Here is a 68,525-nt window from a genome sequence, read left to right on the forward strand (position 1 = left end):
ATCATACGTCAAATGGGCCTACCAGACATCGACAGAAAATTTCATCCCAAACACCAAAGAATATAAAATACTCAGTAGTCCCCGGGAAATTCTATAAAACAGAGCACATACTGGGATACAAACAAATATTAAAAAATTCAGAAAATTTGAAATAACTCTGTGTATGCTATCTTCCTCAGTGTAAAATCAAATAGCAAATGATTCTTTAATAATTACATAAACTCATGGTGATAAAAAACTTATTACCAAATGATGATTAAGCCCAAGAAAAAGTCAAGAAAAAATTTAAATTTATGGAACTGAGGTAAAATGAAATTAAAATAAAACCATAGCTCTGGAGCATTTAAAAATAGGAAGTCCCCCTCAGGCACAGTCATAGAGGAGGGGAGTAAGGGGAAAATGGGAGGGAGGGAGGAATGGGAGGATACAAGGGATGGGATAACCATTGAGATGTAACAAGAATAAATTAATAAAAAAATTATTTTGGAAAAAAAAGAAATATCTTGTGCCAGTAAAAAAAAAATTTTCTAAGAGGGAAATTTATGGCTTTAAGTGCCTACATTAAAAACTCAGAATAAGTATAAATCAGTGACTTATTGTTTTGGGTTTTTTGTTTGTTTGTTTGTTTTGTTTTCAAGACAGGGTTTCTCTGTGTAGTCTTGGCTGTCCTGGACTCACTTAGTAGACCAGGCCAGCCTCGAACCCACAGAAATCCACCTGCCTCTGCCTCCCAGAGTGCTGAAATCTCAGGTGTATGTCATTGTGCCCTGAGAGGAGTGGGTCTTAAGTCCAATTAGAGAGCAGTTGCATGCACTATTTGCACCATTGCTGTTATTGTGCCTCGTTGGTTGTTGATGTAGTTTATGGGTACCCTAGCTGATTAGGACTGTTTGCTGCCTTCCTCCTATGAGCGTGTCCATGAGTACCATGAAAACGATTCCCCAGGGATGGGGAAGGTGTTTTTGTAGCATCTCCTCCTTTATTCCCCTTTCCATTAACCCCTTGTTCCTTCTGCCCATAATAGCGCCCTTTAAAGAGGATAAAATATACTGCATGTATTTTGTCATTGTTCTGGTTGATTAATATTTAAAAAGACAGCTCTACTTTATACACTTATAAATATGGTTTTCTTTTAGCTCTTAAATACTTGCATTGATGTTTCCCACTCTGCATAACTGATTAAAAAGTCAGAACTAATTCTTGTAATCAACATATTCTACCCCAGTAATTCCTATTTAGTTTGGTTTTTTCCTTCTTCTTATGTTCCTTTCTTATCTTGACTTTACTGTATTGTTTTAACAAGGATTTTTTATAAATTACCTAAAATAAAATTTTAACATCTAGAAAAGTAATCTATAGCTACCTTATAGGAAGCGAATTGTCAACTATATATCTTATAAAGAGCTATTACTAGAAATGTATATATAATTCAAGCAACAATATAATGATGTAGTAAATAATCCAATTAAAAGTAGGCAAAGAACTGAGCAAACATTTGCCAAAAGAAAGACATGCGTCTTTTATTTTCTCACTACTAGAAAAACTTAAGGTAAAAAATACAAAGTATTATTTCACAACTGCAAAATGATTTTGATCGAAATCAAGAAAGATAAAAGATAAAGTGTTGGCATAAGTGTAAATTAAAACAGCCCTTAGCAAAACAATGTAGAAAATTTTCAGAAAACTGAAACAAGAACTAGTACATGATTCAGCAATTTAACTTCTAGGTGTATATGAATGAAAGTCGGTATGCTAAAAAGATATCTAATTCCATCTTCATTGCAGCGTTTTTGACGATAGCCCAAAGGTGTAACTGACAGGAGTCCAACAGTAGATGAACTAATTCTTAAAAAGCATATTTATACACACAATAGAATTCTACTTATCATTTTTTATTAAAGATTTATTCATTATGTATAGTGTCCTGTCTGCATGTGTGTCTGCAGGCCAGGAGAGGGCACCAGATCTCATTATAGATGGCTGTAAGTCACCATGTGGTTCCTGGGAACTGAACCCTGGAAGAACAGCCAGTGGTCTTTACCTCTGAGCCATCTCTCCAGCCCTCTACTTATCTTTAAATTTTAAAATTATGTCCTATGACATATGAACCAATTACAGGAGAATTTACTAAGTAAGATAAGCCACACATACAATATTATCTGACTTATATGGAGAAACTTAAAAGGCTGAGGTCAGATAAAGAGAATGGAATTAGAGTTTCCAGAGTTTGTAATAAGCAGAGTTTAGCTACTGATAAAAAGATAACAAGTTTCAGTCAGGCATAAGATTATGACCTGCAATATATTACACAGAGGATGACTATAGTCAAAAAATCATTATACGCATCAAAATAACTAAGTGGATTGATTTTATATATCTTACCATAAAAATAGGTATACCAGGTTACAGATATGTTAATCTGTTTGAGTCATTCATCCAACATGTATATGTTTATACACATATATATACATATGTATATGTAATGCCTATATTAAAATTTAAGCAAAAAATTTGGAGCATCTAAATTAAATAGCTTACTGGCAACTGAATAAAAGTACGGGGAACATTATATTTGGATTTAAAAAGTATAGATGCACATTTTGGAATAATAACTTGATGATAAAAGTTATATGAGAACAGTGAGGCCAGCTGGATGTTCACTGGAATGAAGGAAAATGTTGTCTTGGCAAAGAAAAACACAGAAGGCAAACTAGCAACAGCCATGAGCTAGGATTGTATGGAAGCCCAGTGGAACTCAGCTTCATCAAGCAGGTACATTTCAGGTCCTTGCTTTACTTCCTGCTGCTTGGTAGAGAAAAAAAAAAATGTGGATACATTCAGAGTTTAAGTGTATTTATATGAAGACATGAAACAAGGTTTATAAAAATCTATTTCTTCAGTGAGATAAGAACTTTGGAACCTTTTAAATATTATATATTTCAAAAGGAAAATGTTATTAAAGAGATAATGTATTAGTTAACAATATTTCTAAGGAGTTCAAATTTATTTGCATTTCTGTAGTTTGGTAAATACCTGCTAAATTCCCTTTCTTTTTAGGAATTTCATCAGATACTATCAGAGTACAATTTGTAATCTGTTTACAGTGTGTGCTAAGGTATAGAGTGTACCCATTCCAATATATAGATCGTGATGTAATAAATCACACAGAGGGTACACAGCCACAAAAATACAACTTTGAACTTCAACCATCGCACCAAATCTTAAGTTAGTAATATTACCCTTTATATGTGTTTGATCATTTATAAAGTTACCTGTATGCTGTGAAGAATTAAGTAACAACACTCATGTGTAATCTGCAACTTGACTGATGCCTATAAGCTTCTTTGTTGATTCTATAATTATTTGTCATACTGTCATTGCACACTGTCTTTGACTCTGAATACTTTACCTTCTTTCTAAAACATAAGAGGGTTACTGAAAATTTTAAATACAGTTTAATGAAAAATTTTAAAGTCCTTTCAAATTTCTTTTTGGACTATAATTATGGTTTAGAGCAATAGCTGAGGGTCCAAATCCAACCTCAAGCTTGGTTTTGTCTGGACTAAGAACTAAGAGTGGGCTACAAAGGAGGAAACCAAAATAGAAAGAAAGAAGGAAATAAAGAAAGAATGGAAAAGAAAAAGAGAGAGAAAGGTAATGGAAGGTAAATCAAAGGAAAGGAAAGAATAGAATAGAAAAGGAAAGAAGGAAAGGAAAGGGGAAAAAGCAAAGTGGGAAGGAGGAAAACATATGAGCAACTGTACCCCAGCCACAGGTCTTAAAGCAGATACTGAAAGAAATGTCATTACGGAATTGGATAGCTGGTTCAGTGACTAAGAATACCTGTTTCTCTTGCTGAGGACACGGATTCTGTTCTTCGTACCTATATGATGCTTAACAACCATCTGTAGCTCCAGTTCCTGGAAGGTCTGACATCTTCTTCTGACTTCTGAGGGTATTGCACACATGTGATGTACAAGCATATATGCAGGCAAAAACCTCATATACATAATGCAAAAATAAACAATTCTTTTTTTAAGAAGACATAAAATTTTATCTACTTGTAGTCGCTCCTGAAGTCTCTGTGATCTAAGCCCTCTCATTGTTCCACAGAATATAACTCAGCATGATTTCCTGTTAAGTAAATAAAAAATTAAATCTTAGCCTTAGAAATAACCATGTTTATTAATAACAAACTGCTAAAGATTATCAAACAAGTAGAAAAACAAATATGTGATTATTTTTAGATAGTAGTAAACATAATTCTAATTACCTAAAATTTTTTGAGGGCTTCTAGTTTTGCAAACAACAGTTTCCTGAACCAAATAATATGTATATCTTCTGATAGTGAAAGCTGAAGATGCCTAAATAAAATGCTCAAAATGATATTAGTGTATACTTATTGAGCTGCTATCTCATATCTCAGAACTTAAAAAAAAAAAGATTTATTCATTTGTTCGTTTAGTATATGTATTCTGCCTGCATGTATGGCTGAAAGCCAGAAGAGGGCGCTAGATCTCCTTAGAGATGGTTGTGAGCCACCTCGTGGTTGCTGGGACTTTAACATTCTGGCCTTGAAGCCTTCTGATGCACTATTTACGAATAAGCTTCCGTAAGTATACTTTAAATGGGGTACAGAGTAAGGGGCCAGGATTTGTTAAACTTTTTGCCTCCTTGCAGTGGTTCCAACCTGTCTCATCATCCAACTTCCCCTTTACAAGCTCATGTTATCCCTCTGAAAAATGTGGGACTCCAGATACTATGATAGTCATAACTTCCAGTACCACAAACCATCCCTCCTTAGCCTGAGCCCATGGGGAGAACAAGATTGTGTTGACTCACCCTTCCTTCCTTCTCTCCTTCCTTCCTTCTTCCCTTCCTTCCTCCCTTCCTTCCTCCCTTCCTTCCTTCCTTCCTTTGGTCCTTCCTTACCTTCTTTCCTTCCTTTCCTCCCTCCCTTCCTTCCTTTCTTCTTCTTTCTTTCTTTCTTTGAAAACAGATACCTCTCTCATAGAACACATCCCGACCACAGTTTCTCCTCTTTCCACTCTTCCCAGCGCTCCCTGATCTCCCCTCTCCTCCAGATCCACTCCTCCATCTCCCTTCAGAAGAGAGCAGGCCCAGGCCTTTAATCCCAGCACTCGGGAGGCAGAGGCAGGTGGATCGCTGTGAGTTCGAGGCCAGCCTGGTCTACAAAGTGAGTCCAGGATAGCCAAGGCTACACAGAGAAACCCTGTCTCAAAAAAAAAAAAAAAAAAAAAAAAACAGAAGAGAGCAGGCCTCCAAGAAACAACAACCAAACACAACAAAATAAAATACAATAAGACAAGACAAAAGACCTTACACCAAGGTTGGACAAGACATTCCAATAGGAAGAAGAGTCCCAAGATAAGGCAAAAGAGTCATAGACACACCAATGTCCCACAAAAACACCAAGCTAACAGCCACAGCATATATGCAGAGGACCTCATTCAGACCCATGCAGATCCAGTGCTTGCCACTTTAGTCCCTGTGAGTCTATATGCATCTTGCTTATGTTCAACAGTTTATGGCACCTATACTTGAGAATATTAACATTTTCCTTCCTGGGATATATCAATTCTCTTGAAATCCCTCTCTATGTAGCAATCAATCTACATTACCTTGTTGGGCCTCTTTTCAAAACCATTCTGTTTCATATACTTTTTATTTAAATAACAAGATATCTGAATAAAAAAATCTGAACACTTCATGCAGGACCTTTCATCTGGGCAGATCATCAGAGTTGGCATACAATAAACATATTTCATTCATTAGGTTCCAAATGTACACTCCATCTCTCAATCTTGAAAAGAAAATTTATAACTAATTCCTTACTATTAGAAGACATTTGACTCCAAATCCTCTGGGTACCAAGTCACCATAAAATTAGAAACAAGCCCAATCAGTACTTACTGAGCAAACATACTGCCTACTAGAGCCTATAGGAAATATGAGGCCTTAATGCTATACAATTTGGAAGATATGAATCCTTTTAAGATGTCATAAATTCTACATATGACTCTAGATAATCTATATAATAAGAATCAGATGTATTAAAATAAGTATACCCCAGCATGGTTGTGGCACACCTTTAATTCCAGCACTTGAGAGGCCGACCTAGATGGAACTCTCTGAGTTCCAGGACAGCCTGATCTACATAGTGAGTTCCAGAACATCCAGGGATATACAAGTAGACTGTGTCTGAGGAAAAAAATGAATAAGTACATAAGTATAACCCTTAAATAAAATCACTTAAGTGTGCAATGTGATTTGGAAAAGAATGAATATATTAAAATATTTTGTTGGACTGCACCTTTTAATAATTCTGTGTAGACCTGAAATAGTTTCATAGTCATCACTGTTCACCAGAACTCAATAGAAACATAGTAGGTTTTAAATTTTATTTTCTAGTTCTCATAAGATGATTATTTAACCAGTAAGTAGAAAGTTAAAACATAAGAGTATAGGAGCCTACGTAATAAACACAATGGTATCAAAAGGAGAAACTTAAGCACTTTATAAAATATTAAGGTATTCATGATTGTGGTTTCTCTGTCCACTGTGAACCACAGAATTTAGGATCAGATTGTCTTTACATTACATTTAGATTTTTGTTCATTCACTCAACAAAATTTCATTAAATACTTAATTTGCAAAAAATGTATTAGAGAACAGGAGAATAATGGTCCTGTATTTATGGTATCAATAGTTAGTAACACATAACTGAATTTTTATGTAGAGTTTTATGCACTTTTCAGGAAATATTGCACAAAATTACATACAGAATATGCAACCTATTTGCAATTTAAACAGACACACATCTATGTAGGCGTCAGACACTTAGTTTGGGGACTTAATGATAGGCACAAAAGCAACATTCTTCTCTATCACCCACTCTCTTCTGACAGTCAAAACAAAGAAAAAACTGCAAGATAAAAAAAAAATGAATGAAAAAAAAAATGAATGAGCTTCCTGGACATACAGTGTACAAGAGAAATGAAGTTTCCTCCTTTCTCAACAGAACTCTGCAAACCTCATCAGGAATGGGATAGCTCCAGAAACCATAGAAATAAAAGAAGGGTTTCTACAACAAAAAGATAAAATAATATTTGCATTACCCACATACTCACTAATCTGTCCCAAGATACCAGGAGTCTGGGGAAAGACAATGGCAGCATGAAGAACAGGAAACTACACTTTCATGATAAAGGTAAGATGATACCTCAAAAGGTACCTGGACTTGAGCTATTTTGCAGGAAGTTCTCCCAAGATGGGCCAAGCAACAAGATGCTGTGGGAAAAAGCAAGATCTATGCTAAGCTCCTATTTAAGTGGAAAATACCAGGCCAGAGCTAAAGCCAAGTCCAGAGTGTTAGCAGGAAATTGCTTCAGGGCTTCCACTGCAAATATGATAGTTAAGCCAGTAGTGTCACCAACAGCTATTCCAGCAACCAACGCAAACAGGCAAGATTTGTCTTTTATCTCCTTCTTTTTTTGGGGGGTGGAGTTTAAGACAGGGTTTCTCTGTGTAGCCTTGGCCATCCTGGACTCACTTTGTAGACCAGGCTGGCCTCGAATCACAGCTATCCGCCTGCCTCTGCCTCCCGAGTGCTGGGATTAAAGACGTGCGCCACCACTCCCGGCTGTCTTTTATCTTCTTACTCCTCCCTTTCCCCACCTCACCCTCTGTGCTCCCTAACAGAGGAAGCAGATGCTAAATAAGAGGCCTAGAAGCAACTGCTTTAACAAGCTAAATACACACTGCTGTAATTATACTTTAAAGAGTTGTAAAAAGAGTTTAAAGGCAGATGTCTTAAAACATGTAAGACTAGACTTTAATCTTGAAACAAGACTTTTATGTAAAAGATATAGAATATTAAAGAATCTACTCATAATTCCTGTAGGAAAATGTATAGCATTACATTGCTCTCCCCAAAGCTTGGCCCAAGTCAGAAGAGAAGCTAACAAGTATAGAAATCAAAGTAAGTTGGTGGGTTGTCGAAAGACAGACAAAGAAAGGGTTTAGGCATGGCACACTGTTTGACTCTAAGGCTGCTGTCCTTCTAGTAGCAATAAAAATAAATTCACTTAATATAAGTTTGAATTGAGCTTAACTCTTTGGGTTCTCCCAGTGTGTTTAAACACCACAATGAAAGACCTTCTAAAAATTGCATCAACTATAAGTGAAAACATTTAAATCAAGGATTTGAAGCAAATGTCCTGGCATGACCACATTATTTCTGTGGGAAAAGCAAAGGCATTGGAGGAATTTTCTTGCCTCTTCACATGACAAAAGGTGATATGATGTAACATTGCACCTGTATTTGCCTAAGCTTAGTATGATGTTTTGCTTGTTTTAATAATGTAATGAGAGGTGCTTTGTTTGCAGTACTTGTGCTCAGAAGCCTAGAGTCCCCTACTTTGTCCCTACTCAGAGCTTTGCAATATATCCTTAGATACTGAGACAGCCTTGCTGGCCACGGACAGGTCTACACTTTTTCCCCCTTGTTCTGGGAGTCAGACTCAGAGCCTTGCACAAGACAAGCACATCTTCATCCATTAAGATACAGCTGTCACAAAGACTTGACGAACAACGAGAGCTAGTCAACTTTATATGGTTTGAGTTCTACTGGCTTTTTGACTATATCTGATGTGGTATAACTTATCAATTCAATAATTGATTCTAAGAAACTTTCTGGCCTGATGGACATATCCTTATCTTCTACCAAGGAAAAGCTCTTTTTATTTTCACAGATATTTTTTCCTTTTGTTTTGTTTTTATTTTTCATTTCCAAAGCATTTATTATAACAAATTTCAGCATACATTTAGTGGTATTTGATCAACACAGAGCATTAAAAATAAAATGCCAGTTTTCATAGCCTAATTTGTTCAGGTGTGTATTATATCTGTGCTGTGGGTCATGGAAGTTTCTCTTTCTTTCTTTTTTTATTAAATATTTTTAAATTTTTATATATGCATTTCAGAAATGTAATAATAAGGCCTTATTTTATGACTTTGTTACAATTAATAGCTTAACTGTTTCCTTGATTTAGTTCCCATAATTTTTCATGCTTTTAATAGAAATGTCACCAAAAATTTCTGGAATTTTTGTTTTTTTAATCTACTACTTACTATATTATCAGGGACAAAAAAAAAATAATAATAATTGGGAAAGAAAACCAAACCTAAACCCACTATACACTATATGGGAAAATAAAATAAAAATCAGAGCTAAAGCTAATGAAGTTAATAAAGTTAAAGTTATTGTATTTTCTATATTGATATAAAGACATGAAGAATTAAAACTAAGCTGCTTAGTGATTGTGAAACAGAACAGAAACTCTTTTGGGAGTAAGAAAGAGTCATCTTTATTATTTCAGACCATTAATCATGATTATTTGTCACCGACATGAGGATAAGTCATAAACTTTGCTTGACAAAGTTCCAGAGACCTCTAACTGTCCAGCATGACCTCTAGACATCCAGAACAGCTGTGGAGGCTTGACAAAGTTCCAAAGATCTTCAGTAGATCACCACTGCCCTTAAATATTGTATATGGTACAGGTGTAATTTTGTTTAAAAAAATCTGCCTTTTCTCCCCTAAAACTCTCTTTTCTCTTTATTTTTCAGCCTTAAGGAAACTCATACAGGGACAACTTTCTCCCACAGAGAATGTTGAAAGAGGGCATCTGGCCAAAGGCTTGAGACAATGATAAAGTTTTTGCTTTGACTGTGAGCACCCAAGCCGAAACTGTATGAAAAAAAGTTAAGACCTTGACATGACAGTGCCTGTCTAGATACTGTTATCTGTAGAAAAGTTTCTTTAGAATCTTCTTTGAGAGCAATAGAAGGTGGGCTTGGAACATCATGCCTCACAGATACTTTACAATAAAGGACCCCTTGGTACTTAGCCTAGGCTTGGATAGCACGCCTGTTGGTTTGGGACTAGGAGTAAGTCAAGTTTTCTTCTTTATTAGAGAACATTTAGCTCAAGCCATGTTGCTATGACGATCTTGTAAACACAAGGGCTTTAGCCTGGGGAAATATATGATTAAACTTTCCCAAGTACTGTTTAAGAAACAATATTCAGGTTATGCTGACCACTGCTTGGAAATTGATTGATTTTTGCTGTATGCTTTATTGTAGGCCACACAGAAATGTTTGTATTTCCTTGTTAGACTTGTCTCTTGCTTTATTGATTTTTTAATGCCCTGCTAATGGTAAAAGATGAGAAAAATCATGATGTAATCTGTAAGAAAAAAAATGAATTTCACATTAAATAAAATACTGAGGTTGTCAAGGAGAAAAGCAAGAAAGTAACAGACATGAGACAGTATGCTAGGGTGAGACAGAACAGCAAGAGAGAAAGATAGATGAGGAGCAGCGAGCAAGAAGAGAGATAGAGAGATGGATGACAACAAACAAGAAGAGAGATAGAAAGATGGATGACAACGAACAAGAAGGGAGACAGGAAAGTAAGAGAATGACAAGAAGAGTCAGACAGACAGCAAGCAAGACAGAAACAGGGACACATAGGTAGTAAGCATCTGAAAGAGGCAGAAAATAACAGCAAGCAAGACAGAAACAGAGACACATAGGTAGTAAGCACATGAGAGACACATAGGTAGTAAGCACATGAGAGAGGCAGAAAATAAAATTCTCCTTCAGCCAGTACCACATATGCCTGGGTCTCCAACTATTTTTTTCCCTCCATTCCTCAACCTCTCCCCAACAACTAGTTTCTCTAGCTAGTTGTTCAATCAATGGTTGGTTTACCATAACAAGCTGTTTGCTGCCTATTCAGTTCTCCCTACTGAAGATCCATCTGTCTTCTTTCATCTTCACTGACCCTGGAGCTGGTCTGTGGGAGCAGCAGTTACTCTTACAGCTTTGTATTAAGTCTCCTGCCACAACTGCAATGTAAATTTGGTTCTCTCTTTTTTCTCTGCTGAGTCCTTAATTTCACAACACAGAAACTCCTTAAATTGTAATGTTTTGTAAAAATCATTTAGACCTATACAAATATAAACCAAGAATATATATTTCTCCAACACTTTCCCAAACCACCACTAAGCCACAAATACACATAAGAACTTCCAGAGGCACAAATTTCATTTGCTCTTATATGATCAAACAATCTAACTTTCCATGAACAGCAGTCAGAAGAAGACTTCGAGAAGAGTACAGTACTTCACTGAAAGTCATAGCTCTTCACTCCTGGCACAGCATTTATGAACATGTATAAGAGAGCAATAAAATCTTTCATAGACACATAGATATTATAGGCCACATGTGTATGTCTCAACATTATAGTTGGTAACGATACAAGCATTAAAATCTAAGCAACTTCAGTTATGCTTCCTTAATCATTCAATTTCTTCCCAGGTATAATGTTACACAACAGAAGCTTAGTAAAGTAATGGTTAATCTTGACAGACTTTAAAATCATGAAGTCATGACCTTCATCTCTGAGCACGTTCATTAGACTATTTCCAGATTTAACTGAATATGGAAGCCCCATCCTGAATGTGCATGGTGCTATCCCCATGGGCTGAGATCATGTGCTGGAAAAGGAAAGAGAGAAGGAGGAGGGAGGGAATGAGGGAGAGAGATCCAGCTGTCAGATGAACACCAGAATTCACCTCTCTTTTTTTCTGATTGTAGATGTATTATGGCCAATTGCCTAATGCTCCTGTGGCCATGATCTCTGTCATGACAGACTATACATCCAAACTATGAAAAAATATAAATGCTTCTGTAAGTTGATCTTATCAGGTATTTTGCAAAGATATGAAGAAAACTAACTAATAGAGATCATTGGCCAGGAAAAAACTGTGTAAAACATATTTTTAATTTAAGCAAAATCTCTGGAACTCATAGAGCTATAAAACAGGATTAATTTTGGTATTATCCTAATCTTAGCCAAAGATATGAGAACATTGATAAAACTTTTGAGAAATCGCATTTTAAAAAAACTCATTGAGCAAATAAAATTTTAAAAAAATGCATTTGGAGAAAAGACATACATTTTAGATTAAAGAAATGCATATAATCTAAACAACAAAAAATACACATTCAGAACTATCATTTTCCAACTACTGAAAACTATGCACAAGGAAAGATCATTGAAGGAGCTCAAAACAAATGCTGTGCCACGTCTAGGGAAACATCTACCCAGATGATTACAGCTGCCTCACTGAGTCAGAAGGAAGTGAGATAATATTTATACAGTCCTGAGGAAAAAAATCATTTCAGCCTAGAACTTTATACTCACAGAAAACCTCTTTTAGAAATGAAGATGAAATATTCCCAAGTAGGGGTAAATACATTTTTAAAAAGGTAAACAGAAACATCGAATGTCTCTGTATATATATAATAGGCTCTTCTTGTCCTCAACACTTCTGTAAAATTCATTTGATCTCTGAAAACAAGAATTAAAATAGTATCTTGTCTGCAATTTATGTCTATATTATTTATATAGATTATTTATACATTTTTATATAATATAAATGCATACTATAACAAAAAGAGGAATAATAAGGGGAATTGTCTGGTAGGAAATTCACTAGATGCTTTATGAAGAATAAACTATAGAAAGCTAAAACTAGACATAAAGGTCTCCATGCATACGGAAGCCATCTAGAAAAAAGTGATTATCAAAATCAGAATCAAGATTAACAGGAAGAGAAAGTGAAACTCTAAGCAGGAAAGTAACCTAAACTGTAATGCTTTGCCTGCACAAATTCATATCATTCTTCCTTTCTTTTAACAGCACATTAGCTATATTGAAATTTCCTACATATTCCATCCCAGCATGGCTTCACGATTCTGTTTAATCTCCTCATTAAGCACTCTTTCTCCATGTGGCTTATTCTAAATCATAATAAGCTCTGATGTTTCCTTCTTAAGCAAACCCCCACCAAAAAGAAAGTCTTCATGGCTTTTGTGTACATTCCACATAGTTCATGAAGGTTTTCATAGTGATTAATTAAATATGCCATCCATTTATTTACTTCACAACTTACATAAAATCTGAGTGTATACCCAGTGTAAATTTAGGACAATTGAAAGAAAAACTTCTAAAAGAGACAAATTTTTGTGTAGAGTAAACCTTTACAGACCCAGTCATCCCAGATTGATGTCCTTCCAAGTTTCCAATAAATCCTCTTTTCATTAAGCTAAGAAAGCAGTAAATGATAACAGGCCATATACAATATAAATACAAATATAAGTGTATTTATATAAGTATATATGTGTGTGTATACATATGTATGTATGTTAATATATGTGTATATATAATAAGTGCTCATGGCCAAGTGTAAAAGAAGTAGAAGCTCAAAGAAAATCTGTGTATTGCAAATAAATGTGGACAAGAAAACAGACACTGTGAAATTATAAATAAATGTGAACTACTTTGTGAGAGAATGTTCCTTTTTTTTTTTTTTTTTTTTTTGAATTTCTATCTTATAGGATAATTTCCAGACTTTTCTCTGGTCTTTTCTCATCTACAACAACAAATCTTTCATAAAGTTCTCACAACTCTGTGCAAATTCTTTCTATGTCATTGTTATATGTAGATAAAGAAGGTGATAGGTAGAAAAACACTACAGGTGGAAGAGCAAGTCAAACAAATTTTTACTGAGATGTGAACTCACCTCACATGCGTACCCTATCTTGGGCCTATAATAATGGTATAACTAAAGACAACAGGTTTTGGGGGTGGTTGGAGGCTGCCTGGTGGTTATTTGTTTCGGGGGGAACAAGGTTCCTCTGTGTGGCCTTGGCTGTCCTGGAACTCACTCGTAGACCAGATTGTCCTCAAACTCAGAGATCTGCCTACCTCTGCCTCCCAAGTGCTAGGATTTAAGGCATGGACCTGTCAAAGCAACTAATTTTTAAATAGCAATAAACGTAAAACATAAAAATCCTATTAAGTAAGGCAAAATACAGACATTTGGTTATATGAATATTTTTCATTTGCACTGTCTGAAATTCATTAATGAATTTCACTCCCTGCAGATGACCTCTGACTAGACAAACTTGAAAGCTAATTAAAAAATATTTGTATTACAGCTTAAAGGTAAATAGAATATCATATGACCCAAGGATCATATTTTCTACAGTCCTCAATTCTTTTACTTCTCCACTAGAGGAGAAAAGACAAAAGATTTCTTATGAAAAGCAAAAGCAGGTATAATGAAGATGTAAATGGAAATTATTTGATAGGAATAGATATATAGAAATAAAATAAAGATACATATTAACTATGGAATGAATTTATCAAAATGTATTAAGTGTACATGTATAAAATTAGGAATATCCAAAAAGAAGATATGCCAAAAAAGAGACTAAAACAAAGTAATATTAAGGTACTACAAAACCCAACCAAAACAAAAATTTTACATACTTCTTTGTTAGTTTTTCTATTGTTTTGATAAGACACCAAGACCAAGGCAACTTATAAAAGAAAGTTTATTTTTGATTTATGGTTTCAAAGGCTTAGAGTTTAATACTGTCATAGTTGGGAGCATGGTAGCAGGAAGACAGACAGGGTACTGGAACATTAGCTGAGAGCTGGCATCTTGGTTCCTAAGTAAGAACCAGAGAGACACTAGAAATTGGGCACAGGTCTTTTGAAAGTACAGTTAAGACAGAATTGTATACAATCAGCTGGAAGGAGTGACTGGGCACTCAAGTTAGAGTCCAGTGACCCTCCCCACCCATTTCTTCTCTGGGGGATGTCAACAAGAAGCCCAGCTGTGGTGATCTTTTGCAAGCCCACACAGCTGGTCTCAAGAAGATTGAAGTAGTTTAGCTCAGGATAGTCTGACTAAAGTAACGTCTCTCAGTTGTTGTGCTGAAAAATTCCTACGACCAAATAGTTACAGAATGGTGACAGTGTTCTTATTGCTTATTTTAAATTGCTTAATTGCTTATTAAAGTATGAAGTTTGAAATCTGGGAAGGAGTTCGGAGACTTTATGCACATCCCTCCAACTCTCAGTTCACCTTAGTTTCTGTCATTTGACAAATGATGCTTGTTGCAGATGCATTTTAAAAGACCCCAGTGGTGTTTTAAGTGTGGGGTTTAAACATAAGCAGGCATCTACTGATATCACAGTAGATTTTAAGGAAAACAAGTTTTATATCTTTCTCAAGTCCCACGGTGTGTGTACTTAGGAAGATCGGCTTATGCTCCACTGCAGTTCCTTATAAACCCTGCCTGGTTTATATTAGCACTGCTGAAAAGCCCCTAGAGTCAGGAAGAAAGAACCCCTTTGCGGTGGAGGCGCTGTAGACTCGCGGCATACCGCCCTGCTCACGTCACAGCGCCTTTCCTCCTCCCCGGCCTCCACCTCGCAGTATCATGTGATTCAATGACGCCTCCAATCAGCTTTGCTGCTAGATATTCAAATCAACAGCGCGGCAGTTGTTCAGAAACTAACACCCGGCTACAAGGATTCCTGCTACTGCGCTGTTTCCGCCGCTTCCATGGACTCAGCTCCGCACTGACCGCATGGAGGGTCAGGGTGCTCCTCTTGGGCCTTACCGGGCCACCAAGCTGGTAAGAGCGTGGAGGAGAGGGACCGGAGACCTAGGTTTCCCGAGGGACCCTGGAGGACCTGGGTGTATGAATGACTTAGGTTTCTTGAGAGTACTCACAGCTGCTAGATTCCATGAGGAGCCCGGGATCTGGTATCCAGGGGGACCCAAAGTGCCAAGATTTGTGTTGGGGGAAGCTAATGGCACATCTCCTGTCCTTGTCTTTGAGTTGCACTCCACTCTGGTCTCCGCTCAGATCCAAATGCAGTGCCCCAAAGCGGCACCACGTTCTGACTCTGCAAGACAGCTCCTCAGGTGTCTTTCTCCCCCCTGACTCTCAAATATCTGTCTTAGCCACTTTTTAAGTGTGATTTGCTGCCTCTCAAAATTAGAAATTCAAGTTTCAAGTCCGGAATCCCAGGTATGACACTTTGGTTTATTGACTCTGTAGAATTTGTAAGTAGCATTAGAAAAGATCCTAAACCCAAAGTAACTTTAGAAACGACTTTTAGCAGTCACTGGGGCTGTGTATTTAGATTTTTCTATCTTATGGAGTAGTATGCTTGTGGTTATGTGACATTAAGAGACTCCGGTAGCCTCAGCTTCCACATTGGTATAAAGGTACAACACATTCCTTCCTGAAGAGACTTACTAAAAATACATACTGTGTGTGAGAATGTGTGGTAACCTGTGGAATAAGAAGCCAGTTATCCTCTCACAAGTGTCTGTCCTGCTTTACCAATGTGGAAAACAAAGCTCAAAGAAGGAACTCTCCTAAAGCCATGTAAATGGTAAATGAAAGGACTAGAAAATGAACCTTTTTCTGGCATGGGGATCTTAACATATATTCTACTGCTCAACAAGAAGTTGGTTATGTTTATCAACATAAAAGATAAAAATTAGCTTTGCAATGTATCGCTATGAGGTAGCTCTGTCACATTAAAATTTTACTATCTTAGATAAAAGCAGCACAAGCACACTAAAAAAGTTGCCAAGTGCTCACAAATACTTCACACAAATGTCACCACAGGGTAAGTGTTAGTATAAGGATGTTGTACTACAGAGAAGGAAAAACAAACAAAGGTTAATAAACAAGAAGGAAAGCTTGAGCATATCCTAAATGTTTCGCTCCAGGACCTTGTCAATCTACCACATTTCAAAAATGCTCCGTGGTGTCTTTGAGTGCAGAGTCTCATGTCACTTTACTACTGTAGGCTCAGCACAGTGGGGAGTGAAGTTCAAAAAAGTTTCTTGAGTATAAGCAGTGGGAGGTTTGGTAAGAAAAGAGTGATAATTACTGTTTCTCAGCTGTAAGTTCAGGATTGTGATGCCAGGGTAAGACATGTGACACACTAGTAATATGATTAGTTGTCTGATAATGCAGTTAGTAAACTGATTTCTAACATCTTTATCTATTAAAAAGTGATGTATTCATTGTCTGCTACCTCCTTTATGTTCTATGGTTAATGTCACAAATCTAGACATTCGACTGATTTGAGGGCGGCTCAGAATAATTTTTTCACGTAAATATTCATAGGTTCATTAAATGTGCAATAAATTCATTTTACTAGTTTATCGTTTATCTATTCTATGTTCATTATAAGGCTCCATTTATTTATTCATTCATCTATTTATTTACTTATTTATTTTGAGGGAGGCCTTTCTATGTGCTCTAGGCTGTTCTGGTACTCACCATGCAGTTCAGGTTGGCCTTGTATCCACAGAGATCCACCAACCGTAGCCACCAAACACAGCACTAGAGGGATCTTCATAAGAGATGCTGAACTTAAGTACCTGGGATTAAAAGCACTTTGCCATTATAATTGCTGCATGCCAGAAGTTTTATTTGGCATAGTAATTGAATACAGATTCTAGCCTGAGTTGATTAGACCTAGTCTTTTGCGGCTGTTGTTTGTCCATTTGTTTGTTTGGGTTTTATTTTGTGATAAGAACCTAATGGCACTAGTTCTACTTTTATTTTTGAGGTAGGGTTTCACTAAATTGTTTAGGCTGGCTTTGAACTTTGTAGCACACAGGGCTTGAACATAACAACACTCATGCCTCGGCCTCTGGAATTACAGGCCTGCATTACCAGGCCCACTTAAACCTGTGTTTGAGTGTTTATGTTGATCGTTGAAATCAGCGGTTCTCAACCTATGGGTTATGACCTGTGAGGGTTGTTTTTCAGATCTCCTCCATATCATATATTTACATTACAATTCATAACAGTAGCAAAATTAGAATTATGAAGTAGCAATGAAGTAATTTTACGGTTGGGCATCCCCACAACATGAGGAACTATATATTAAAGGATTGTAGTATTGGGAAGGTTGAGAACCACAGATTTAGATATAGGATCTTGGTCAAGTTATCAATCTGTGCTTCTTTTTTCCTTATATGAAAAAATGAGATGATAATATCTTTTTTAAAAGATTTATTTTTATTATGTATACAGTGCTCTGGGTGCATGTGCACCTGCAGGCCAGAAGAAAGCATCAGATTACATTATACATGGTTGTGAGCCACCATATGGTTGCTGGGAGTTGAACTCAGGACCTCTGCAGGAGCAGTCAGTGCCCTTAACCTCTGAGCCATCTCTCCAGCCCCACATAATATCTTTATAAAACTGAGATTTATAATTAAATACCAAATATAAACATACTGTCTGGCATAAATGTTACCAGCAGATTATTGTTAGTTAAACTTTTAAAAAATTCTAATAGATAAAACTTTATCAAGGCCTAAGAAACAGGTACATTATAACTCTTTTCACTCCAAAGTTTCCTACGTGGGATGTCCAATGAATGTTTAGTAAAAAAGCCTATTACAAGAAAATATTGGCACTAGAATTACTAATAAGAAATCAGTGAGATATAAGATCTTATGTAGCACAGATAGGTGATTTTTTTTCTTCAAGAATTTTTACATTATTGTTAGCTTTGAAATAAAAGAAAATTTCATTCTCTAATTATTTTATTTATTCCTTTTCATTATTTTGAGAAAGGGCCTTATGTAGCCCAAACTAGTCTGGAATTTGCTGCATACCCAAATCAATGAGATTTCATTTTTGCTATAATGTTTTTTAAAAAGTATTTTTCTTCTCTTCACAGTGGAATGAAGTAACCACATCTTTTCGAGTAGGAATGCCTTTAAGAAAACATAGACAACATTTAAAAAAATATAGCAATTGTTTCACTGCAGGTGAAGCAGTAGATTGGCTTTATGATCTATTAAGAAGTAATAGTAATTTTGGTCCTGAAGTTACAAGACAACAGACTATTCAACTTTTGAGAAAATTTCTTAAGAATCATGTGATTGAAGATATCAAAGGTAGATGGGGATCGGAAAACCTTGATGACAACAACCAACTATTCAGGTATTGATTAGATATATCTTTACAAAACTTAATTACCTCTGCTCTCAGCATTCTACTAAAGAGAAATAGTCTTCCCTCATAAAGAGCCAACAGAATACTTATCCAATCTCAAGTGGTCATCTCTGAAATCACATACATACAATTAACTTTATATTGGATTGAGCAGGTTGTATCTATATATTTAGAATATGTATATACATGAATTTGAGAGAGCAAGGAGGGGTTCATGGGAAAGACTGGAGGAAAGAAAGAGAAGGGGAAATCATAATTAAATTTTAATTTGAAAAGTAAAAAGTAAACATAAAAAAGCAGAATTTACAATGTTGCTGTTGCTCCACGTTTGCTATAGTTTTACTGCAATAGCAGCTTCTTACAGAGAAGTAAAGTTTTCTTTAGAAAGGTATTTCTCCTTTTTTTCTCTTTTATTGAAAATAGATTTTTTTTCTTATAATATATTCTGATTATGGGTTCTTCTGCCCCAACCCCTCCCACTTTCTCCACACCTCCAATCCTACACAGATCTGTACCCCTTCTTAGAAAACAAACAGGTATCTAAGAAATAGTAATAAAATAAGATAAATAAGGAACAAATAAATTGGAATATGGTAAAACAACCAAACAAGAAAAACAGCAAGAAAAAAACACAAGAAACATGTAGATGCAGAGACACACATTCACATACTCAGGAATCCCATAGAAATACAAAATTGAAAGCCATAATATATAGCTTAGGTAAAGGACGTGTAAGGCAGAAAAACAAAACAAAGCAATCTTGATTTAACATTTTGAGACAAAGAACCTACAAAGATACCATTGAGTTCATTTTATGTTGACCATCTACTGCTAGTCACAGGGCCTACCCTTAAGAGTGTTTACCCAGGGAGATTTCCTTGTAGAAAACTGATTTTTCATGTTCAAGGGGCTATCAGTTGGAGATAGTTTCTGGGTTAGTGATGGGTGAGTGTCTACTTCTTTCAGCTCCAGGACTCATCTGGTGCAGACCCTGTACATTTTGGTTTTTGGGAATCCATATGTGCCAGCTCTGTTACGTCTAGAAGACCTTGATTTCTTGTTCTTCTCTACTCCACCTAACTCTTCAGACCTGACGGGAGGGATTTGATGAGACATCCCATTTATGACTGAGTGTGTGAAGATCTCTCACTCTCTGCATAATGTCTGACTGTCTGGGTCTTTGTATATTGTTCCTATCTACTGCAGGAGAAAGGTTCTCTGATGATGGCCAAGCATGGCACCAAATTATGAAAATAGCAGGATGTCATGTCATTTTATTGCTACATGTTGTTGTTTTGTTTTGTTTTAAAACAGTAGTATTTTTGTTTTACACTAGGTTTATCTAGTCTCAGGTTCTTAGTCACCCAAGCAGTGTTAGGTATGGGTTTCCGTCTCATGGAGTGTGCCTTAATTCAAATCAGGTGTTGGTTAGTTATCTCTACAAGCTTTGTGCCACCATTGCACTAGCATATCTTATGGGCAGCACACCATTGCAGATCAAAGGGTTTGTGGCTAGGTTGGTGTTTACATTTCTCTTTTGGTAGTGTACAGAGTACCTTCCTGTACTAAAGATGCTCTGTGCTCATAAAGGCTCTATGTAGACACCAGCTCAACTTCTTCATATTTAATGAGTTGTATTGATCTTTTCTTCAGCAGTAAGGCCTTAACATCAGTTTGTGAAGAGCCACCAGTAGTCTTGGCAACAATCTGGATTGTTCAGGGTTCTTATGGATCCTTTTTTGGGCTAATAACTCAGTTAGGTGTAATCCACTCCTGGTACTGTAAGCTTCATTTGTTGATAAGAGATGCCCACTTGGGGATCTATCTCAGTGGTTATTTGGTGATTTTATTTAGATTGTCTTCATACATGTGTGTAATGTAGGAGGTTTCTAATATATTAAATTTCCATATGACCCTTCAAATAACCCTTAGTTTTAAATGTTCCTCCCCAGATTCCCTTGCTTGTCCCCTTTTCCATCCTTTCCCATTTGATCCTTTCTTTCCAGTCCCTACTGCCACCACACTTGTCCATCCACAGCTAGCTATTCTGTTTTCCCTTCCTTGGGAGATCTGTCCCTCCACCTTAGCCCTCTCTTCTCAAGCTCTGTGGTTCTATGGGTTATAGCTTGATATCAATGACTTAACAGCTAACATCCACATGTAAGTGAATATATAACCATATTTGTCTTTGGGACTGGAATACTTCACTCAAGATAATTGTTTTTCTAGCTCCATTCACTTATTTTCAAATTTCATGATTCCCCCCCTCCCCAACATATTTTTTTTTGGGGGGGGGGATGGACTTCTTGATACTTTATTTTCATTTTTTTGTATAAAAAAAATTGAGAATAATTTACATGTAATTTTCCTCATCAACATAGAGCATGGAATAGAATTATTTGGTTGTCTATATTATTGTATTTATGCTGTCAAGTGGCTGCTTTTTGGCTGCCCCTTTTACCTAGACAGAGGCTAGTCCCAATTTTCTTGAGTTATATGAATACAGGTCTTATCCTTGGCTTTTCTTCCCATTTACTATGTAATGCACAAAAAAGTATCTAAGTGTGTGCATTCATCTATATTTTTGCTCACTAGATATAAGGAAGAAAATACCTCCTTTGTTTGGTGTAATGTAGTAAAGACAAACGAGGAAGCATAAAATGGTTTTAAACACAGCAACTATCGCGGCAGCAAAACAAACAAAGTGCTGCAATAAATTAAAACCCAAAACTAATTTTTTCTCCCCTACCCCTTTTTTTAACAGCTGAGTAAATATATCATGTTTTCTTTATCCATTCATCCATTGACAGACATCTAGGCTGTTATGAATAAAGCAGCAATGAACATGGTTAAGCAAGTATCTCTATAATAGGATGTAGTGAACTTGGGTATATGCCCAAGAGTGGTGTATCTGGATCTTAAGCTGGATTGATTTCCATCTTCCTGGGGAACTGGCACAGTGACTTCTGTAGTGCTTGTACAAGTTTTCACTCCTACCAGCAGATGAGTGTTTCCCTTACTCCACATCCTTGTCAGCATGAGTTGTTACTTGTTTTATTGACCTTGGTCATTCTGACTGCTGCAAGATAAGATCTTAGGATTTGCATTTATTTCTATGATGATGGAGGATATTGAACTTGAACATCTATTTAACATCTTAACCATTTGAGTTTCTGCCTTAAGAATTCTCTGTTTAAGAGAATTCTCAACAGAGGAATATGAAATGGCCGAGAAACACTTAAAGAAATGCTCGTCCTCATTAGTCATCCGAGAAATGCAAATCAAAACGACACTGAGATTCCATCTTACATCCATCAGAATGGCTAAGATCAAAAACTCAATGACACCACATGCTTGCGAGGCTCTGGAGAAAGAGGAACACTCCTTCATTGCTGGTGGGAATGCAAACTAGTACAGCCACTTTGGAAATCTATCTGGTGCTATCTCAGAAAAATGGGAATAGGGCTTCCTCAGAACCCAGTTATTCCACTCCTTGGAATATACCCAGAAAATGCCCTACCACACTACAGGGACATATGCTCAACCATGTTCATAGCTGCTTTATTCATAATAGCCAGATCATGGAAACAGCCTAAGTGTCCCTCAGTGGAAGAATGGACTAAGAAACTGTGGTACATTTACACTATGGAATACTACTCAGCTATTAAAAACAAGGAATTCCCAAAATTTGTGGACAAATGGATTGATCTAGAAATTATCATAATGAGGAGTTCACCCAGAAGCAAAAAGAGACAAACGGTATATACTCACTTATATCGAGACACTAGTCCAAGGGATATGTCCCATGAAAAACTTTACTCACCAGGAAAGTGGGTCAGAGGAGAGGACATCCTATTGAGACTTTAGGAGAGAGTAACATGGAAGAATGGAGAGGGAGATCTGACTCTCACACGGACTCTGGTGCCTCTTTTCTGACCACGTCCCCTGGATGGGGAGGCCTGGCCGCACTCAGAGGAAGGATAGCAGGCTACCAAGAAGAGACTTGATACTCTAAGAGCATATATAGGGGAGGAGGTCTCCCTCAATCACAGACATAGGGGAAGGGAGAAGGGGAGAAGTGGGAGGGAGGGAGGAATAGAAAGATACAAGGGAAGGGCTAACAATTGAGATGTAATATGAATAAATTAATAAAAAAAGAAAGAAAAAACATAATTCTCTGTTTAAATCTGTATCCCATTTTTTAATTGGGTTATTTCCTTGACTTCTAATTCTCTTTTAGTTCTTTCTATATTTTGGACATTAGCTCTGTATCAGATATGTATTTGGTAAAAATCTCTTTCTGTTTTGTAGCTTTGTGCTTAGTCAAAATGATGGTGTTCTTTGTGATACAGAAGATTTTCAGTTTTATGAAGTCTCATTAGTTTTTGTTCTTAGCGCATATGTTTTTGGTATTCTACTTAGAAAGTCTTTTTGTGTCAGAGTTCAAGGATATTCTTCTATTAGAGTCAGTGTATCTAGTTCTATAACTGTCTATTTCATTACCCTTCCTTGAGAGATCTATACTTCCCCACTGTTTCCTTACTCTCTACTTTCTTTCTGTCTCTCATAAATAAGAGAGGCTTCTGAAGAATAATAAGGAATGACATAAGATAATGTAATATAATGTAATATGATAAAAAACTAACAAATCAGAGTTGGACAAAACAAGCAGACAGAAAAGAGCCCAAGAAAAGACAGACAAATCAGAGACCTTCTCATTTGCACACTCAGGAATCTTATAAAATCTCTTACCTGGAAGTCATAAGGTATATGCAGAAGACCTGGTGCAGGCTTTGTGCATGCTACCTCATTCTAATTATTTCACTTTTTTATATTTCTTAGTAATGTTCTATGTATAAATGTACCACATTTTTTATATGTTCATCTATTGATGGACATTTAGATTATTTATAATTTCTCGGGTATTATGAACTAGAGTAATAAATATAGTTGAACAAGTATCTCTAGGGTATTTATGTAAGCATTACTTCTTCAACCAAATTAGTCCTGATTGTAACCCTGTGCTGTGCATAAGCAAAACTGAAATGTGTATCACATACTAAAGAAATCAAGAAACTACTAAAATACTTTACAGGTTTAATGGTAATATTGGTTTATCCAGAATCTTAGTTACTTGGTAATGTAAGTAAGTCAGATTCTTTGTATGACTTTTAAAATATACTCTAAAAGTTTATTTTGTTATAACATCCTAGTTAACTCCGTATTATTTTTAAACCAGATTTCCTGCAACTTCTCCACTTAAAACTCTTCCACAAAGACATACAGAAACCAGGAAAACCAACACAGACTTCTTTTCCAAAGATAAAGATGGTATTTTTAAATTACGAAACTTATCTCGTAAAACTCCCAAGAAGTGTGGATTACATTTCTCTCAGGTAAGATATTATTTTATTAACCGGTAATTTAAATAGCATTACTATGTGTTTGATAGTAATATCATTAAAAGTAAGTGATGCTTTATAATATTTGAACCCAGTACTGACATCTCCTAAGTTACAATCTTAATAAATAAATAAATAAATAAATAAATAAATAAATAAATAAATAATAGAATTATGTGTGAATGTGTTTGAAACCTGTAGAAACAGTTGGAAAACAATATAATACAGAATACGAGGCATTCTTGAAAAGGCTTTTTGTAATTTAATATTTTGTCATTTGTTATTCTTCCTATTTGATGTATTAATCAGATTTCCACTCAGTCTCCAAGTAGGCAAATTAAACCTCAGATTTCAAAGTTTCAGCTCATACTCTTTAGTCTCTGTTCCTTTTGTTCCTATAATAACACACTGTAATCATAATAGAAGCATGGGCGGGAGGACGCTACTTATGGAAACAGGAAGGTGAGAGAAGGAAGTGTCTTGGTTTGGGATCCCAATAGCTCCCCAGCAGCAGCTGTGTATGCTTCAGTGTCTTTCCATGAGGCCTTGGTTGCTTCTTGGAGATGCCACCGCCCACTAGGACCAGGTTAGAGACTAATAACTTCAATGTGGATTGTTTGCAGCATAGTGATCTAAGTGATCATAAGTGATCTAAGCCATAGAATTGTATAACTCTTCAACTCATCTCTGTCACTAGACTTTTATAATAATAACCAAACTATAAGGTGCTTAGACATGAAGTATGTGTTGGAAATGTTGCAAAATGAAAAAATATGTGTCCCGTTATGTTTCAGACACTTTGTAATACCATAGTAGACATTGACTAATTAAACTACTAAGTATAAAAAACCCCACTTCAATAAATAGAGATCCATTAAGAAAGACACCCAATGTTAACATACACACACACACACACACACACACACACACACACACACACACACACACACACACAATCTGTGTTAAAAGAGTTCAGCATTCCTATAGTTTGAGTATAGACTGTAACAAACCAAGGCAATTTTTTTCTTCAGGAAAATACAGAAAAGAGAAATCATGAAAGAATAATCAGTGAAGATCAAGAAAATGCAGCTGACAACAGAGAAATAAGCCAGGAAGATGTTGAAGAAGTTTGGAGATGCATTGTTATGATCTAGTAAGACAAAAATTAAGCTATAATAATGATTCTGAAGTATGTGGGTTATTAATTTGATTTTTCACTCAAATATGCACACAAATAAAAACATTACCTTTCAAAGCTTAGAATTTAAATATATATATTTTTTTAGTAATTGCCTTTGGTACAAATTTTACCTTTTTAATTAAAGACATCAGTGTAGTTTGGGATTTTTATTGGATTCCTCTGAATTTTGTTGATAAGTATATATGTAAAAGTGGATACTAAATAGAAACTTTGAATTTTTGTTAAGAGAAAAATTAAGTACTCCAGTGGCTTTGTGTGTTGCCAGTCATGCACACTTTATACTCTTCCTCTTATTTTATAAAGAAAAAATTGTTCATATGCTTCTTTTTTAGCCTGCAAACCATTTTAGGTATGCCATCCATAGAGGAACTCATAAACCCAAACAAAATAATCCCTCAATATATAATGTACAACATGGCCAATACGAGTCAACATGGAGTGACCGTACTACAAGACAAATCAGGTGGGTTTTTTTTTTTTTTTAATTGTGGAATATTTTCAAATTGGTAACCAAAGCTGTGTTTACAGGGCAGTGTAGAGATCTACACATAGAAAGTAGAACCCTTACAGAGGGCACATTCATTTAGCAATAATGATGGAATTTTTAAAAGTAAGTATTATTCATGTTATCATAAAAAAATTAGTTGCTAAAGTGAATTAATGCCTGACTTTTAAAAAATGACAGTGATAAGCATCCAAATTATAGAAAATAAAAACTATTATTAACAGTACTTGTGTTAAGGGCCTAAATGTGCTGGATATCTTGCTAAAGATTTAGTGATGACCAAGCTGGATATGGTACCAACTTCTATATGTGAAGTAGGCTTCAAGCTAAAAGTACCCTGATATTCAGCATAGTTAATTTCAGTGATAGGCTTCACCTAAATCAGTGGTGGTCATGTAGCATAGAACTAAAATGGGACTAGAGAGAAGTAGTGGAGTAGATAAGGATGAAATTAGCTTATATTTAAACAATCCCTTTCTAGATAAATTAGTTCTTTGTTTTGGGTAGTTGCTCTCAAGTTCTTTATAACTTTTCCAATTATTTGTATTTTAAAATATTCAACTGTCCAGGCCAGAAGATAGCTAAGCTGGTAAATGCCCTTGGAACTATGCCAAATATATATAGTATCATAAAAACTGTATCACTTAATATACATTATTTGCTTTTTTTAAAAGAGGATCTTCCACACTGGGTATTATCTGCTATGAAGTGCCTAGCAAATTGTAAGTTAAACCACGAGTTTGTGTGAGTGGTGTGTGTGTGTGTGTGTGTGTGTGTGTGATAATATAAATGTGTATGTGTTTATTATATTGTTAATGAATAAATGAACAAGAATAAAAAATATTTAGGATGATGAGTCAAATGATAGTTAAATAGAATTGATTAAAAGCTCTTTGTTTTCAATGCAAAAAGGACTTTGTAATTAGAATCTGTCATTTATGGTTCAGTTCAAATAAATCATAAATTTGTAAGCTTATAGAATTTGAAAAAGTCTTAGGTAAAATCTAAACTACAGTAATTGCTACAATGAGTCCCAAGGCATGATGGTGGTAGCTTAGAAGTAAAACAGCAGATGAGTGGAAGAGGATAAACCAGAAATGAAGTTCCATAAAGCCCATGTCCATCCTTTTCATGGTAGATTACTTAAAGAATGTGTTAGTGAGCATACACAGGGGGAGGAAACCCCCTCGGGAACAGTCATAGGGGAGGGGACTAAGGGGAGAATGAGAGGATACAAGGGATAGGATAACCATTGAGATGTAACAAGAATAAATTAGTAAAAAGTTAAAAAAAAGAAAAAAGAAAAAAAGAAAAAGCTATTTTGGTAATCTACAAAACAGTTTTTAGCATTTTATTGTTCCACCTTTCTATTTAGTAACCAGTGATGGAGACTTACAATGTAAGCCTCTGGTTCACATACAAAACTCTTACTGCTTTCAAAATAAATTTTAAAAATTTGCAAAGATGTGTGCTTTTAGGTTATCAAAAGATAGAATGTATTTTAAAAATTGTAGTAATAGGTGTGAGTTTTCAGTTATTATAAAATTAGTATATTTGAAATTTTAATGGGATTTTGTAAATGTTGAAGGTCATATTCTTTATTGTATATCAAAATGACAGAATCACAAAATAAATAGCCCTCACGTAAATACTTTTCAGAAACATTTTATCCATGGGACTAAGATGAAGAACCTGAGTTTAAGCTTAGACTTTTGAATATCGTTTTCTACTGTCCCTACCCAGTTGTCTTGCTCTCCTATGACTCGGGGTTAAAAGCACAGATAAGCATACCGGCAGATGTTTTTATCTGTCCATCTTTAGGGATTTGTATTTTCTCTCTCTTCCCAGTACATATTATAGGTAAATAATAACAATTATATAACTTCTTGGGTTTCAGTTAATAACAATGTGTTTAGCTAGAGTCTACAGCAGTAGGTCTCAACCTGTACAGTGCAAGCTCAATCTCCAAAACTATTTATGTTACAATTCATAACAGTAGCAAAATTATAGTCATGAAATAACAACTAAAATAGTTTTATGTTTGGGGAACACCACAACATGATGAACTGTATTAAAGGGTCACAACATTAGGGAGGAGGGTGGAGAACCACTGGTCTTTGGGAAGAATAATCTTGCAAATTAGTTTTAAGAATACTATCCACAACTTTTTATTTCTCAGAGTTGAAAATCAAGATTCTCAGAACCTTCTGTTAATGTAAAGAACCTACAACTTAAACATAAATTATCTAACTATAAATTGTTTTTTTTCTTTCTAATGAACCTATGTTTTCTGTCATAGAAAACTTACTAGTGATTACCTAATAGTCTACATATTAAGAATATTTCTTGGGACTGGAGAGATGGGTCAGTGGCTAAGAGCACTGGCTGCCCTTCAGAGGTCCTGAGTTCAGTTCCCAGCACCTGCATGGTGGCTCACAACCATCTATAATCCTCTGTCTGATACTCCCTTCTGTCATGCAGGCTTATATGCAAGTAGAGTGCTCATGTACATAAAATATATAAATACATCTACATTAGCTTTTAAACTACTATGTGTGTGATTTTCTTTTTCTTTAATCATTTTGCAGTATGTATGCTTACACTTCTAAAGCCATACAAAAAATTGGAAACAGAAAAACAAAAAACTATGTGGTTCAGGATAAAGGGGGTTTGGTAATAATGGCTGTAAAATATGAATGCATATTTCATTCACTAGGGAAATGTCCCCAAGTCTCCAATGTGGTTGAATTTTTTTTATGAACCATGTCCCTGAAGATTTTTATAGGGAAGAGTCCCAAATCAGAGTTTGGAGTCCACTAAATTAGAGACCCCAGAGCAAATATTTGTGAGGGAGTAAGTTCCTAACTTTCCCCTTATGGATTCTAGCCTATGTACAGAAGTTCTTTTATTTTTAATATGTCAACAATGATTAATCATCATGATTATTTCAATAGACTATTAAGTCTAAAGATATCAATGGAAAAATATTAAAATCATTAAGAATTTTTAAAGAATTTAATTTTAAAATTCATAAAAGTGTTGACATACAAAGAATGACTTAGAAGTATTTGTATCATTCAAGTGTTCTTGTCTTCACAAATAAGTTGCAACAAAATTTCATTAACATAATTGATGCTTGTTGCTTTATGTACAGTTTTCATATATTAAAATAATACTAAAAAAAATACTATCCAGAGGTTGCTTACAGTGATATCCAGTGAAAAGATGAGACATGGCTGCAGAGATGGCTCAGAGGTTAAGAACACTGGCTGCCATCTAAAGGGCCCAGGTTCAATTCTCAGCACCCACATGGTAGCTTATAACTGTCTGTAACTCCTGTTCGAGGGGTCCATGGCACCAGGTGGGTATGTGGTGCACATATATAAGCATGCATGCAAAATACTCATACACATAAAAAACAAATCTTTACAAAAGAGAGAGATGAATTGATGAGTTGCATGTATTGTAACATTGATTGTTATAAGCCATAGATTCCTTATAAGATATATGTTTAAGCTTATGTGCACTTTCAATTGTATTTAAATTAAAACATTTTGCCCATTTCTTTTGCCTGTGCTTCTTAGGGCCAAGAAATAATGATACCAATAATCTAACTTATGTTGGATTTGAACGTGATGTATTCAAAACAATTGCAGATTATTTTCTAGATCTTCCTGAGCCTCTACTTACATTTGAATATTATGAATTATTTGTGAACATTTTGGGTATGTATCAATTTTACTTATTATTTAAATTTATTCTGTTAAAGTACTTAAGTTTCCTTAAAGTTAAAAGTCTAAAAACATGGTAAAAATAAACGTGGTAGGCTACAAATTAGTTCAAAATTTAATAATACTATGGTTATACCAGTTCAAATGGTATGCTTCAACACCAGTTGCTCTGAAATCAACTGTCATATAGTTCTATCTAGTTCTGACACAGCTCCCTAGAGTTAGCCCTGACTCTATCAGATTTCAGATCCGTTAGGCTACCCTTATCCCTGGTGCTGGTGACAAGTAAGTTCCCTTCTCTTCCTACACTTATGCCCAACCAACCACCAATTAAAAGGTTTGTTTGAATTCCTCTATAATTTACTGATTCACTCAGGAAACCCTGAAAAGTAGTTATGTTTGTTATTTTGTTTTTAAAAAGATAGAATTCAGGGATAGACAAAGAGAAGAGAAGCACATGAAGAGAGTTGGGGTGGCACAGGGACTCTATACCCTCTCAGCCCTCTCAGGAGAGACACCCTGGAAAATCTGTGTATTCATCAACCCAAAGCTACCTTAGCTTCATTGTTTCAGAATTTTAAGTATGTTTATTAGCCAGATATGATTGTATGTTGATTAAGTTATCTTTCTTTTCTTTTTTTCTTTTCTCTTTTAAATCTTCTTATAAAAAATCAATCTCTATCTCTCTTCCCTTCCCAAGAGGTTGTTGGCTATCTCTGAGACACATTAGCACCAACTCACATATTGCAACAGCGCCTCTTAAATAACAAGACTGGCCACTCAGGAAATTCCAAGGATTTGGGAGTTCTCTGCCGGTAACCAAGTACAGAGACCCACTATAGGTGCAGTTGTCACTGGCCTTCATGTCCTGTTTTTGCCCACCTCTGCAGCCAACCAATCCATAGTTAAGAGTGGTTTGTTTTTAATATAGCTGTATAGAACTTTCAGGATGTTTTGTTTTCTTGTCATTATTTTCTAAATGATAAATATATACATAGTGGTTACTTCATATATATATTAAATAAATGCATAGATTGTATGTATGTGGTACACCATTTTATATAAGAGACTTAAATTTGCAGATTTTGTTCATGGGCATTGCTGGAACCAGTCTTCCAATAGACACTGACATGAATATATGTGTGTGTTGCTATATACATCTGTCTTATAATTAAAAGATTTCTAGTTCTTATAGGATTAAAAACAAATATTTTTGACTGAGTTCTGATTCAATCTTTTTAATTAGATCACTAAATTAATTTTAAATGATTTGTATCAAAAATGGAAATACCACTAGTCACTCTTGCATGTTTATAACTGAATGTTGCATGTGTCCTATTGAAGTGGCTTCCAAATTAAGCAACTGCTATGTGTTCCTACTAACAGTGTATATTATAGTGATGCTTTATGTTTTTTAACTTTACTATGTTTTGGTTTTATTTTTGTCCACCGTCTTGCAGTTGCATCTTAATTTTTGTCTCATTTTCTGGTAGTTGTTTGTGGCTACATCACAATTTCAGATAGAACAAGTGGGATACATAAAATCCAAGATGATCCACGGCCTTCAAGAATCCATCATTTAAGCAATCTGAATTCCTTCAGATCAACTGAGTGTCTTCTTCTCAGTCTGCTTTACAAAGACAAAAGCAGTGAAGAATTGGATTCTACTGAGAGACTGCAAAGAAGTGATCAAGGATTTCAAGAAAGACGTGCCAAGAAAACGCAGCTAGTTAATTTAAGAAACAGAAGAGCTAGTGCTAACGACATAATGGGAGGAAGCTGTCATAATTTAATAGGCTTAAGTAATGTGAATGCCCTGTCCTCTAACACCAAAGCAAGGTGCTCTTCTTTGGAAGGAATTGTAGATAGGCCAAGTGAGAAGAAGTACAGTAGCTTCTACCAGTCTGTTCTGAACACAGAAGAACAAAATAGTAAGCGATCTTTAGTGTCAGTGCCCAAACAGAAATCCCTATTTAATCTTCACTCAGAGGAAAACACTCAGCAGCCACACTGTATTGGTTTTAAAAGAACTTCTGCTTTGACTGTTCAAGACCAAGAAGAGTTATGTAATGGAAGATACAAATCCAAACAGCTTTGTAGATCTCAGAGTTTGCTCTTAAGAAGCAGTACAAGACAGAATAGTTATATCAATAAACCAGTGGCTGAAGTTATAATGAAACCAAATGTTGGACAAGGCAGTACAAGTGTGCAAAGTGAGCTTGGAGAGTCTAGTACCACAATCAATAAAAGACTGTGCAAAAGTGCAATAGAACTTTCAGAAAATTCTTTACCTCCAGCTGCTTCTGTGTTGACTGGCACACAAAGTAAGGCTGTTTTCAATGCATGCCATGTTAACTTTTAACATTTGCTAACACTGCTTGTACTCCTGGCTTTTTTCCCCTGAAACTGCTTTTTTTTTGTTTTTGTTTTTTTGTTTTGTTTTGTTTTGTTTTGTTTTTTTGTAAAGAAATTAATGTAAAAGACTTTGGTCATGATATAACCAACATTTAGTCTACCCTACTTGAAGCACTTAATTTCTTTTTCTTTAATTTTACTAATTCTGTGTCACTTTATTTATAATACTTATTTTAAACTTAAAAATAGGTCACAAAAAATAGTGATTGACTTACTATACTTTAATGTAGAAATTTGTAACCATAATTAAAAGAAAAATACTAAGATATTTTATTACCCTCATTATATAACTGTGTATTCTATTCATTTGAAACCTATTATCATTGATGATTTTTGGGGGGTGGGGGTGACTTTGCCTTCTAGGTTTGCTGCAACCTCATTTAGAGAGAGTTGCCATCAATGCTCTGCAGTTATGTTGTTTGTTACTTCCCCCACCAAATCGTAGAAAGCTTCAACTCTTAATGCGAATGATTTCTCGAATTAGTCAAAATGTTGATATGCCCAGACTTCATGAAGAAATAGGTACAAGATCATTGGTAAGTTGACTTTTTAAATATATTTTTTATTAATTCATTTACCTCTCCTCCCAACTTCATATCCTTGTTTTTAAATAACTACTTGAGGCCAATTAATGTTTCCCATATGTACATAGATATAGGGCCATTCACTGGAACATCATTAACCTAGCTGCGGCCACACTCCTAAAGAAAACTGACCCTCCCTCCCCTAATAGTCATCAGCTGTTAGAAGCTCCTCTGCTATAGATGGGGCTTATAAATCCCTCCACCTCTGTACTGGAATGTTGTTTGGTTTGACCTTGTACAGGTCTTGTACAGCCAACCATTGCTGTGAGTTCATGAGTTCATTAGCCCTGTCATATCCAGAAGGTCCTGTTTCATTTAAGTTCTCTCTGATCTCTGCCTCTTCCATGATGTTCCCTGAATCTTGGTGTGTGTGTGTTTGTATGCATGTGCATGTGTCTGTCTGTCTGTCTGGAGCTGTTTCTTATCATGGAAAGAGTAAACCCTGATTTATCAACTAAAAGAAGACCAAGCTATTTGAAAGTACTACTTAAGTGATATTTTAATGAGAAAATAAAATATAATTTTAATTACTTTAAAGAAAACAAAGCAACCCCAGAAAAGCAAAGCCATGTATACAAAGCACAGAATAGAGTTTAGTAAGTTGCAGTGGTAGACTATTCTGCCAACGTTAAGTTCTTAGTTTTTGTTTGTTTGTATGATTTATCAGTTCATTATTGATTTATTTTATGCCAAGTATTTGGAGTAAAAAGTTGGTTAATCTTTAAAACAAAAACAAAAAAAAACCTAAAAACGTGACCTTTGATACCAGAAAATAATGTTACACAATTCTTTGTGCTCAGGCTCTTATACTTTCATCATTTAGTAATCTTAGCAGAAAGCTTTGTTTTCTTCTCCATTTTGTACACCTCACAGTGATTGACCTAGTCAGTCATGTTATATCTCCTGTATCGATTCTGTCTGGTTGGGAGGGAAATGGATTTACAGGTACGGTTGAAACATAAGAGTACTACAACTCTTAGCCAGAGAGTGAGTAAACGACCAATATATAATCTGCCAAAGTGTTTCAGGGAATGTGGAAGTGGGGAAGTCATATCTGATGAGCTATGATAATAAGTCATTGAGGACAAGAATTTTTGAAGAAAAAAAACTGTTTCCAAGTAGTCCCAGATTCAGGCTCCTTGGAGAATGAGGATAGAAGGATTGATATACAGATATTAATAGGAAATGAATCTTTAAAATTCTTTCTCTCTCTTTCGTTGTTTCTCTTAAGAATTGTCACTTTTTAAACTCTGTCTTAAATATATAAAATGTTCTCATAATAAGCTTAGGAATTCTACTTAGCTGTTCTGCTCATCGCTGTGGGTAGTTCATTAACAATGACAGAATAGATTAAAAAGAAAATATTCTTGAATAATTATAACGTGATTGAAAAGGACAAGAATTTAGTAAGGGGTGGTGTTTGAAAAGGTGATAATTTTAGTTTTTTACTTTTTGGTTTTAAAGTTATTAGGGCACCAAATAAAAATTATCTAATAATTTTAGAAAGGTGAGCCTTATAAAGGAAAAGCAAGGCAGAAGATAGTTTTTTCAGTCATCCACATTGAGATAGTAGTTACAAATGTAAAAGGGTTTCTAAGAAGAATAGAGACAAGCTGAGAACTGAGCCAAGGAACTAAAGGGGAATATTTCAAGTCAATAAATATGTTCATCATCTATTATGTGCAAATATTTAAAATAGAATTAAAATTATAATTATTGTGTGTTACAGATATGGATTACATAGCTATGAGAGTAATGATTTTTAAGACAAAAATTTTTCCAGAGTTTCAAAATCCTTCTGATAGAAATGTAGATATATTTATTAAGTCACTGTCTAAACACTAGTTATCATTAACAGCTATTTTCTAGAGTTTTAAAGCACAAAGAGTGCTAATTTTACAACTTCTGCTGAATATGTATTCCATATGTTATATATTCTCCTAGCTTGTGGTTTTGTAGAATTAGTTTAATGTAATAAGTCTTTGTTCTCTGACAACTCTTGGCTGAGACTTATACCACTGTATTAATAGAAGCTGTACTATTAATCAAGTTATAAAAAAAATGAAAGAAAAACCTATTATATATAACCCATTGGAACTTTGTTAACAAAATACATAGCAAACACTTTTACTATACTGTGCTATAGTGTAATAAAATTTTATTTTCTTCCTAATTATAATACATTATTTCCATGTGTCCTAAACTGAAGGCTACTTATCACTTTATCCCCATGCATCATGTAATGAAAATTGGAAATTACTGAGATTGTCATTCATATGAAAACTTAGGTTCTTACATTGGTATCTTTTTGTAGATGATACATACTTTCTCTCGATGTGTGCTGTGTTGTGCTGAAGAAGTGGATCTTGATGAGCTTCTGGCTTCAAGATTAGTTTCTTTCCTAATGGATCATCATCAAGAAATTCTTCAAGTACCCATTTATTTGCAGAGTACAGTGGAGAAACATCTTGACTGCATTAGAAAGGGCCATGTAGGTATTTTGAGCCTAAAAATCTCTGCATTCATTATTTGCAAGTAAGAAATTCATTTGAAAGTAACCCCATTAAAAATGGGCACTTTTTTGTTCTCATAAACATCCTTTAAGTCAGAAATACATAGAGCCTGGAGATTCACACAGCACTGGGACTTTTCTTGGCCTTCCTTTATATTATCAGGAATATGAGTATTAAATTTCTTGCATACAACATTGAGCTTCAAATCCAATGTAAAAAAGAATCCCTCTACCTTCAATTAGAAAAAAAAATGTGATAAGGACTTTCTGTACATATGTGTGTGCATGTGGAGGCCAGAGATCAACTTCAGGAATCATCCTCCGGTATTCTCTAACTTGACTTTAAAATAAGGTCTCTCTGTGAACTTGGGGAAATTTGGCACATATAGTGGGGGGGGGGGGGTGCCATGGCTGCTCTGTGGGGGGAGGGGGTAATGAAGCAGGAAGGAGCAAGCTGCACTCATCTTCCTGTACCCTGAGGAGGAGAACATGAACATGGATTGGCTCTCCACAGAACCCGCCCATTCAACTCAAGGGCTAATGTCTTCTGGTTGACTGTGTAGTGTGCCTTAAAGGGGCAGCGTAGACTGACTGGCTGTCTTCAGGCATTTAATAAAGCCCCTGGCTGTTTGTGCCTGCCTGCAAATAGACACAACCTGAGTCTGCTGATTCCAAACTATATTTTGACTGGAAAAGTTGGAGGTTGTCTTATATGCCAGAAAATGCGGCCGCTTTTGTTTTTATTTGTTTGTTTGCTTGTTTTATAACACACTGAATATTTGATTGAGGCCAAAATGAAAGATACTAGATTCCACCAAAAATGTTCTATACAGGACAAATATGACCAGAATATACAGGTTTCGCTGTCTTCTTTTGTTCACTGACAGGTTAAAAATTGTGGAGATGGATTAGTTGTTCCTCTGGCAACATATTCTTACTGTAAGCAGATTAGTGCTAAAGAGTTTGATGAGCAGAAAATTTCAACTTCTCAAGCTGCAATTACAGAACTTTTGGAGAATATTATTAGAAGTAAAAGCTTGCCTCTAAAGGAGAAAAGAAGAAAACTGAGACAGGTGGGAGAATGTGCAACTTTTTTATCTTACAAATCTATGTAATCACTGATTCCTATTTCTAATAACGTTTGGAATAAAATTTTAATTTTTAGATATATAGATATATATTGTTTTCATTATATACCTAAAGTATATGAGTTCATATCTATTTGGTTTTACTCGATCTTAAATTGAAAATAATTACAATACTATTAATTGATTCTCTTTTATGTTACTGGTATTTTGTATAATTATATCTTGAATTAGCCCCGGAAAGCATTTGTAAAATCTGGATTATAATACCTATCTCTGAGTGATTCATCCCTACCACTATTTAGTACTTTTAACTCTAAAGCAAAATCCAATAGCCGTATGATTCTAGAAAGAACACAGCCTGAGAAACTCAAAAGAGAAGTAGAAGCTGCCCCAAGTCCATGTGGCCTTCGTAGGCATTACCAGTGAGAAACATTTGGGTTTAGGATGGGAATCAACAGAAAGAATCCTAGGGTTTTACCACTGACAGGAAGCTGAAGGATCTTCCAATATCCCCATCACAAATACAGAGAAAAGCAAGAGTCGGGTGAAAGAATACTTGATTAGCTTTGTCTAAAGAAATAATACTCAAGAGCTTCTAACTCTTCCCCTCATTTTTAAGTTTCAGAAGGAATACCCCTTGATATATCAGAAAAGGTTTCCTACTTCTGAGAGCGAAGCAGCACTTTTTGATGGCAAACCTACAATCAAGCAACCAATGCTGAATTTGAGAAACCCAAAGATTCACAGTCTGCGATACTAACTTAAAACTTCAGCAAATGAAGCCAGACATGAGGACATTTCTACTTAAAAGGAAATCCATTAAGATTATAGTTTCCCCTGAAAGGTCCTTATAAAAGAAGGTGCCACACAATCTTTTTTTCTGTGCAAGGCTGCTAAAGCTACTGGATCTCAGCTAAAAGTACCTAACAAAAAATGATACCAAATATTTTAATTAGAAACAATATTTTTTAATAGAATGACCTAGTAAGGCAATCAGTATAATCCAGATAAAATTGTGGTGCTTTTTAAAATGAAAATATGTGTGTGTGTTTATGGATATTAGCTAAATAATTGGTTGTTTAGGATTGCTTCTTTAAAGATTAAGAATGAAGAATATTGTACTCTTTTGTATAATCTTTTTATACTTATGATTTATTTAAAAGTGTATAAACACAGACTTGTTTGTATCTTTGTTTTTGTTTAGTGGAATTTGTTTTATTGGGGGACAAAGGGGGTAGTTTTGAGGATAAAGTCTCCCAGTCTGACCTCAGAGTCATATTCTGCTTGCCTTAAGCTCCTGTGTGGTAGGAATCCGTGTGTGCAGCACCATTCCTAGCTTATATGTGTGTCCTAAAAAACTGTTTGTGTAAGAGTTTTGTTTTCCCCTAAAAAATTATCCCAACTACTTCCATCTTTTTTCCAGAAATATGTTTTGAATCTTGACATTCATTATCTATTCTAATACTAAAATAGATGTATAATAGTTATACATGTGTCTTTCATTGTTCCTTAAATGTGGAAGATGTGATAAATAAAGTAACATTTCTTATCTTAAGACATTTACTTTTTTCAATTAAGGAAACTACATTTTTCAGCCTTTAAAGTAATGATAAACTTGCTGACATCAGATATGGAGATTCCTTCAGCTGAAGACTGGTCTTTCTGAAAATAATTCTCTGAGCTAACGTTTGTTGTTCGGTGGTTGTTGTTGCTCATGTTTTCTTTTTCTCTCATATATTGCTGCAGTTTCCCCTCCCTCCCTTCTCCAGTCTCTCTCTCACGGCCTTCCCTCTCTCCAGATCTACCGCCACCTCACCCCTCAGAAAGGAGCAGGCCTCACGAGGCACCACCAAATACCATAACAGACTAGAATAAGACCAGGCACACACCATCGCATCCAAGCTCAACAATGCAAACTAGTAGGAGAAGAAAGGTAAAACAGTCAGGGACAGCCCCAGCTCCCATGTTAGGAATCTCACAAGAACACCAAACTACTCAGCCATGACATCTATACAGAGAACCGACCTAGGTCAGACCCACTACAGGTTCCTGGATCTCTGGAAGCCCCATGAGTTCTGCTCAGTTGGTTCTGTGGGTCATGTTCTTAAGGTTCCTCCAATCCTTCCTCCCTCTCCTCACCAGCACTCCGAGTTCTACCTAATGTTTGGCTGTGGGATTCTGCATCTGCTCCAACCAGTTGCTCAATGAAGTCTCTTTGGTTTCTCTGATGGTGATTATGCTAGGCTCCAGTCCCAGAACATTCCACAGGCAGGACTGAGGCAAGGTCAAACATTTTTTGGCTGGGTTGGTGTCCCAATCAATGCACTTGAGTCCTTGCCCAATTACTAGTTTTTTGCTGGAATTACTCTTATAGATTCCATGGAGTTTCGATTGCACTAGGCCGCTACTTCACCCATAAATGCTGCCCCCCAGTTCCAGTCATTCTTACCAGTATTTTCCTTCTCTGACCCTCACCCAATCCCTCCACCTTCCAATACCACTCACCCCCAGTCAACTAGCAGAATCTATTTTATTTCTTTTTCCCAGGGAGATCTTTGTGTCCTCTCTTAAGACTTCCTTATTACTTAGCCTCTCTAGGTCTGTGGATTGTTAAACTAACGTTTTTAAGTTGGAGCACATTGGAACTATCATGGCCTAGCAAGCCAATCAAGTCTATAATTTAGAGATGTTACAAAGACATTGGTACTCTTATGAATTCTGAAACAGGAACTTGTGTAATTCTGGCTGACTCAACTTGTAGCTATCTTGCCTTATACCTTATTACACAAGAATCAGCACCCTAAGCATTGTTTACAAAAATTTAAATGTCAGGATTATGGTCCACTAACAATACTTTCACTATAAGAAAATGCCCAGTGTCAATGCCATTTTACACAGGTTCTCCAGAGATTGATTGACTTGGTCCAACTTCAAGCAATTGTTTCTCCATTTTATTTTTCAATTAATGTTTAATATCCACTCCCTTAAGTGTAAACTAAGATAAACATGGGGAATAGCCTCTTGATTTTTAATGACTATTCTGATTTATAAATGTGATTTTATACTATTGGTATATGTAATGATAGTAACCCTTTAACATTACTATGTTTCATCTTGTATTTGGACAAAAATGATAAATATGCCAATTAATTAATTACATGAAATATAAAGTAATTGCATGCTAAAACTTTTCCTGACCTAAAGTATGCTTTGTTACTTATTAGCTAATAATTTCAGATAAGTTACTAACTTCTGTAAGCCCCTGTTTCCTTGGATCAAAAAATATAATAGTGCCTCTCTTAGGATTATTGCCAAAGCTTCTTACAGTGGTATAGAAAAAGCACCTTATATTATTAGTTATTACTAGAATTACAATATTAGAAGATATCAAAGTATAACTGCTTAGTTACTTTGGGTTGACATGAACCAAAACAAAATTATGAACAATTGTTATTACTCAACTTTTTAAGTGATGGCGCTAAGATTTTGATTATATATGTATTCTGGTTGGAAATTTTGAGCATATATATGTGTGTGTGCTTGCATGTGTGTGTTTGTGTGTGTGTGTGTGTGTGTGTGTGTGTGTGTGTGTGTGTGATGGGAAGAAGGAAATCAGATTTTTAAATTTTTATTATTTTTGTTTTATATCCCAACCTCAGTTTTCCCTCCCTCCTCTCTTCCCCCATATCCCCTTTGTGGCTCCCCCTTTCATCCACTTTTCCTCTGTTTCTCTTCAGAAAAAGGCAGGTCTCCATGGATACAAACCAAATTTAGCATGTCAAGTTTCAGTAAGACTAGGTACCTCCTCTCATTAAAACTGGAAGAGGCAACCCAGTGTGAGGGAAAGGGGCTTAAAAGCAGGCAAAGGAGTCAGAGGCAGAGCCTGCTCCCACTGTTGGGAGTCCTACAAGAAGACCAAACTACACAACTGTAACATGTTCAAAGGGCCGAGGTTAGTCCCATGCAGGCTCCCTGGTTTTCAGTTCAGTATCTGTGAGCCCCTATGAGCACAGGTTAGTTGATGTGTGGCTGTGAGTCTTCGCACCTGTTTTTGTCAGTTGCTGGACAATGCCTCTCTGATGCAATTGGGATAGGAATCAATCCAGGAGTATAGTATAATATCATTAGCATCATTTCATTTACTTTTGGTTCTATCCTCTGTCTCTGGGTTACCTAAGCTCTGGGTCCTAGCTTTCCAGCCAGTGTCATGGGTGGCTTCCCTCCTGTGGCATAGGTCTCAAGCTGAACCAGTCATTGCTTGGCCACTCCTACAGTTTCTGTGCCACCTATACTCTAGCACATCTTCTTGGCAGGACAAATTGTAGATCAGAGGTTTATGTGGCGGGATTGGTGTCCCAATCCCTCCACTGGAAGTCTTGAAATAGCCTAGACTTACAAAGCAGATGAGATCTTGTGCACAGTTAGTGCCTAGCCCTGCTACAGAATAAACAGATCTTGTAGACACAGTCTTTAAGTTGAGCTGTAGATTTGTTGACCTGTAAAATTTGATGTTAGGTGCAGATAGAAATTCTCTTTTGGCTATATTTGCCTTTTCTGGAATAAAAATCAAAGTCAAACTTATGGGGACAAAGTAAAGGTAGATTGAATACATATTTTTAAAAGATAATGTATGAAACACACTTTAAAAACCATAGAAATGCATAGGTTTCATTGGATCAAATTATGTCTGATTACTTTATACAGTTTTGGTCCTAGATGTAATTGCCACCACCAACCCCCATCCCTCAATTAGTTAGTACCATATTATAATATATTATCCCCACACTGTCCATAGATTGGTATTGCATTTAGTTGTAGAATTTTATGGGATTGCCAGGACTACCTTTTTGTCTTTGAGAAACTGAGTATCCTAATCTATAAAATGTGAATAATACCATCTTGTATGACAGTTTCCTTGGAATTGAAACATCTCAAGGAAGGAAGAGGAGGCTCACAAGACTCAGGAGCTCAACAAAAGGTATAGGTCTGGGAGAAACGAAAATTGGAGGATTCTCCACAGACCCTCCCCGACAATACAAAAGGAAGTAACTAACTGCTGGGGGGAACAGACTGACCAACCAAGTTTCAGAAGGAGAGATTCTCAGATTCTTCAGCTCCGTGCAAGCTGTATGGAAACTTTAAGGGTTGCAGGTTTTGTGACTGGTCACTCATGTGACAGAGCTTTTTTAATGATGCCTCACTTTTGAGTCATTCCTGATCCTATAGGTAACCCTTCATCATATTCCTGTTAGTAACAAAAACAAATAAACAAAAACCCTCACTGGTTCACCAAATTGGACTTGGTCTATCATGGGTTTCCTTTCTGTAGATGAGTAGAGTATGTTTCTCCCCAGGAAAAGTATATCACCCAACCAGACATTTAATATGTAAGTGTAGCTTTTAAAAAGACAGTGGAGGCAGGGGAGGGATGAGGAGATGGCTCAACATTTAAGAGCACTGGCTGCTCTTGCTGAGGACCCACGATTGAATGCCAGCACTCAGAAGGAGCCTTGCAACTATCTGTAACTCCAGCTTTTGGGTATCTGATGACCTCTTTCTTGTGGTCTGAGGGCACGGCATGCACATAGTTCACAGACATTCAATTAGGCAAAAACACATAAAGAAGAACCAAACGAAACTCAAAAGGTCTGTCCTACCTTTACCCTAGTACATCTTGCAGGCAGAACAAATTGTAGGTTGAAAGTTTTATGGCTGGGTTGGTGTCCTAACCCCACGACTGAAAATTTCCCTGGATATAAATGATAGCTGGTTTAAATTCCATATGCCCACAGTAATTAAACAGCATGGTACTGGCAAAGCAATAGACAGTTGGATCAATGGAATTGAATTGAAGACCCAGAGATGAATCCACACACATTTGCTCACTTGATTTTTGACAAAGAAGCCAAGTCTATTCAATGGAAAAATGATAGCTCCTTCAACAAATGGTGCTGGTCTAACTGGATGTTTACATGTAGAAAAATGCAATTAGACCCTTATTTGTCACCATGCACAAAACTCAAGTCCAAGTGGATTAAAGACCTCAACGTAAAACCAGAGACATTAATTCAGTAAGAGGAAAAAGTGGGGAAGAGCCTGGGACACATAGGCACAGGAAACAACTTCCTGAACAGTACACCAACAGCCCAGGCCTTAATGTCAACAATTTAATAAATGGGACCTCATGAGTCTGAGAAGCTTCTGGAAGGCAGGAGACACTGTCAGTAGAACTAAGTGACAGACTACAGAATGGGAAAAGATCTTTACCAACCCTTCATCTGACAAAGGTTTAATATCCAAAATATATAAAGAACTCAAGAAATTAAACACCGCAAAACCAAATAACCCAATTGCGAAATGGGGCTTGGAACTTAACAGAGAATTCTCAACAGAGGAATATCAAATGGCCGAGAAACACTTAAAGAAATGCTTGTCCTCGTTAGTCATCAGAGAAATGCAAATCAAAACAACACTGAGATTCCATCTTACACCCATCAGAATGGCTAAGATCAAAAACTCAAATGACACCACATGTTGGCGAGGATGTGGAGAGAGAGGAATACTCCTTCATTGCTGGTGGGAATGCAAACTAGTACAATCACTTTGGAAAGCTATCTGGCGTTTTCTCAGAAAAATGGGAATAGGGCTTCCTCAAGACCCAGCTATCCCACTCCTTGGAATATACCCAGAAAATGCCCTACCACACAACAGGGACATATGCTCAACCATGTTCATAGCTGCTTTATACATAATAGCCAGAACATGGAAACAGCCTAAGTGTCCCTCAGTAGAAGAATGGACTAAGAAACTATGGTACATTTACACTATGGAATACTACTCAGCTATTAAAAACAAGGAATTCCCAAAATTTGTGGACAAATGGATTGATCTAGAAATTATCATAATGAGTGAGTTCACCCAGAAGCAAAAAGAGACAAACGGTATATACTCACTTATATCAAAACACTAGTCCAAAGGATACGTACCATGAAAAACTTTACTTAGCAAGAAAGTGGGTCAGAGGAGAGGACATCCTATTGAGACTTTAGGCGAGAGTAGCATGGAAGAATGGGGAAATAGTAGGACACACAGGGTCGTGGAAACCTACAAGAAGAACTTTATGACAGGCAGATCTGGGTCCTGGGGTCCTCCTCAAACTAAGGCACCAGCCAAGGAGAATATAGGCATTAAACTTCGAACCCCTACCAAGACCTAGCCAATGAACAGGATATTCTCCACCGTTGAGTGGAGAGTGAGATCTGACTCTCACACGACCCCTGGTGCCCCTTTTCTGACCACGTCCCCTGGATGGGGAGGCCTGGCGGCACTCAGAGAAAGGATAGCAAGTTACCAAGAAGAGACTCGATATTCCAAGAGCAAATATAGGGGGAGGAGGTCTCCCTCAATCACAGACATAGGGGAGGGGATAAGGGGGAAGCGGGAGGGAGGGAAGAATAGGAGGAAACAGAGGAAGGGCTAACAATCGAGATGTAATATGAATAAATTAATAAAAAATGTTTAAATCATGCCAAAAAAAATATGTGCATGTAGAACGTCTTTGAAGACCTTATTTTGTTCCAGACACACTACATGCATACGCGTTAGATGAACCGCATAGCTTTACCCAGTCCCTCTGCTCCACATCTGAAGAAAACAGAACCACAGGATGCAAATCCACTTCCCTAACTCACACCCACCCACCAGTGCACTGTCAGGGAAGAAAGGAGCCAGCTTTGCTCAGGAGCCTGCGTTCCCAGCCTCCCTCTCTCTGGCCTACCTTCCATGGCTCAGGCTTTCTTTGAGCAGGAGCACGGGCTTCTGAGAGGCTGCAGGAAACAGGGGGCTAGGGGAAGGAGCTGAGCAGCTATCTCTAATTTCATTCCCCCCTGCCCTGAAAACCCAATAAAAACAACAGTAAAGGGATTTCTTTTAAAGACGCATTCAGAAAGAGGGGGAAATGGGGTGTGGGATGGTAAATATCAAACTGAGGAAGCTGGACGCAGGTCATGGGAGGTGGGACTAGCCGAACACTAATGCAAGTGGGAAACCTACGTGTGACTAATGAAAACCCCAGGATTGACCTTCGTCTCCATGTCTGGTGTCGCTACATTTCTCTGGGCTGGGAACAAGGGAAGAATGACTAAAACCTGTTAAGAAACCGAATCTAGATCAGCCTGGAAGTCTTCTCTTAACTTCTATTTTCCTCAACATGGAAGAATTCTTTCTGTGCTTGAAAGAATCATTAAAAAAATCATTCAACCCCCCAAAAAAATTTCATATGCCCCTCTACTAGGATTCTTACTTAGCTAAGGCCACTCTTGTAGATTCCTGAGAGTTTCCACAGAACTGGGTTCCTACCTTGCCTCTGGAATGTCCCCCAATTCCAGTGTCTCTCCAAATATTCTCTCCTTTCTTCCTCCTCATCCTGATACCTCCTGTTTCCATCCTTACCTGTCCACAGTCCACCTGCAAAATGTATTTTATCTCCCTTTCCTAAGGAGAAGCATGAATACCACTTCAGTTCTCCTTTTCAATTAGCATTTCTGAGTCTTCGGATTGTATCATGATTATTCTGCACTTAACAGCTAATACCTACTTATAAGTGACTACATACCATGTTTGTCTTTCACAGTCTGGATTGCCTCACTCAGGAGGATTTCTTTCCTAGTTTCTTCCATTTTCTTGCAAATTTCATAATGTCATTTTTATATTTTTGGCTGTGAGCCTAGCCTTTAATGACTGAGCCATCTCTCCAGCTCCATAATCTCATTTTTAAAAGCTGAGTGATACTCCATTGTGTAAATGTGCCACATTTTCTCTTCAGCCATCTAGGTTGTTTCCAGTTTCTGACTATTACTAATAAGGCTTCTTAGAGCATAGTTGAGCAAGTGTCCTTGTGGTTTGGTGGCACCTCTTTTGAGTATATGCCCAAGAATGTTATAGCTGGGGCATGAGGTAAAACTAGTCCTAATTTTCTGATAAACCCCAAATTGATTTCCATAATGGATATACAAGTTTGTACTCCTGTCAGCAATGGATTAGTGTTCCTCTGATACACGTCCTCACCAGCATGAGCTGTCACTTGTGTTTTTGATCTTAGCCATTCTGACAGATATAAGATGAAATCTCAAACTAGTTTTGATTTAAATTTCCCTGATAAGTATGTTGAACATTTCTTTGTTTCTCAGCTATTTGAGAGTCTTTTTTTGAAAATTCTCTATTTATCTCTGTACCCCAGTCTTTTATTTGCTTTATTGTTTAGTTTCTTGAGTCCCTTATTTATTATAGATATTAGTCCTCTGTCTAATGTAGAGTTGGTGAAAATGTTTCCCATTCTGTGGGCTGCCATTTTGTCCTACTGATGATGTCCTGCCTTAACAGTAGCTATTCAGTTCCATGAGATCCCATTTATTATTTATCTTAGTGCCTGAGCCATCAGTATTCTGTTCAGGAAGTTGTCTTTTGTGCCAGACTATTCCCCAATCCCTTCTCTGTAAGATTCAGGGTGTCAGGCTCTATGTTGAGGTCTTTGGTCTACTTAAGTGTGAGTTTTGTGCATGGTGATAGATAAGGATCTATTTGCATTCTTCTACATGCACACTGTAGGAATATTTTAAGCTATTTTATTGGGTTCTTGTATGTACCATTCTTATCCACCTAATCCCTTCCAACTCCCCAAAAATAAGAAGGCAAGAAAGAAGATTTGAGGGTAAAGTGGACATAGATGTCTTTAGACTACTTCCTGCTGATTAGAGTTGTTGAGTTCCTAGAGACAAGTCCAATCTTCTTTGCCAGAATGTCCAGCAATTCAGCAAACCAGAAATCCAGTAATCCAGCAATAGCAAGCACAGCAGCAAGGACCAGCCACGGGTGGTGTACCAGCCACCATAGGCTTTTTCAGGGCCCTCCCATGTACACCCTCTCAATAATTCCCAGAAATAAACTATCTGCCTCTGCCAAAGCATGAGACACATTATAGTTAGCTAATGTGGACAATCTGAAGCAGCTACATATAGTACACCTAGGATTAAAACAAAAACATATTCATTTAACTTAACCGGGTTTTTAAAGACACCAAAATTCTCACTGCAGCACACATCCAGTTAGACCAGTGCCATTTGTTGAAGGTGTTTTCTTTTTTCTACTGTATAATTTTGGCCATTGTGGCAGTTTGAATAGGTCTGAACCCCCTCCACAGATTCATGTGTTTGAATATTTGGTCATAGGGACTGGCACTATTAGGAAGTATGGCCTTTTTATAGGAGATGTGACTTTGTTAGAGGAAGTATGTCACTCAAAGCTGGGCTTTGAGACCTTAAATGGTCAAGCTATGCTCAGTGTGAAACACATACACACAGTCTCCTCCTTGTAGCCTGAGGATCAATATGTCCTCTCTCGACTCCTGCTTCAACATCATGTCTACCTACATGCCTACATGCCTCTCTCCGTGATGATAATGAAGTAAACCTCTGAAACTGTAAGCAGCACCAATTAAGTGTTTCCCTGAATAAGAAGTCATGGCGTCTCTTCACAGCAATAAAACCCTAAGACAGAAGTTAGTACCAGGGGCTGGGGTACTTCTGTGATTAGCCTAACCATGTTTGTTTGGTTGGTTGGTTGGTTTTAGAGGAATGTGGATTATGGGACTTTGAATTAGAAAATCAGTTGAACATTTTTATGTAGGGCTTAATGGACAATTCTAGTAAGAACATGTAAGATAGTGGTGCTGGGGGGTGATTTGAACTTTGAAGGCTTGGCTCAAGAGACTTCAGAGGAAAATTTTAATATGTGGCCTAGAGACTGTTCTCATAATATTTAGGCTAAGAATGTGGCTGCTTTTTGCTCTTGTCTGAAAAATTTGTCTAAGTTTAAGGTGAAGGCTTTTGCATTAATTGTATTGACAAAGGAAATACCAAAATAGACTAGTATAGTGGGATTTAATGTCTTAGCAAGCTGACCAAGGAAAAATATTTTAATGTATAGTTCAAGAATTAAAGGCATTCCATGAAGTAGAATGGAGCTAAATTGTGTGTTCAAGAAGATAAAAGATTAAATTTATTAAATGGAATTAAAAGAGTGGTGACCCATCTAAATCTACATCTTGTGAAAAAATAATTAAAGAAAGCTTTAAATCTAGGTGTGGTGGTATACAATTTTAATTCCAACAGGAGAAGCTTTTAACCCCAACAATCAAGAGACATGAGCCTGCAGATTTCTGATTTCAAGGCTAGCCTGGTCTACAGAGCAAATTTCAGGACAGCAGAGCTTAGGTAGTATAGGAAACCATGGAAAACAGAAATCTGGTGAAGATGTAATTAATGATAGGGTCATGTTCCAGCCTCAGCAAACAGCAGAACTTGGCAGCTTCTCCTACAGGGTTCTGGCTTTAGAATCAAGGACAGAATTTCTCTCTGTGACTAAGAAAAGTCCCTGAGGCCAGGCATGTGGCAGGGGTGTCTCCAGAGGCCCAGAGAGGCCATCGTGTGAAGCTGTGAAATGCTATTGCATGATGTTGTGAAGGCGAAGCCTGGATTCCCTTGCAGATCCCAAGACATTGAAGATGCCACAGCTATGGTATACTTCCTAAGGAAAGCTGCTAACAGGGTGCAGAACTAGCCCAAGGGAAAGAAGTTTATTGCAGTTAACAAAGCTAAAAGGAAGTGATCTGAAGAGCATTTTGACATCAGACATGAAGATGCAGAGTTTGGAGTTTTCCAGCAGGTTTTGGTCTTGCTTTGGTCCAGTGTTTCCTCACTATGCTCCCTTCCCTGTGTTTTGGAATGTTAATGTATATTCTGTGGCATTGAATGATGGAAGGATGTGATCTCTTTTTATTTTTGTATCATAGGGGATACAGTTAAGAAGTGTAGGGATAAAGATGGAGCACATTGAGGAACTGGCAAACCAATAACTGGCCCAACTTGAGACCCACCCCATGAAAGAGAGCCAACCCCTGACACTGTTAATGATACTCTGTTATGCTTAGCTAGCATAACTGTCTTATGAGAGGCTTCATCCAAAAGCTGATGGAAACAGATGCAGAGAGCCACAGCCAAACAATAAATGAATCTCAGTAAGTTTTGTGGAAGAGTGGGAGGAAGGATTGAGGGAGCCATAGGAATCAAGGGCACCACAAGAAGATGTACAGAATAAACCAACCTGGATCCATGGGGCTCTTGGATACACAACCATCAACCAAACAACTGGCATGGGCCAGAGCTAGACCCCCTACATATATGTAGCAAATATTAAGCTTAGTCATCATATGGGTCCCCTAATAATAGAAGTAGAGGCTTTCTCTGATTCTGTTGCCTGCTTTTGGATCCCTTTCCCCTGTCTGGGCTGCCTTGTCTGGCCTCAGTGGGAGATGTGCTTATTCCTGCTATGAATTGAGGTACCATGGTAGGTTGGTAACCCTTAGGGGCCTCCCCTTCTCTGAAAAGGAGAGGGTAAAATGGGCTACAAGGGACATAGGGTGGGACTGGGAGAAGAGTAGATAGGAGGCTGAAATCAGGCTGTAAAGTGATTAAAATAAAATACATTGAATAAAGAGATTATGTGCATCTCAAAAGAGACTTAAACTTTGGACTTTTAAACATTGTTGAGACTGTGATAGGTTGTGAAAACTTTAAAAGCTATACTAAATGAATTTTTGTATTATGTTATAGCTATAAGCCTATGTGTTCAGAAAGAGGAATGTGGGAGTTTGAATAGGTATGGGCCCATATATTCATGTGTTTAAATGTTTGCCCATAAGGGGTGTTACTATTAGGAGATGTTGTCTTGTTAGGGTAGGGGTGTAACTGTGGAGGCAGGGCTTTGAGGTCTTAAATGTTCAAGGTATCCCCAGTGTCATGTTATTTATTAGTAATAAAAAGGTATAATTTATTATAGATGATTTGAAGATAAAAATTTAAATCTCTTAGAAGTACATCATTGCACTAACAGTAATAATTGATCTACCATTTTTGCTCGTTATGTATAACGCATCAGACTTTGTACAAAACTGTGTTTGTTTCTCAGCCCTACTATCACACAAATAATTGAAAATATTTTATATTTTTTAATAATAAGCTTCACAACACAATAACTGATCAGTTATTACTCTAGTTTTAACCCTCTAAGCTAATTTGGCTTCCTCCCAGTATGCAAAGTGATACTTTCACTTTGTAGCTTTCCTTGCTGATATACCTCTCCTAGTGTCTCTTGAAGCTTTCTCATGTCTGCATCCCCTACTTCCTCCTCTATCTCCTCCTGTCCTGGTTGGCAGGAAGTCTATTCTATACCCCTGCTAAGCAATTGGCTGTAAGCTGATTTATTGGCATATCAGAAGAAAACTGGGGAGCAGTGTTCACACATTGAGACATGAGATTGTCAGAACAAGGATTGCAACCAGACATGGGGGATACAGAAATCAGCACTTGATTTGTACAATGACCTTTTGCCTACAATTTTGTATATACATGCATTTATTCACTGATTTATAACATTAAAGTCCTAAAGACTTCATTCATCTTTAGTTGTTAGCCATCATGCTGATGCTGAAGTCACTGATTGTATAGGTAGAACCTCAAGCTCCAGCCGAGGATCTGAAGTTCTCTCTTTTCCAGTGTCACTGATACGTAGCTGTCCTTTCCTTGCATCTGTAATCTACCTGTTACTGGGCTGCTGAACACTGTACTCACTTCATTACATTGAAAATTAAACTTCAGCCATACCCTTCAAAGAACTATGCAATTTGTAAGTCATGTAAGAGTCAGTTGAGTTTTACTTTTTGAAACCAGTGTTGTATAATTTCTAAATATGTATGCAATTTTTAATCTTTGAAACTTAGCTTACATCCTGCTTTTCTCCTCCTACTAACCCCTGCTCACCCTTCCTCCACTTCTCCTCAGAAAAAGGGAGGCTTCCTATGTATATCAGCCAGGCTTGGTATATCAACCTGAGAGCAGATAGGCACATCTTCTATTGAGGCTAGCTAGACAAGGCAACCAAGTTAGGGTAAAGATATCCAAAGTCAGGCAATATAATCAGAGACAGACTCTGCTCCTGCTTTAGGAGTCTCACATGAAAAACTAGATACACAACTGTTCATATGTGCAGAGCTTCTAGGTCCATCTCATTCATGCTCTCTGGTTGATAGTTCAGCATCTATGAGCCCCTATGGCCCTGGTTAGTTGATTCTGTAGGTTTTCTTGTAGTGTCCTTGACCCCACTGGTTCCTCCAATCCTTCCCCTCTTCAACAGGATTCCCCAAGGTCCACCTACTGTTTGGTTGTGGGTCTCTGCAGCTGTTTCCATTAGTTGCTGAGTAAAGCCTCTCTGATGACAGTTATGCTAGAGCAGTTTCAGAGATGGGCTCCCTCTCATGGAATGGCTTTCGGTCTGTGCCAGTCATTGGTTGGTCTTTACCTCAAATTCTGCTCTATTATTATCCCTGAACATCATATAGACAGAACAAATTGTGGGTCTAAGTTTTGTAGCTGAGTTGGTGTCCCAATCACTCCATTGGAAATCTTCTCTGGTTATAGAAATTGGCCTTTTCAGGCTCCATATCCCCAATTGCTAGGAGTCTTACCTAGACCCTCATATATTACTGGGAGTGTTCACTGCCCTAGGTTTCTACCTAATCCAAGAGATATCTCCGAATCCAGTTGTCTCTTCCAGTACTCTCTCTCTACCTCCGACCCCACCTCATCCCTCATGCTCCCATCCACACCCTCTACCCCATTCACTCCCTTTCCTCCATCTGACCCCATTGTCTATTTTCCCTTGTCAGTAATATTCATGCACCCTTTCTTGGAACCTCTGGATTACTTAACTTCTTTGGGACTGTGTTTTGTAGCATGGTTTTTCTGTACTTTATGACTAATGTCCATTTATATGAGAGAACATAACATGTTTGTCTTTCTCAGTCTGTGTCACCTCACACAGATGATCTTTTCTAGTACCATCCATTTGCCTGCAAACTTCATAATGTCATTGGCTTTAATGGCTAAGTAATACCCTATTGTATAAATGTCCCACTTTTCTTTATACGTCCCTCAATTGAGGGACATTGAGGTTGTTTCCAGTTTCTGGATATTATGAATAAAGCTACTATGAACATAGTTGAGTAAGTATCCTTCTGGTATGCTGGAACATCTTTTAGGTATATGCCCAAGAGTGGTATAGCTGAGTCTTGGGGTATAACTATTCTCAATGTTCTGAAAGAAAAAAAAAAAACAAAACAAAACAAAAAAAAAACACCAAATTGGTTCTACATGTATACAGTTCCACCAGCAATGTTCCCCTTTTTCCACATCCTCACCAATATGAGACATCACTTAAGTTTTTTATCTTCACCATTCTGAGAGGTGTGAAATGGAATCTCAGAGTCATTTTTGATTTGATGACTAAGGATGTTGGACATTTCTTTATGTGCTTCTTGGCCATTTTGGATGTCATTGCTTTGTCAAATGGAGTTGGTGAAGAAATTTTTCCCATTCTGTAGGTTGCAATTTTGTTCTTTTGATGATGTCTTTGCCTTACAGAAGCTATTCAGTTTTATTAAGTCCAATTCATTAATTGTTGGTCTCAGTGCCTGAACTGTTGGTATTCTATTCAAGAAGTTGTCTTCTGTGCCAATACATTCAAATCTTTCCCCCACTTTCCCTTCTTTCAGATTTAGTGTATCCAGTGTTATTTTGAGGTCTTTCATCCACTTCTACTTGAATTTTGTGCAGGGTGAAATATGGTTCTATTTGTATTTTTCTACATGTAGAAATCCAATTAGACTAGCACCATTTGTTGAAGATGCTATCGTGTTTCCATTGTATGGTTTGGGCTTCATTGTCAAAAATCAAGTGTCTGTAGGTCTGTGGGTTTATATCTGGTTCTTCAATTCAATTCCATTGATCCACCAGTCTGTTTATATGCCAATACTATGCAGTTTATTACTGTTGCTTTGTAGTACAGTTTGAAATCAGGGATGGAGATACCTCCAGAAGAGCTTTTATTGTATAGGTTTGCTTTAGCTATTCTGGGTTGGTTGTTTTTAGTGTTGTTGTTGCTGTTTTTACACATGAAGTTGAGAGTTGTTCTTTCAAAATCTGTAAAGAATTATGTAGAATTTTGATGGGAATTCCATTGAATCTGTAGATTGCTTCTGGTAGGATGGCCATTTTTACTATGCTAACTCTACCAGTCCATGAGCATGGGAGACTTTTCCATCTTCTGATATCTTCTTCAATTTCTTTCTTCAAAGATTTGAAGTTATTGTCACACAGCTCTTTCAATTGCTTGATTAAGGTTACTCCAAGATATTTTATTTATTTGTGGATATTGTGTGTAGTGTTGTTCATGTAATTTCTTTTTCAGCCTGTTTATCATTTGTATATAAGTAGGCTACTGATTTTTTTAAGTTAATTTTGTATTCAGCCACTTTGCTGAAGGTGTTTATCAGCTATAGGAGTTCCCTGGTAGAATTCTTGGAGTCACTTATGTATACTATCATATCATATCTGAATAGCAATCATTTGACCTTTCTTTACAATTTGTTTTTTTTATTAATTTATTCTTGTTACATCTCAATGTTTATCCCATCCCTTGTATCCTCCCATTCCTCCCCCCCCCCATTTTCCCATTATTCCCCTCCCCTATGACTGTTCCTGAGGGGGATCACCTCCCCCTATATATTCTCATAGGGTATCAAGTCTCTTCTTGGCTACCTCTGAGTGCCACCAGGTCTCCCCCTCCAGGGGACATGGTCAAATGTGAGGCACCATAGTACGTGAGAAAGTCATATCACACTCTCCACTCAACTGTGGAGAATATTCTGACCATTGGCTAGATCTTAGTTGTCTTATTGCTCAAGATAAAACTTCAAATACCATATTGAATAATATAGATAGAATAGACAGCCTTGTCTTCTCCCTGATTTTAGTGGAATTGCTTTAAGTTTTTCTCCATCTAATTTAATGTTGGATATTGGCTTGCTCTGTGTTGTCTTTATTGTGTTTACATATGTGCCTTGTACCCCTGATTTCTCCAAGACTTTTATCATGAAGATGTGTTGAATTCTTTTACATCTTCTTCTCCCATTCCTCGCACACACATACACACACCTCCACCATCTTCCTATCCTCTCTTTCTTTTAAGAGAAAGAGAGGCTTCCCATGGATAGAAACATTCCTTGTCATATCAAGTTGTAATAAGACTAGCCACATCTCCTATTGTGGTTAAGAAAGACAGCTAGTTAGGGGGGACGGATTCAAGGTGAGCAACAGAGTCAGATATAGCTTCTGCTCCTGTGTTAGGAGGCGCACATAAAGAACAAGCTGCACCACTGTTACATGTGTGCAGAAGGCCTAGGTTCACCCATCCAAATTATGTTCTGTTTGATAGTTCAGTCTCTCTTGGCCTCCGTGGACCCAAATTAGTTGGTTCTGTATATTTTCTTATGGTATCCTCTAGGTATAAGGTTATTGTATAATTTAAATTCTGATTTCCTGTCTAAATGTTGTGTAAACTCTGCTCCTTCTTAATTCTTGTAATTTGATTTGGATGGTGGTTGTGTGTGTGTCTCTGTGTGTGTGTATCTGCATGTGTGTGTGTGTGTGTGGTGTCCCTTTTGGTTGTGCTAGTATGTAATTATTAATTTCTTGTCTTTCTTTGGGTGTTGTTAACCTCTTTGGGTTGGAGTTTTCCTTCTAACTCCTGTAGGGCTGAATTTGTGGATACACATTGTTTAAACTAGGTTTTGTCATGGAATTATCTTGTTTTCTTCTTCTATGGTGATTGAAATTTTTCTGGGCTGACCTTGGTGATCTCTTAAAGGCTGCAAGACGTCTTCTCAGGCCCTTCTGGGTGTTAGAGTCTCTGTTGAGAAGTCTGATGTAATTCTGATAGGTCTGCCTTTATATCTTACTTTGTCTTTTTTTCTTGTAGCTTTTAATATTCTTTCTTTGATCTACTCATTTAGTGCTTTGATTATTATGTGGTTGAATCTATTTGGTGCTCTGTAAGATTTGTGGAGGAATTTTTCTCCAGGAACACAGCTGCTCTGGCACGGGATGACATCCAATGAATGAATTTCTAGGTCTATGTGATCAGGCTGGAATTCAGACATTCCCTTAGTACAGACTTTTAATCCCAAACAGTGTAGGTAAAGTTAGTTTATAGAAAGAAGCAGCCACTTTTGAAAGTGATGTCTAATTGAGAGGCAGACAAAGTGATAAATCAGGGAACTATTTGACAGAATAGGATACACCTAAGTCTCATGAAAGGAGACAGGAAAGAAGAGACTTAAGAGAGCAGCACAGAGGAAGAGAAGACAGGTTGTAAAGAAAACAAGCTAGACATAGGTTAAGAAAGACAAGACAGAGAATAAGAAGAAGTCAGAAGATTAGAACAGATTGCTAGAGTTTTATTTTGAGGCCCAGCAGAGTAATTCAGTCAGAAGCTGAGATAAGCCAATTTGAATCATTGAGCTTGGAGAGGAGTTTTGAGCCAGAACAGCTAAGTTGAATCAGCCAGCTGGAGTTCAGAAAGAACTAGAGAGGTTGGCTTATTCACCAGTAAGCTTCCAAGACAACAATTACAACAGTCAAATAAAAGGTACTTTTATATCTGGCACTTAGTGTAGTTAGAAGAAAAACACAATGTGATTGGAGAAGAAGAAAGCTCCACCAACATTGCAGAAAGCAGAAGACATATGACAGAAATGTTGCAGATGATGGGGGACATCTGACAGAAAGCCACAGATGCCTGGAATCATCTCCTGAGAAACCATCAGTTCTTGAGTTAGGCTGGATGCCCAGAGAGATGCGAGAGACTCCAGAACAATAAGAGCCTTTAGCACTGAGCAAGCAACAGTGAAGGTTCTCTGAGACAGTGAATCACAGTAAGCCACCACAAAAGACAATTTTCATTATATAGACAGACTCCTGCATCCAAAAATGTAAATCTCCATTTCAGATCCCTTGAGAGCAAGAATAGAACATGAGAGGATAGACATATTACTTTAAAAAGCTACAGTAGTACTTATTGCAACTGGAATAAACCCCTCCTGACTTTCAATTTCAATCTTTATATAGTTCCTCTCAAAAAAGGTTGCAAAATAGCTGTACAACAAGAAAAAAATAGATATGATAATACAAAGGCTTCAAAGAAAAAAGACAGAGAAAGTAAGAAAATAGAAAGTGCTTAATTGTGAACCTGTGGTACCTAATAAAATCAAGGATCGAGATAAATAGCACATTGACAATGGTCAAGAAACCTGGCTCAGCAGCATCTAGCCAGGCATGGGATGTGAGTGCCTAAGTCTCTACCTTATATGTGGATTCATAAAGATCTAATATTCTTTGATAAACAAAATAAAGAAATAATATTATCTGAAAGACACAAGAATATAGAAAAAACTGTTAAATTATAGTAACCTGAACACATGAAAGGTATTTTAACATCAGAATGAAAATCAGGTAATGTGTTATATTTAGGAAGAGGTTTTATTTATATTTCTACAGGTAATAAAAGACTATGGGCTGCATCAAAATTAATAAAAATCCGATCTCAAGGTAGACTGGAAAACCTTGATGTGGAAATAGGCTGAAAGACAGATGATTGGGACTTCAGTTATGGGATAAGGGTCATTGGAAGGCTTTTAATGACAGCTTCTATTTCTTTGAGAATTATAGGTTTATTTAGATTGTTTACCTGACCTTAATATAGCTTTGGTAAATGGTATATATGAAGATAATTGGTCATTTCATTTAGATTTGCGGATGTTGTGGAGTACAGGTTTTTGAAATAAGACCTAATGATTCCTTGGATTTCCTCAGTGTTCATTGTTATGTACCTTTTTCATTCTGATTTTATTAGTTTGAATACTCTTTCCCTCTCTGCTTTTTAGTTAGTTTGATAGAGGATTTGCTTGGTTTTTTTTCCTCAAAGAAACAACTCTTTGTTTCATTGATTCTTTGTATTGTTCTCTTTGTTTCTATTTTATTGATTTTTTTTTTAAGCTCTCAATGTGATTATTTCCTAAAATCTACTTCTCTTGGGTGTGTTTGCTTCTTTTTGTGCTAGAGCTTTTAGGTGTGCTGTTAAGTAGCTAGTATAAGACCTGTCTCCAGTTTCTTTATGAAGGCACTTAGTGCTGTGAACTTTCCTAGCACAGCTTTCATTGTGTCCTGTAAGTTTGGGTATGTTGTGAATTCATTTTCATTGAATTCTAGGAAGGCTGTAATTTTTTTTTTATTATTATTTCTTCCTTGACCCAGTGATCATCAAGTAGGGAGTTGTTCTGTTTCCATGAGTTTGCAGGATTTCTATTGTTTTTGTTGTTGTTGCAGTAAAGCTTTAACCCGTGGTCATCTGATAATATACAGGGAGTTTAGTTTTGTTTTTTCAATTTTCTTCTATCTGTTTAGACTTACTTTGTGACTGCGTATATGACCAGCTTTGGAAAAGGTTATATGAGATGATGAAAAGAAGGTATATTCTTTTGTGTTTTGATGAAATATTCTGTAGCTATCTGTTAAGTCTATTTGTTTCATCACATCTATAATTTCAGTATTTCTCTGTTTAGTTTCTGTATCCATAACCTGCCCACTGGTGATAGTGGGGAGTTGAGTCTACCCCTATTAATGTGTGGGGTTCAATGTGTGATTTAAGTTTTAGTAATGTTTCTTTTTCAAATGTGAATGCCTTTGCATTTGGAGCATAATATTCAAAATCGAGATACAATCCTGGTGAATTTTTCCTTTGATGGTATTAAGTATCATTCCTAGTCTCTTTAGATTAATTTTGGTTGGAAATCTATTTTATTAAATATTAGCATAGCTACTCCAGCTTGCTTCTTGAGTCTGTTTTCTTGAAAAATCCTTTTCCATCCCTTCACTCTGACATAATGTCTATCTTACTGTGTGTTTCTAATATGTAGTGTAATGATAGACCGTTCTGTTAGTTTGTGTCTTTTTATTGGGGGATTGAGTCCATTGATGTTAAGAGATATTAATAACCAATAATTGTTAATTCCTATTATTTTGATATTGTTGGTGGTAGTGTGTGTGTGTGTGTGTGTGTGTGTGTGTGTGTGTGTGTGTGTGTGTGTCCCTTCTTTAGGTTTTGCTGATGTAAAATTATTTATTTCCTGTGGTTCCTTGGATATAGTTGACCTCCTTGAGTTGGAATTTTTCTTCTAGTATTCTCTCTAGGGTTGGATCTGTGAGTATATATTGTTTAATTTTTTCTCCATCTATGATCATTGAAATTTTACTGGGTATAGTATTCTGTGCTGGCATCTTTGGGTTCTTAGTGACTACAAGACATCTTCCCCAGGCCCTTCTGGATTTTAGAGTCTCTGTTGAGAAGTCAGGTATAATTCTAACAGGTCTGTCTTTATTTATTACTTGGCCTTTTTCTCTTGTAGATTTTAATATTCTTTCTTTGTCCTGTGAATTTAGTGTTTAGATTATTATGTGGCAGCAGGGTTTTCTTTTTGTTCCACTCTGTTTGCTGTTCTGTATGCTACTTGCACATTTATAAGCAAATCTTTATTTGGGTTAAGGAAAGTTTCTCCTATGATTTTGTTCAAAATATTTTCTGGGCCTTTGAGCTGGGAATCATCCCCTTATTCCATTTCTATTATATTTTGGTTCAGTCTTTTCATAGTGTCCCAAATTTCCTGAATATTTTATGTCAGAAACTTTTTAGAGTTAACACTTTCCTTGATTGACACATCAATTTTTTTCTATTGTATCTTCTACCCCTGCAATTCTCTCTTCTATCTTTTGTATTATGTTGGGGAGGCTTGCTTCTGTAATTCCTTTTGTCTTAAATAGGTTTTCTATCTCTAGGATTCCATCAGCTTCTGTTTTCTTTATCATATCTATTTCCATTTTCAGGTCTTGACCAGTTTTCTTCATTTTTTTCACCTTTTTATTGTATTTTTCTGAATTTCTTTAAGGCATTTATTAATTTCCTCTTAAATGGCCTCTCTCAGCCTTACAAGATTGGATTTATGGTCATTTTCTTGTGCTTCAGCTGTGTTGAGATATCCTGTGCCTCTTGTAGGATAGCTAGGCTGTAGTCGTGCCATATTGCCATGGCTCTTGTTGATTGTGTTTTTATGCTGGCCATTAGCCATCTGGGGTTTGCAGCTATTATAGATTTAAGTGCTGATTTCTGGGTTTAGCTTTGTTGGATGGGTGGGTTTTTAATGTTTTCCCCCCTTGCTTTTTATTTATTCTTTGTCTCTGCCCTCAGTAGCTTGGGGCTCTGGTGACTAGTGAGTCTTCAGATCTAGTAGGGTGTGTCCCCTGTGGGTTTTTTTTTTATAGCCTGCATGGCCTCTTGGGCCTTGGGTTCTAATCTTGCCTCTCATACCAGTGTGGCCTGGTGTGAGAGTGACCTCTGGGAAAGCAGGCAAAGTTGTGGGCCAAAAATTGGAACACAGGGGACAGAGTCTGTCTATGCAACTTTAAAGAAAGCCATCAGGTACATTAGAACTCAGTGGCAAAGGGCAACACTGCCATCTACAGGCCTGTGTTAAGCACTTCATGTACAATTTAACCCTAACCCTCAGTAATTATGGGTTTATAGGGTAAAACAAAAAGTGAAATTAGTAAGTGTATCAAGAATAAATTTATAAGTATATTAACTTGTTAGATATTTTTAACCACTGTGCTAGTAGCTCTGATGTCTATATGTGTAATCAAAACATTGACCGTAATACACAGGTTACAGGATAGATATGGAATGAGTATGTATATAAGAATCAAACAGGAAAAAAAAAAAAAAAAAAAAAAAAGAATCAAACAGGAGAAACCTGCCTTCCACCTCAAGGCATGGGTGGAACATAAACACACAGAAGTCCATATGCCATCATGCCCGTGAAGTAGGCAGGCAGAGGACACAGAAGCCCACCTACCACCATGCAGCACAGCAAAGGAGAAAAAATACATCCAAAAACCCACCTGCCTCCATGCCAAGCATCACAGATTGGGAAAAGACACACAGATACCTGACTGCCACCACATGGCATGGATGGCCTGTAGATACACAGAGACCAGCCTGCCACTGTGCCGTGCAGCATGAGAGGGGGAAGAAGTCCAGAGATTCCCCCACTGCCATGCCACATGGGCAGGCTATAAACACCTAGAGGCCTGCTTGCTGCCATACTATGCACTCAGGCAGATGAAGTCACCCAGAAGCCCTCTAGGCATGTAGCCTGCCTGCAGCAGGAACCACTACAATATACAAGTATGTGGTGAGCAGATGAGAGAGAGAAAGAAGTGGAACATTTTTTTTTTTAATTATGAAGAGAGATGGAACTGGAGACTCAACACTGCAGAGAAATAGCCTGTTATGAGTAGCCAGTCCTACCACCTGAGGCCATATTGAAGTCCCAGCCTATGCTGCTGCTAATGGCCATATCTGGGTCCCTGAACAGGCATTGTCAGGGGTTGGTGTCAAGCTTTATGACTCATATTACCACTAGAGACCATGGGGACATCCCTAGGGTGTGACAGTAGAAGAGCTGGCCAACCCAGCACTTGGGAGAGTGATCCCAGCACTTCAACAGGGCAGTGCAGTGGAGCTGGCTATGGAGGTGTGGATGCAGGTGAGCCAGCCCAAGAGCAGGAGAGCAGGAGAGCTGACCCTCCCTTCTGTCATCTGCAGCATTGGGTGAGCTAGCTCATGCATTGCTAGAGAGCTCACCCTGGTGGTGCAGATACAGGAGAGCTAACAGGCTGACTAGCTCAGTTCCAGCCAGGACCAGATGCAGGGCCCACTCCCAAATATGCATCATCTGTGAACTGTGGGAGGACATGAAAGGGTTGGTTCTTCTGATACAAAGCTGCAGTATCTCCAAAGCACAGGGCAACAACAGAACAACTGGAAGGAGTCCAAGTAAGGATCCAATAGTGATGGTGTGACGGAAACCAGTGACCTCAAACCAGATCAGTGCTCATTGTAATGAACATTTGCATGTGTGGACAAAGGTGTGTACTGTGGGAAACACTGTAACATACCGCAGCTTCCACAAGTAGATATTTTCTATGCTGTGTTTTATTTTGTTAATTGTTTTGTATGTGTTTTTAAATTTTTCTTTTGTGGGGGGAAAGGTTGCAAGGTCAGAGGGAAGATTCAAGGGAACAGTGAGATGAGTATGACTAGGGTACATGATATGAAACTCAAAGGATGAATAAAAGGTTAACAAATAAGAATCAAATAGAAGTAGTCTCAAATAGAGGCACCACTAATGAGCCATGCAAACCTGAAGTGACTGTCTTAACTAGGAAAACTAGTGTAGTCCGAAGAGGAAATAAAGTAGATATCTGAAGTAGACAGAGGGATCAGACTGGGTGGGAGAGGAGGTGTAGAGGGTAGTGGGGGTGAGAATTAGGTGTGTGGAGTGGTTGTGGACGACCAGAAAAAAAGAGCAGAAATTGGTGGGGGCAGGGCACCTTTTGGACAGGAAGGTTTCTAGAACCTATGGGCCTTACCATAGCTGAGAGCCCTAACAGTAGGGATTAAGGAGCTTGAAGTCACCACCTCTTGTAGCCAGGTGGGACTTCTAGTGGAGGAGGGAGCATGAAACTATCTATAAAACATTTTAGCTTGACATCTTTAGCCACCAGGGAAATACAAATCAAAACTACTTTGAGATTTTTATCTTAGACTTGACATAATGGTTAAGGCCAATAAAACAAATGATAACTCATGCTGGCAAGGATATGTAGGAAGCAGGACAGTTATCTATTGCTGGGGGCAGTGCAAACTTGTACAGCCGCTGTGAAAATCAGTGTGGCAGTTCCTCAGAAAGATGAGATTGAATCTACTTCAAGATCCAGCTGTAGCAGTCCTGGCATAAAACCAAAGAGCGCTTCATCCTACCATTGAGACACTTGCTCGACCATGTTCATTGCTACTTTATTCCTACTAGGTGGAAATTGGAAACAACCTAGATGCCCCCCATCAGAACAAATAGATAAAGAAAATGTATTACATTTACATACTAGAGTATTACTCAACAGTTAAAAAAATGAAATCGTGAAATGCTCAGGTAGATAAATGGAACTGGAAAAAAAAGTCATCCTAAGTGAGGCATCCCATGCATAGAAAGACAAATATCGTGTATTTGCTTGTATGTGGATAATAGCTGCTAAGTCAAGGATAATCACATTACAATCTGTGGAGGGTACAGAGGTTAGTTTTGGAGTAAGCTATCAAAGGTGTGCTCAGGTACAACCTGAGCTTGTTCTTGGGGTAAATCATCCAAATTCTATTTTCCTTCTAGTAACAATTTCCAATCCACCCACACCCATACCCACACATCCTGGAAATGTCACATTGCAGAATTAGAGATCAGTAAATGATACAGTACTTAGTTGCATTTAATATTTTTACATAAAGCACTTGCAGCTTAGCTGGTGATAATTGAAGCCTTTATCTGAAGTTTCCTCATCACTTAAAAACCTGGATCTTGGAGCTAAAGAGATAGCTTGATGCTTAAGAGCCCATGTGACTCTTGCAGAAGATCTGAGTTCAGTTCCCAGTACTTAATCAGGAGACTCATAACTGCATATAACTCCAGCTCCATGGGATCCAATGCCGCCTTCTGGTCTCTGCAGACACCAGCATTCATGCATAGCCATGTGTATATACATATTTAAAGAATAAAAATAAACATTTTTAAACACCTTAAGATCCACTAAAGAGAAACATGATTACTTTGTTATCAAATTTTCATTAAGAAGAATTAAATTCATCACAGAGGAAAAGACTAAAAATTAAACACCACAGCCAGAGCCTACATGGACGTTGTGCCAGCCAGTCTGTTCTTCATGCACATTAAGCTCCCCTAAAATTCATCTACTGATGCTCAAAATGCCTGAATGCCCTCACTTTTCTCTCCATATCAATATGAAATCTTGAAGGATTATTGTTCACCTTCCCAGAGGTCCTGCATGTAAGTTATTTTAGTGGGGTTTTTTTCCCTCCTAATTTGTCTGTTTCCAGTTGTTTCCAGAAGATCTAAAGGCTAGAATCTTCAGAAGATAGAGGAATTCCTTCACCTCTGCAACATTTACCCAACATAGTCTAAGATGGTCAATATGGTATGACTTACAAATTAGAAGCATTTCTAAAAGATTTTTATTTTAAAAATAACTGTTTACATTGCATATACATTTATTAATTTTGACCTAATTTGAACATAATGACAGAACTTACATTTGTACAATTAAATGGTACAATCTGAAGTTCCACTTGGCTTCCATATATGGAGAGTGCAAAGTTTCCTAAAAGCAGTGTGATTGTTAGCCTGTTTCATTGTGTTCAGTCTTGGGAGTTTCCAAGTACTTCAGGTTTTCTTAATACCCCCACATACTGCTGTCATTCCATGGATACCTTTAAGGTCTTTCTGTTTTTATGTTCCATTCTGTATTTTTCTCTTACAAATTGCACATCCTATGTAACTTCTTTTCTTTTTTTGTACCTCTGAGCCATGATGGAGAGACTTTACTATCCCATCCCTTGTATCCTCCCATTCCTTCCTCCCTCCTGCTTACCCTCTACTCCCCTCCCCTATGACTGTGACTGGAGGGGACTTCCGCCCCCCGCCCCCTGTATATGCTCATAGGGTATCAAGTCTCTTCTTGGTAGCCTTCTATCCTTCCTCTGAGTGCCACCAGGCCTCCCCATCAAGGGGATGTGGTCAATATGGTACACTTGAGTTCGTATGAAAGTCAGTCTCCACTCTCCACTCTCTACCCAACTGAGGAGACCCTCCTGTCCATTGGCTAGATCTGGGTAGGAGTTCGAAGTTTACTGCACATATTGTCCTTGGCTGGTGCCATAGTTTGAGCAGAACCCCTGGGCTTTTTTAAAAATGAAGTAATCAAAAAAGGATTAAAGTAAACAGGAAGACTGTGTAGATTGCATGCTACTTATAGAAGGGACTTGAGCACCTTTTGATATCAGTCACAAGGATCTAAAACTGGTCTCCCATAGATAACAAACAGTGAGGAATAGTTGATATTTTCCCAGTCAAAAGGCAATGAGATATAAGATCTGGAGTGGTCAATAGGGTCTCACAAAACAATCACAAACAGGAGTGAGAAATAGTAAGCTGTGTGTTTAAAGAAGAGTTATATATGAGGCTGGAAAGAAAGAATATCATAAACATTTACCTGAGTCAAATGAAAAAAACTTGAACTTTATAAAGAATAGTCTTCCTAAAATGCAGCCTTCTTGCAGAAGATTGAATAATGAGCACTGAAATCAGTCTATGCTCTAGGACCCAGAGCCTGTTATTGTGTTATATATGACAAATGGCTATAGATATGAGCAAATTCCCCACTGAGATGCAGTATTATCCTGGTTATCTGGGTGGACCCTTTTCATTCGGATTTTGTTAATTTGGATATTGTCTCTATGTCTTTTAGTTTGGCTAAGGGTTTGTCTATCTTGTTGAGTTTTTCAAAGAACCATCTCTTTAAACTTTAAATAAATTTGACCCTTTGGTCTAACAGCCTCTAGCTTTGCCATCAAGCATGCAGAATATACAAGAAAGGAAGCACCTGTCGGACAGAACAGTCCTCTCTAGAGTTAAGATAGAATGCTCTCATGGGAAAAATACAATAATACTTTTTTAAAATACTCATTTGTTCTTGTTCTGTCTTGTTTTGTTTTGTTTTTACTCAAATCTTTTACCTCTCTGGATAACAGTTTCTTCATCTGAAAACTGAAATTTACACCAAGAGGTCATTAAGCTCTGTCCCAAACTTAAAATTATTTTTTTAAATATATTTTATTAATTTATTCATATTACATCTCAGTTGTTATCCCATCCCTTCTATCCTCCCATTCTTCCCTTCCTCCCCTTTTCCCCTTACTCCCCTTCCCTATGACTGTGACTGAGGGGGATTACCTCCCCCTGTATATGCTCATAGGGTATCAAGTCTCTTCTTGGTAGCCTGCTATTCTTCCTCTGAGTGCCATCAGGCCTCCTCAACCAGGGAACGTGGTCAAATATGGGGCATCAGAGTTTGTGTAAAAGTCAGACTCCACTCTCCACTCAACTGTGAAGAACGTCCTGTCCATTGGCTAGATCTGGGTAGGGGTTCTAAGTTTACTGCACGTATTGTCCTTAGCTGGTGCCATAGCCAAAATTAAATTTCTTATGGTCATATTCTGTACACACAGTCAACTGTTCGTCGAGTCATGTGTCAACTAGAATGACTTTAACCACAGCCTACTCTAGTTGGCTTAACAAAGTACTAAAGACTGAGTTTAGTACACATAATACATGGCTTCCTTCTAGAAAACTAAATGTTTCCGGAAATTCCGCCCTTAGTCTTTTACCAATAGGTTATATAAATAATATATTTGAAATTTAGTTTTCTAGGATATACAATGAGAGGTCTGAATCATCATCTCTCAGTATCTTAAATACAAGAATCCTATATTCCAAGAATCAGTTTATTCAAGCAAAATAAAAGTCGCTGGTATAACTGAAATTTTTATTGAGTTATATTAGTACTACTATGTACTTGGTTAATAAATTTGTTTCTTTAAATTAAATGACTAATTTTCATTTAATCTGGCTTTTCATACTGGAGGAGAAGGAATCAGAACGCCCACTCATGCTGTTTCTCCATAGCCAAATGATGTAGTAACTGCATGAATGGTTTTTACCTATTTAACTAGCAAAACTAATTTAATGTTTAAGCAAAGAAACCTCATTCCTGTTACTTTAACTCCATTTCAAAATTTTAACTATATTCATTATTTCTAAGAGAGATCTTTTTGACAAAAAAAAAAATAGTTAAAATGCAGGATCAGTGCAAATGGAAACCTCCAAGTCTAGTTTTTTAAAATAATTTCTATTTAAAATATCTTTAAACAATGAATACAATAATAGTTCAGAAACTTGTTCCCAAAAATAATAAAATGGAAGTTGATTCAACAGGAGATAAGTCAGATGAAAAACAATGTTCATTAAGAAGGATAAACACAACAGGTCAAGGCATTTTTAAGGACAAGAGTTCTTGGGTAATTGCTCCACTAATTAATCTCTTAGAAATTATAATTAACTAAGGCAAAGTAAGAGCATGTAAGATTTACAAAACAAAGAAATACTAGGATTCTAATTCAATGTAAATTTATCCATATACGGACAGATATCAGGAAAAGACATCATAGCAGTTACTTGGAGTACCTTGCAGCTTCAAAGCCATATTTTGCTATTATCAGCAGTTGGGCTAATCATCAAATCTTCATGGTAAGATACTAAGACCTACTCATCTGTTTTCCTCCATCAATTTTTTTCTGGTATGCAAGATAAACAGATACTAGAAGCAACTAATTCAACAAATTTGATTTGAACATCTATGGGCAAGCTTCTGTTTTATCAATTTCATAATTACATTTGAAACTTTAACAAATATTTGACCAAATGTTTCATTATAAAATAACAATGAATTCCTGTAACTTATGCATGATTCTGTCCTATCTCTCAAGTAGTGTTGCATTTCTATATGTATGATAAGGATAAGAGGGAGCTTATTCTTACAGAGTTTTCCAAACTAACCTCTTTGAGAAACCAGATTAGAATTCCATGTATTAAATCATGACTTAAATAGCTTATCCCAAGCTAAAGATAACCTTAAAAAGTATGCTTGAGCATTCTCTATAGAGGCCTAATTCCTAAGTCCAATTAGTAATAAAATGCCCAGATTTTGAACAGGAAGCTTAGAGGACTATCAGGAAAGAATAATTGTCTTTACCAAACATAATAATACCTTCATATGAAATAGACAAATCATAAAAACTGTTTATCCTTTCTTCCAGTTATATTTTTATAGTTTTGTTGATTGTGAATTAGCACTGAGAATGACAAAGAAGCTGCTAACTCATCTATTTCTACAGTAGTATCCAAAAACAAACCATAAGTTCAAATTAAAAATCAAAGTCATTTATATCTAAAAAATCTAATAATTATTAAATAATGAAGTTTTTGTTGCAGTAATATATACTAGAACCATTGCCTTCAGGAAATTTTCTAAATGAAGAAACAAATAACAACAAAAAACAAAGAATAAACATATACTAATAGAACAATAGAAGTAACTATAGACAATTCTGTTAGCTTCTGTCTTCTGTTTGGAAACCCAGTTTTTTCATCATGAGAAAGACCTATCAAGAAATACAGTAATTCCATAAATTGTACCAGCATCACCAATATCTTTTTAACTTACTTTTCATTCTGGTCATACCCCATCCCTCCTCTCCTCCCAGTCCCACCCTCTCTCCCTCCCCCCACCTCTCCCCTCACTCATTTCTCAGGAAAGGAGAGCCTCCCTTCCCATCCACCCCAGTTCATCAAGTCACATCAGGACTGTGCATGTCCTTTTCCCCTGTGGCCTGGCAGGGCAGTCCCACCAAGGAGAAGTGACCAAAAGGCTGGCATCAGAGTCCATGTCAGAGACAGCCCCCATTCCCCTTACTAGGGGACACACATGAAGCCTGGGCTGCCCATTGGTTACATCTGTGTAGGGGGCCTAGGTGGAGTCCATGCAAGGTCCTTGGCTGGTGCTTCAGTCTCAGCAAGTCCCTCTGGGCCTTGGCTGCTTGGTTCTGTTGGTCTTCTTGTGGAGCTTTTGTCACTTCCAGGTCCTTTTCTCATTCTCTTCACTTTTCCATAAGACTCCCTATGCATCACCTAATGTTTGGTTGTGAGTGTTAGCATCTGGTTTAATGATACAAAAATAGCTGTTTGTTTGATGCATGAATAAGGAGGTTAAGTTGTTTTAATCCATATTCAAAGTTCTTTCATCTAATGAACCAATTCTGTCACCTACTTGGCAGGGACTGAAAACCTAGAAGAGAGCTATAGGCCTTTCATGGCTAAGCCACCACTAATCCAACAAGGCTGACTCAGAATCTTGTGTGTGTGTGTGTGTGTGTGTGTGTGTGTGTGTGTGTGTGTGTGTGTGTGTGTGCTTTTCAAGAGTGTGACTCAAGAGCTGATTAATTAAAATCCAAGTATAATCAAGACTTTACGTAAGATAGTTCAAATTCTTTAGCAGAAAGCAGCCAAATTTTTAAGCATCATTTATAAAAGTTTTTTCCTTGCCTGCTTAGTTTATGAAAGCAATATTTCAAAGGCTATAAACTATATTCAGGAAACAGGTTTTGAATACTTGTGGTAATGTCGTAAACATAACACTGCCTACATGACTGGATCTGTTCTGAGCCTAAATCTTAAGTGATATTTTTGTGTTTCCATTTGTTTTATCTTTTCTAGGGACAAATATTGTCTAGGTTGGCCTCTTGCAGGGCAGACACATTTAGCAAAGTGGAGTCACACCACTTATTTCAGCTAAGACCCAGATCAGCCAACAGCTTATCACAAACTCCAGGTATTTTCTCAATTGTGGGTCCCTCATCTCAGATAACTGTATCTTATATCAAGTTGACTAAAAACAACTGGGACAAGTTTCACCCTTTTCTAGTTCACTGCATGATATCCACATCTAAACTTTATAAACTCTCTAAGTTTGGCCTCAACTCTCTATTGTTTGTCCTTTAATTGGCTTTTATATAGTCTTCCTAGCTCAGTTTGCTCACTTTTTCTTCTAGGACTTCCTAAACCAATAGAGACATTCCTTCTGAGTACCACCATCATTTTATAGAAATTGAATCCTTCATTGCAAATGGTGAAACCACATTTAACTAAAAGCAGGGCACATGTAGCTTAAATATTAGGAAGCTAACATAATCTCTGGAATAGTTAAAAGATGAAGCTTGGGCAATTAACTGTATATTTGTTACCAAAGTTCCTCTACACAGTGTCTTAAGTAGTCTCAGGACTGTCATGGATGAGCAGAGCCCCCAGTGATGCAGCCAGGCACCGGGTGCCACCACCACCATCTCTTTCTGCCTCTGACTGGGCCAGTGCCCCTGCTGCAAGTAACTTTTGAAAGTTCCTAGTATCTTTCTGAGTACTTAGATTGATTTTTCTATAGCTTTGTTGTATAAGGGTAAATAGTCATAACTATTTATTAAATTTACATTTATCCTTCAGTTTTCCTGAAAATGCTATTATCACTGTCTCTATCTTGTCTGTTTTCCTAGGACTCCTAT

General features: G+C 37.0%; 1 protein-coding gene across 2 annotated transcripts; it reads left to right on the forward strand.

The window, feature by feature from the left end:
• The first annotated feature begins 15,441 nt into the window (after positions 1-15,441).
• Positions 15,442-37,697, forward strand: Depdc1 (DEP domain containing 1). 2 transcript variants are annotated; one of them, XM_051165691.1, is made up of 12 exons: positions 15,442-15,585; positions 18,674-18,939; positions 24,191-24,347; positions 25,385-25,506; positions 25,887-26,017; positions 26,734-26,781; positions 29,644-29,784; positions 31,284-32,114; positions 32,569-32,741; positions 35,104-35,280; positions 36,189-36,374; positions 37,009-37,697. In XM_051165691.1, the coding sequence occupies exons 1-12, from the start codon at positions 15,538-15,540 to the stop codon at positions 37,147-37,149; spliced, it is 2,421 nt and encodes an 806-aa protein (XP_051021648.1). In that variant the 5' UTR covers positions 15,442-15,537; the 3' UTR covers positions 37,150-37,697. The 2 variants fall into 2 exon arrangements, with proteins under 2 accessions (XP_051021648.1, XP_051021649.1); XM_051165692.1 differs by lacking the exon at positions 31,284-32,114 and having other exon boundaries at positions 15,466-15,585.
• The last annotated feature ends 30,828 nt before the right edge of the window (positions 37,698-68,525 follow it).

Source organism: Acomys russatus, chromosome 23 (genome assembly GCF_903995435.1).
Source record: "Acomys russatus chromosome 23, mAcoRus1.1, whole genome shotgun sequence".
NCBI classification, from domain to species: Eukaryota; Metazoa; Chordata; class Mammalia; order Rodentia; family Muridae; genus Acomys; species Acomys russatus.

Bases quoted from the DNA above. Each gene is read 5' to 3' on its own strand.
- Depdc1 (XM_051165691.1), top strand. From the start codon at position 15,538: ATGGAGGGTCAGGGTGCTCCTCTTGGGCCTTACCGGGCCACCAAGCTG. The intron at 35,281-36,188 runs GTAGGTATTTTG...GTTCACTGACAG, and splicing joins ACTGCATTAGAAAGGGCCAT to GTTAAAAATTGTGGAGATGG. The intron at 36,375-37,008 runs GTGGGAGAATGT...CTCATTTTTAAG, and splicing joins AAAGAAGAAAACTGAGACAG to TTTCAGAAGGAATACCCCTT.